The sequence below is a fragment of the Xenopus laevis genome, chromosome 9_10S (genome assembly GCF_017654675.1).
Source record: "Xenopus laevis strain J_2021 chromosome 9_10S, Xenopus_laevis_v10.1, whole genome shotgun sequence".
NCBI lineage: Eukaryota > Metazoa > Chordata > Amphibia > Anura > Pipidae > Xenopus > Xenopus laevis.
Window position 1 is genome coordinate 18,687,179 of NC_054388.1, and position 72,089 is coordinate 18,759,267.

General features: G+C 39.0%; 1 protein-coding gene across 1 annotated transcript; it reads left to right on the plus strand.

Moving 5' to 3' along the window:
* Positions 1–19,639: 19,639 nt before the first annotated feature.
* kcnj2.S (potassium inwardly rectifying channel subfamily J member 2 S homeolog) lies at positions 19,640–40,025 on the plus strand. Its single transcript, XM_018238296.2, has 4 exons — positions 19,640–19,809; positions 28,296–28,416; positions 32,939–37,003; positions 37,183–40,025. Exon 3 carries the CDS (start codon positions 33,158–33,160, stop codon positions 34,433–34,435), a length of 1,278 nt encoding a protein of 425 aa, XP_018093785.1. The 5' UTR covers positions 19,640–19,809; positions 28,296–28,416; positions 32,939–33,157; the 3' UTR covers positions 34,436–37,003; positions 37,183–40,025.
* The last annotated feature ends 32,064 nt before the right edge of the window (positions 40,026–72,089 follow it).

The following is a 72,089-nucleotide window of genomic DNA, read 5'->3' on the forward strand; positions in this document are numbered from 1 at the left end:
ACTACTGTAAGCGAAATAACACCCCTCTCATGCTTCTCTCCCTGGATGCAGAAAAAGCCTTTGACAGGCTGGACTGGTCATTCTTACACGCCACTCTTGTAGACATCAACTTAGGCCCCAATCTTCGCAATTGGATTTCTGCTTTGTACACCCAGCCCTCTGCCAAATTATTAGTCAACGGTCACCTCTCAGACTCCATACAAATAAAAAACGGAACGCGTCAGGGCTGCCCCCTCTCCCCAATCCTATTTGTTCTCTCAATAGAAAGCCTTCTTAACAGGATACGCTTGAATCCCAATATTCAAGGAATACAAAGTGGTAAAACAATACACAAAACTGCAGCATTTGCTGATGACCTGCTCATTTTTGTTGAGAATCTCCCTCCCCAATCTTATGGCTGAACTTCGGCTCTTTAACTCGGTGAGTGATTTCAAAGTCAATTTGTCCAAGTCAGTAGCCCAAAATGTATCAATCCCTAACCTAGAATACACTGATCTGATGACTAACTTTCCCATAAAAAGCACATCGTCCGCGTTTACCTACTAGGTATGAAGATATTTTCTGATTTAAAAACTACGGTGAAACGGAATTACTCAGACTTCCTGTTAGCAGTTAAACAGGACCTTAAGACATGGCAGCGACCATCATTCTCTTGGATAGGCAAGGTTATTATTCTTAAAATGAATGTTTTACCACGTTTCCTATATATCTCTCAGTCTTTGCCATATCCCCCACCCCCTAGCATGCTTAAGGAACTGACGGCACTCACTAACAAATTTATCTGGGCCAATAAAACACCGAGGACAGCTAGATCAACGCTTACAGCCCCCAAAGACCAAGGCGGTCTGAGTGTTCCAGATTGGGCAGCCTACCATAAAGCTACAATGGTGATTAGATGCTTGGACTGGGCATTCCATAGACGCAATAAACTATGGGTGAGAGTTGAACAAAATTCAGCAGTTTCCCCCCTTTGGGCTCTCCAATGGCTTTCTGTAAGGGCCCGAAGGCACAGTTGAAGTGAGGACCAAGGAGGAGACCAGACCAGATTCGCAGTACAGGAAGGGTTTATCAAGAGAGTAGTCAGGAATACAGGCAATGGTCAATTCAGGCAGCAGACAAACAGGATCGATATAACAGGCAAGGTCGGCACACAGGAAATCTAATATCAGCATAAACACACCCAGGAACTTGGAAACAAGACCTATAATTGGGCACAGAGCAGTACAAGGAGCTGCCTTAAATAGGCCTGATTTCGCGCCAATTTGCGGACGTGCTGACGTCAGTCCAGACGCAGTTGCGTCAGTCCGGACGCAGTGGCGTGCTGACGCTGGCGTCCTGACGCCGGCGCCCATTCCGTCGCCGGCGCCCAATCACAGGGCGGGAAGAAGGGGGCGTCACAGTACTGCGACCAGCAGAGGCCATGCGGTGAGGAAGCGGAACGCCATCTTGGGAATCAGGTACAGCATCCATTACACTTTCGCCACAAACTAGAGTGATTCTCGATAAAGGCGATACCAAGCTTATATACACCCTTCAGATTTGGGACTCTCACCAAAACTGGTAAATGGCTGAACAGTCCAACGTTACATACCCCAGTCATCGGTAACCCCTCTTTTACCCCAGGTTTAGATCTTAGCTACTACAAGGGTTGGGCTATTGACCTTCACCAAGGCGCCTCCTCCTTCTATAATGGCAACACTCTTAAAACTTTGGAAGCACTGATACCAAACCGCCCGATTACAGACCTAGACCGATTTAAACACAGACAAATTTCACATTTCATACACTCCTATTTCCCCCATAACATTGTAAGGCCAGACCCGACACCTATCGAACGTATATGGCTCTCTGCAACGGTGCCCCCGAGAGGCCTATCTACTCTATATAAACTCATCCAGCACCTGCATCCAGACCCATCACCAAAATTGAAGGACAAATGGGAAAGGGAATTGGGCACACCCATAGCGACCGAGACCTGGAGTAGAATAATGAAATTTACTCATAAAACCTCCAGATGTACAAAGCTTCAGGAACTTAATTACAAATTGTTAACACAATGGTACCGTACTCCAACTAAACTGGCCAAGATATTTCCCTCCGCTTCACCTTTATGTTGGAGATGTAAGCAACACCCTGGGACGCTCACTCATATCTTCCACTCCTGCCCTTCCCTTAGTGACTATTGGACTTCTATCCGGGATACTATTGAAACACTTACGGGCGATACCATTCCCAACACTGCACTAGCTCTTTTACTACACGACACTACTCATTCACTGAAAGGCTATCGGAAATCCCTCACACCTATTCTATTGGACACAGCGAAAACCCTGATTCCCCTCCACTGGAACTCCACCTCAAGCCCAACTGTCAAAGACTGGCTGGTCAAGGTAAAAGAGATCCAGAAATTTGAGGAGCTAAAGTCTAACTCAGAAAAAGATACGTCTCAGTTTACAAAGAAATGGTACTATTGGTTCCAATTTATGGAAACGGACCAATTTAAAACCATGTGGTTAGGGACTCAATGACCTCTGAGTGGTGTGGGCTCAAACCAGACCTTCAGGGTGTTCAGGCAACCTTCTACACTCATATTGTTAAGCAACACTTGGACTCCTCGCTTATTCAGGGTCAATGTCTTTCCGAGATACCTCGCCTCCGGAGCTGGCTCTTCCTCCCCCTTCTCTCGCGTTATGAGAGATAGTCAGGTATGTACCTTTACTTACCATTCGCAAAGCCCACTGATCCGTGTTGGGAACCCCCTCTATTCCCTCTCTATCTTTCTTCCCCCTCTTTTTTTTTTTTTTTTTCTTTTCTTTCCTGGCTCTAACCAGGTTTCATACATAGTAGACACAAGGTTGTTTTCCCTTTTTCTTTTTTTTTCTCTCTTTTGAAGCTGGGGGAATGGTGATTTACCTATACTTCCTGGATTTACTTTGTAGGGCCGTAGCTGCCCCTTGCAACCGCTACTTCAGGAACCTAACATTCCCTACCGTGTATGCCACTAAGGGTTCCATCAGCACCCCCCTATTCCTACTATTGACTATGGACTATTATGTTTTTATTTCTTCTTGTGTCATTGTGTACTACTGTGCTGTTGTTTTATGTGCTGAAAAATTTCTCAATAAAAAGACAAATTGAAAAAAAAAAAAGGAGGAAAGAGTCGAATTCATGTAAAAGTCAATGGCAGCTGTCCCTTTTAACCATTTGAAGATATTTCTGACTTTCCCAAATTTTGGGAGCTTTAGAGCATTTGAAGCTAGTTTTGTGGTTTGATTTTGGAATGGCAATTCAATAAAGTTGTATGATTCAAACAGAAACTTGAATTTTCCAAGTTTTTTTGTTTGTAAAAATTAAAGGTTTTTTTTCTAATCAAATTTTTTTTAGCTGAAATATTAGTAAATAAGCCAAATTTTTTTATTTCAAGATTTTTTATTGTGTTTTACATAAACAAGCAGACCTGCAGAGGTTGTATATAAGTCAATGGGAGAAGTCCCGAAGATATCCTGATCTGCGTGGGGTTTTGTGCAAATATCAGAAGATTTCATGGTTTTCACTGACAAAAATCCGAAAAATTTGTATGATCTGAATTTTCACAAATTTTACCCGCACCGCACAGGAAATACCCTGTGCGTATTTGGTCGGAAATCAGAAAAGTGTTGGAAATAAACAGTAAAAATGAAAAAACTATTTCAGTAAAAATGAAAAAACTATTTCAGTGTCAGTTGTATATATTTAGGGTCCAATGTTTAAATGCATTTAGTGCATGCCCTGCAGCACTGGGGTCTTTTGTTTGATCGATACACAGCCAAGTCAAGCTGATCGAGTGCCCTAGGCAACCTGGCTGGCCACCATTCACCTGACCATGACGCTCATGTCCTGTAGCAGAGGGGAAGAAGGGGAGAGAGACAGAGGGCAGCGAACACAGACTAGTGGTAGGCAGAATACACCTGCCCAGCGCCCCCCTATTTGTGCACCCTAGACAGGTGCCTCTTCTAGTTCTGGCCCTGGATTTAACTGCTTTTCCCAGTTACTATGGGGTCCGTTTACTAAAGTGCGGTAAAAATATGTGTACAAAAAATAGACAAATTTGTTGCCAAATATGTTTTCGCCAGTTTACTAACCTGCAGTAAAAGTATTTTTTCGGCAGAAAATACTCAAGGGGCAGGAAATATTCCATAATATTTTTTTTTTTACCCATCATTCTTTGCTGACAGAATAGAGATCTGTAGCTATTGCAGACAGGATGTTTTGCTTCTGCTTCTATCTGTTGCAACAGCAGCAGTTTCAGCTCAGAGTCATATTATTGGCAGCGGGCATCACAGTTGTAGGATTCATCAGCCTCTACGCTTTTTTGGTTTCATAGTGATTGGCTACATTAAACTGTGCATTTCTATGAAGCAAAAAGATTGACTGGTATGATTTCTTGTTCATATGATTCTATTGGCAGAAGGGTTTATATGATGCATACATGTTTGATTGATGTTACTCTGGTAATGTTGTATTATCATCAGTCAATAAAGTTTATGAGTTTTGAAGATGGATTTCTGGCCATAAATGGCACAGGAAAAATTCCCATAATAACCGCCATAAAACAACTATTTTATAGCATAAATATTCACAAAAACGTAATTTGTCGCCAGAAAATTCGCAACTCGCTAAAATTACCGCTAACGTAAGCTGGTTCATTAACGTAGTTACCGCAAGTGATCGCAATGACCTCTGAGCACATCGCTGTTTAGTAAAAAATATTCTCAGCGATAACATGCGAAAACTTAGTCAAATTTATCGCACTTTAGTAAACGAACCAATGATCCTCTGACACACCTACAGACAGGTTAATTAGGCACTAATAAAACTCACCATAGTGTGTGAATAATAATCTTTGTAAAGTGCTGTGGAATATGTTGGCATTATATAAATAAAGAACAATAATAATCATTTTTATTTCAGGGTGCTATTGTCTCTGTAATTGATGCCCTGCCCTTCCTGTTGGCAGGGTTAAGCACACAAGGCAACATCAAACTTAGCGTAACTAGCAGTTATAGAAAAGAAGCAGACAGTTCATACATTTGCCCTCCCCTTGCCCTTTAATACTGCCTTTTGTAGAAATGTCTTGGCAGGCAGTTAATTATTGTTTTGTCTGTGAACATCCAGTTTATAGTTGTTTTTAACACATTTAGGAGCAGAACTGTAATTCTACCTTATGAGACACAATGACCTGGGGAATGTTTACACCATTCACACATAACTAAACAATTTTCCTTATTTCCCTAACCCACTGAGCTCCAGATGTTCCAAGCAGACAGCAGAGTCTTTGCTCAGCGATTACACTGTCCCTTTACATTTTCCCTCCAGCCAAATGCTTCAGCCTTGTTTTCTCTCACCACTTGACTTAGCCAGCAGTAAACTGTGTAACACGCTCCAACATACAGTATCATATTGTTTAAACTTTCTTTATTATAGCCTCCTTTTCTAATTTCATCCAGGACAAATTTGGTGTCTTCTTTACTTGTGTAATGAGATATTGTTCACATACCATTAGCTGCAATTGCTAAAAACAGCAGAGTCCAAATCAATAGAAAGCTGTCAAAACAAGAACTAAATAGACATCAGACATTACTGTCCAGTCATATTATTATAAAAGCATTCTCAATAATTATTATTGTGTACATGTTGCACTGTCAGGGGCAATCCTGTGGCTGCTGCCATCCCCCTTCTACAGCTTTTTGCTTATAAACTTGACAAGACTATCTATCTATCTATCTATCTATCTATCTATCTATCTATCTATCTATCTGTCTGTCTGTCTGTCTGTCTGTCTGTCTGTCTGTCTGTCTGTCTGTCTGTCTGTCTATCTATCTATCTATCTATCTGTATGTGTCTGTATGTATATCTATCTATCTATCTATCTATCTATCTATCTATCTATCTATCTCTATCTATCTATCTATCTATCTATCTATCTATCTATCTATCTATCTATCTATCTATCTATCTATCTATCTAGCTATCTAGCTATCTAGCTATCTATCTATCATCTATCTATCTGTATGTGTCTGTTTGTATATCTTTCTATCTATCATCTATCTATCTACCTATCTGTCTGTCTGTCTGTCTGTCTGTCTGCCTATCTATCTGGCTGTCTATCTGTATGTCTATCTATCTATCTATCTATCTATCTATCTATCTATCTATCTATCTATCTATCTATCTATCTATCTATCTATCTATCTATCTATCTATCTATCTATCTGTATGTGTCTGTATATCTATCTATCTATCTATCTATCTATCTATCTATCTATCTATCTATTATCTATCTATCTATCTATCTATCTATCTATCTATCTATCTATCTATCTATCTATCTATCTATCTATCTATCTATCTATCTGTATGTGTCTGTATATCTATCTATCTATCTATCTATCTATCTATCTATCTATCTATCTATCTATCTATCTATCTATCTATCTATCTATCTATCTATCTATCATCTATCTATCTATCATCATCTGGTGCTTAAACTTTGATCTTATGCTATAAACATACTCCATTTATATTACATATACTGTATATTAGTAACAATATACTTACTTAGAACTCCATGGAAATCCCTACTCTTCCCTTGCTAAAGGGGACAGCAGACTACTAAAACTGACAGAAAGGACAGCTTTGGCTGAGCATATTATCTGCTGCAAAGGGACTCGACCTAAGCACTATTGCAGTTATAATATTCCCTAAACAAAATCAAGCATTTGCCTTTACTACATATACCCAGAAGAAATGTTTTATTCAAGTAAGATTACATTGAGATTTTAATCTATTATCTATCTTTCTAACTATCTATTGATCTATCTATTTTTATATCATCTGTCTGCCTGATATTTATAATTTTGTGTTACCAAAAAAATAAAAATAAAATACAAATCTGTTTTTCTATGACACTATTTTTCTGAGTAAACCAGGGCTTAAAGGAATCTGAATGAATCTGAAGGTTTACAGACACTCACCCAATACTGTAATGATGGTATAGTATACTGTATACAGTTTTTATTAAATACTAGTCAAGCATAAAATGCCAATTGACCAACTGTTAATATTATTTGTAACATTCACATATTTATATATTAAAGCTTTTAAACCAATCAGCCAATGTTTTGCCATTCAGTGCACTCTAATTGTTTTGCCATACAGTGCACTGTAATCTAGTGCCAGTCACTTTCCTCCATTAACAACTATTTTTGGCTCAGAAAATCTCATTGGTGTGTCCTTCAAAATGATTTTTGGCAGGTACAGTGGAAAACTGCCTCACCCTTGATCAATTATCACAGATATATTTAATTCTAACAAGATCCATTAGGGTCAAGGCATAAATATGTCAATGTCATTCCAGGTATGGGATCCGTTATCCAGAAACATAGACTCCATATATAGACTCCATTTTATCCAAACAATCCACATTTTTATGCAAAATCCCTTATCCAGAAAACCCCATGTCCAGAGCATTCTGGATAACAGGTCCCATACCTGTACTGTTTATTTTTTTGAAGAGGTGATTCATACTTAAGTTAATTTTAAGTATGTTATGGAATGGCCAGTTCTAAGCAACTTTTCTATTGGTTTTTATTATTTATTCTTTATAGTTTTTAAATTTTTTGCCTTCATCTCAGTGACCCCATCTAAAAGCAAATGCTCTGTAAGGCTACACATTTATTGTTATTGCTAATTTGTATTACAGGTACTTACAGTATCTTTCTACTCAGGCCTCTCCTATTCATATCCCAGTCTCTTATTCAAATCAATGCATGGATACTAGGGTAATTTGGACCCTAGCAACCCAATTGCGGAAATTGCAAACTGGAGAGCTGCTAAATTAAATGCTAAATAACTCAAAAACCGCAAACAATTAAAAATGAAAACTGAGTGCAAATTGTAACCGTTTTTTTTTAATTACTTTTCAGTTACAGTGCAAGAAGAAGGAGAATGTCTGTGACTCTATTATTTCTAGTCATACAGCAAGGAAGGACCAAAGCCATTCACAGAAAAAGGAAGACACATCAATGTCACATGTAGTAGTAAAAACTGTTACTATCCAGTGAACTGAATGACATGGATATTATGATTGCTGCCTTAAAGGAGCTTCATTACTTATAGCTTCATTACTTTAAAACACTTTCATTTGTTGGCATTACTGTTCCTTTAAAGGAGAACTAAATCCTAAAAATGAATATGACTAAAAACAAAATTTTTTATATACTGCCCTTATTGCACCAGCTTAAAGTTTCATCTTGTCAATAGCAGCAATGATCCAGGACTTCAAACTTGTCACAGGGGGTCACCATCTTGGAAAGTGTCGGTGACACTGACATGCTCAGTGGGCTCTGAGCAGCTGTTGAGAAGCTAAGCTTAGGGCTTGTCGCAAATTATCAAGTAGAAAATGAAGTTGGTCTGTAATATAAGTGATGCTACAAGGCTGATTATTAAATGCTGATGATAATTGTGCTGGTTTTTAAACTTCCTTGTACCAATAATCTGAATTATTAATCAGTCTTATATCGTGCTGTTTATATGATATACTGTATATTCAGTATATTGTGTGTCATCTCTAAGCTCAGTAAGTGACAGCAGCACAGAGCAAGTGAATCAGCAGAAAAGAAGATAGGGAGCTACTGGGGCATCTTTGGAGACAAACATATTTACTGCTAAAGGACTGTGGTTGCCTTGGGCTGGTACAGAAGCCCAAAAACATAATGTACAAAATGTCTACTCTACGTTAGTTCTCGTTTAACAATAAAATACTTTATTCTTCCTGTCAGCTTTCTTCTTGTTGGGTTGGGAGTTGTAATTATTATCAAGTGTTTATATAGCACTGGTATATTCTACGTGGAAGAGATATGAGCAGAGGTTAATCGTGCAAGTAGTGATAAGTCGCCATAACAAAAACGCGCCCATTGGCTTTAGTTCAAAAAAAGTTGCTGAGACAAAAAAGTCTAGGAGACAATTGTCGCGGTTACCACAAGAAAAATGCCTATTAACTTTAATGCATATGGAGTTAAAAAAATTGTTGGCTAGTGTAAAAAATTGTTGATAAAAATCCTATTGACTTCAATGAGTTTGGCAAATGTTTGCCGTTTTGCAAACTTTATGCAGTTTCATAAATTTTTTCTCAAAGTGAAACGGGACAGATTCACTCATCACTACATGAAATTTATTCAAAATCATGTTAACCCTCTAGCCAGCAAGAGCTTACAATCAAGAAAAAAACAAACACTATTCTCCTGGTGTTATTTGCTCAGTACTTTACACTGTATAGTCTGGAACTTTCTTATACAGATTATTTTGGTAAAAACAATCAAAGATTAGACAGCTGTACCTTAAAAAGACAGCAGGGATCAAACAGAGCATGACATTTGCCAGAGCTTTGAAAAAGTGCAGACAGGGTCAGTGATGTGTTATTTTTCCATTGCGGCATTCTTCTCTTGTACTGTAACCCCTCTGTGGAGGCCCCCAAGTTTAGGTCAGAGGCTTGAGAGAAGGATCCACAGCCTTGACTGGGCAGGTTCCTTCCTTTATGTGCAGTGTCTTTGGCTCTTTAAACCAAATAGGTACAAAATAATGGGAAGGCCAGTTTTTATATGCAACTCTGTACAGTTTTAAAAAAAAGTAATACATATACAGTCCTTTGCCTCAGGATGAGTGGTTCATTTTCCAGGGGCAACTGGTCTAGGTCTGAAGAAAGCAGCAATGTAGCTGTTGCTAAACTACAATTCCCAGCATCACGAAAACACCCCATTGCTGTGCAACTTCTAGTGGCCATTACAAGCCAAATGCAAGGACCCTATTGAATGGCTGATAATGCACTGGACATCTTAGGAAATTAACAACCTAGTTTTATGGTTTTATTTACTCTCACGTATACAGACTGCTAACTAATGCTTTTCCACTGAGGAATATATAGCTACAGGGCAGAATAAAGCAATTTCTATTTGCCCATAAATGCCCACTGCTGATTTGAATATGGATTTTTCAGATTTCCTGAGTGGGTGCCCCTAGGCTGCGCGGTCCTAGCGCCTGCTTGCACTCGTGCATGTGCCGGAGCAATCTCCCAGCATATATAAGCATCTACCAGCATATCTGGTAAGGTAACATTCCAATAATTACCCTTGGTTTCTCCCACTTATCCAGCATCAGAACACAACAGAGCTACTACTTATTTCTTAGATTGCTCGGGAAGTCCACCATCTGGTTTTTAGAAGTAATAAATATTTAGTTTTCCTTCCTTTGAACCATCATGTCCAGCCTTTGATGTGTTTGGCCAGTGCCATATGAGGTCAGCCACCTTTCTTTGTATAAACTTGTAACACACCTAACATATATTACTAGCTGAAAAGAATTATATGCACCAATGTCAGTAGTTAATACACAGGTAATACACACAAAACATTCTGGCCATTCACATGTCCCCAACATGTGCTTTTGGTATCATCAAAACTGACTGATTACCCCTATTTATCATTGAATTAGTAGCCCAGAATACAATAGTGGCTACACTTCAGTAGTGACCATAAAAACCGCCTTGGGGCCATTTAGTTAGATAACTGCAATTTGTTAAAGGAAAACTATACCCCCCAAACAATGTAGGTCTCTATAAAAAGATATTGCATAAAACAGCTCATATGTAAAATCCTGCTTCATGTAAATAAACCATTTTCATAATAATATACTTTTCTAGTAGTATGTGCCATTGGGTAATCATAAATAGAAAATTGCCATTTTAAAAAATAAGGGCCGCCCCCTGGGATCGTAGGATTCACTGTACTCACAAACATACCAACAAACCATACTTGTTAGGTCACATGAGCCAATTAACAGACAGAGTTGGGTCTTTTGCTTCCACACTTCTTCCTGTTACAGTTAGAGTTGAAGTATTTCTGGTCAGGTGATCTCTGAGGCAGCACAGAGACCATCACGAAATGGTGGCTCAAGGCAAGAGATGTAAAAGGGCAATATTTACTTAAATATATATTCCAGTTTGGTAAGATTCTTTAATATGCCACTTAATATGATATGAACTATCTGTTGCTTAAGTGTTCATTTTGGGGATATAGTTTTCCTTTAAGAAGTAGAGGGAAGAAATGAGTGTCCAGCTACTTTGGGCAAAATGCAAAACACTTTTTTTCCTGTAGCAAACGTATGGCTCCATGTGTAAGTTGCCCATTTATATCTTTATTGGTCACATAATTAAGTAGGTGATTCTGATTTTCATAGAAAGAACAGGGCCACAGATGGAAGAGATCACTTTGTTTATAAATCAGGAGCTGGGACAATATAATCCATTTCCTTTACTTTATTTGTCAGGAGATGTAATAGACCCAAAGCTTCATAGAACTGAGACCAAAAGGACAAATTCCGAATTTTGTTTCTATTTTTTATGCTGCACCAGCCCTAGTGTTTCTTCATGTGTTCTGTAGTTTCTTTGGTTCCTTCTACAGATATAATTTGCAGGTTAAGTCACTTACTATGGTAGCTTAGCATGCACTTAAAGAAGAACTACACCCTAAAAATGTATATGGCTAGAAATGCCATATTTTATATACTGGACTTATTGAACCAGCCTAAAGGTTCTTCATCTCAATAGTAGCAATGATACAGGCCTTTAAACTTGTCAAAGGAGATTCCCATCTTGGATTTTAAGATGCACATGCTCAGTGAGCTGTTGAAATGCTAAGTCATCGTTAGGGGGGCAAATTTACTAAAGGACGAAGTGACTAGCGCTGGCAAAAATTCGCCAGCATGACATCATTTCGGTGCTTCGCCGATTTTCTAATGGTCGCTGGCATTTACTTTGCGTTACTTTGCAAATTCACTAAAATGAGGATTTTACTGAATGTTACCTCTTGCGCCAGACTTGCCTTCGCCACCTCAGACCAGTCGAAGTGCAATAGAGTAGATAGGACTTCCTCAAAAAACGGCTGAAAAAAACGCTGGCGACTTTTCATTTTTCAGGGTGATAGGCTGCAAAAGATCGTAAATTTTTTCTGGGGTACCCAGCTTCCCCCCTACATTTCTTAACATATGGCACATAAACTATACACTGGGTTTATGTGTAGGGCAATAAAACAACTCTATTTTATTAAGGTTTCCCGGGCTTGTGTAGTGTAATGTATTTGCTGCAACATATACGTCCATTCAACTTTAACTTCCCGCCGTATGCAAATTAGCCAATGCTAGCGCAACTTCGCTTTGCTTGTCGCGGTGTCGTTAGCGCAACTTCATAAGTGTTCAGGGCCCTGGGCGCAACTTCTGATTTTAGTGAATTAGCGTTGTCCTGGAGAATCTACGCCTGGCGAAGTGTTGCGATGTGAGCGAAGCCGTCACTGGCGAATTTTCGAAGGTTTTCGAATTTGCCCCTAGGTTTGCCTGTCAACCTTGTATTTGGATTTTTATGTTCTATATATACAGTATATTTTGAGCAGGTCCCTAAGCTCAGTAAGTGACAGCAGCACAGAGCATGTGCAGTGAATCAGCAGAAAAGAAGATGGGGAGCTACTGGGGCATCTTTGAAGGGAACAGTTCTTCAATCTGAAACAGCTGTGGTTGCCTTGGGCTGGTATCGAAGTACATTTTCTGAGCTGTGTTCGAGGCTGAGGGCCTCCAGTAGTTGAAGTAGTTCTTACAGTTGGGAAAAACACAGTAACCTTACTCTACTGTAGTGCATTCGATCCCCTCAGCTGTAACACTATTCCTATGCCATGGATCTACCACATGTGCTGCACAACACACACATACAGCTAGTGAAAATCAAGCTTTTCCATATTTTCTTTCGTAGGCTGCTGCTGCTGCATATTTGACTCCCAGTGCAACAGAGCTCAATAGGAATGTGCTGATTCACAGTTGTATTTATGCACTGGCACCCACAATAAAAAAACATGACACAAGTGATGAATTGATTACAGAGGTTTGTTGATTCATGACAGATACAAATTAGCTGAATTAGGAGTCATTAATAGGCAACGCAGAAATGTTTTTCTTCATAATTAAAACAAATGTTCCTACAATTCTGATATTATCCTAGAAACTGTGCTAAACCAATACACTTTATACACTTTTGCATTTTAAAGTGGTATATCCTGCAGCCTTTTAGTTGGTATAAATTATCCTAAGAGTGGTCATACAATGACCAGGCTTTCCATTGGGACGTAATGGTTGGGAATTATCTAAATCTGGAAGTGAGAGTATGTTTTGAGTTTAGACAAGCCAGTCAATCCAACAGAATTTTATAATGGTGGTACCAAACATGTCAGTCAGTATAAATATGTATAAATAATGCTTATTAATTAATTATACATTCTTGTTGGAAATGCAGAAAACTGTAACAGCAGCAAAACAGTCCAATCTTTGTAAAATAGCCTCCCTGCTAAGGAGTAGATTGCCCATGCAGACCTTAAAGGGGCTGTTCACCTTTAAATTAAGTATGATGTAGAGAGTGACATTCTGAGACAATTTGCAGTTGGATTTGATTTTTTATTATTTGTCTTTCATTATTTGTCGTTTTAAGGTATTTCGATTTTTATTCAGCAGCTTTCCAGTTTGCAACTTCAGCAAAGTCCAAATTACCCTAGCAACCATGCAATGATTTGAACATGAGACTGGATTATAAATAGGAGAGGGTCTGGATAGAAACGAGTGTAATAGAAAGTAGCACTAACGATAAATTTATAGTGTATAGAGCAAATAATTCAAAAAGTATAAAAAATAATTAATGAAGGCTAATTGAAAAGTTGCTCAGAATTAGCCATTCTATAGCATACGAAAATTAACTTAAAGCTGAAACACCTCTTTAAAGGGATACTGTCATGGGAAAACATGTTTTTTTCAAAGTGCATCAGTTAATAGTGCTGCTCCAGCAGACCTCTGCACTGAAATCCATTTTTCAAAACAGCAGATTTTTTTTATATTCAATTTTGAAATCTGACATGGTTCTAGACATATTGTCAGTTTCCCAGCTGCCCCCAGTCATGTGACTTGTGCTCTGATAAACTTCAGTCACTCTTTACTGCTGAGTGATATAACCCCCTCCATTCCCCCCCAGCAGCCTAACAACAGAACAATGGGAAGGTAACCACATAGCAGCTCCCTAACATAAGATAACAGCTATCTTATAGAGAGTAAGAGCACTCAAAATGCAGAATTAACTGCTTATAATTATTTATTCCAGTCTGTGGGACACATCATGTTTCAGGCCCATAAAGCCCTTTCACAAGTGTTGTTCCTTACCCTGAGTCACTTCCTCTTGACCTGTGCCTTCTAAAGCAAGATAAGTGATGCCAGTAACTATCTCATATGTTGGTTGGTGGTGTAAAGCAGAAGAAGAAGGTGGGTCTCAATCTGGAGTCAAGTTATGGTGGGATTTCCTGATAATGAATATATACTTTGATAGATACTGAAAGCCCAAATTGAAGTTAAGTTACATTGAGATTTGGGGTGAAAACTTGAGCACCATGGCTGAATGGCTGATACACAATGGTTACTGTATGTATAAGTAACCTTGTTATGAACTAAGGTGCCCTGGACCACCGATGGTAGAGTGAAGTGAAAAATCTGTTAAGATCAGGGGAATTCAGTAGAGAGTGGTGAGCTCACCCACCACAAAAAAACAGCTAATCAGAATAAAGGTAATGGAACATAGAATCTTTTAGCAGCCCAACAACACAGTGCCAAAATGCCTAACATTGCCCTCCTTAGCTCTCTGCAAATGGCTAAAAGCATTAGTTCAAAGTATACAATATTTTTTCAGGAGAAATCAGGAAAAGTGAAATGCCCCAAATCTCCCCAACTGCCATTGCCCTCAGTAGCGTTTCTAAATATCTTTTTCCGCAGTTTCAAGTTAAACACATAGAATATGCCTGTCTAAATAAACACACACATGCAACTTTTTGTTGGATTCAGTGCCTACTGTCACATGGAAGACAATTAAATGTATTTGCAAGTGTTGAATTGTTTTGAGATATTCCAAATCTGATGTTTGTAGATAAATATCCTCCCTGTCTTTCTTTGCCCTTTTGATTGTGTCATTGCACCCATGTTAGTGCAGTGCCAGTAGCCAGCACTCCTATAACTGCACTAATATAAATGCAAGCTCAGATGAACTATGTCACTTGTTTATATAGAGGAAAATGTTAATGAGTCAAAGTGCAGATTAAAGGAAACATATACATTTTGTATATATGTTTGTCCTCTGTTTATATAAGCATACCATATTGCCTCTGAAGCATTCTCCATAGACAGCTAATAAAAAATACAGCTAAACTCTATGGAAAAAATCTGCACACATGCTAATTTATGCTCTCACATTTTACCATTGATTGAAAAGAGAAATATAATGTAGGAAAACAAAAATGTGCCAGTGCATAAAACACTTTTAGATATAGAAGGAATGTGCTTTAAAAAGTTTTGTTTCTGAATACGTTAAAAATGTCTGTAAAAACCGTATTAGCTCTGCCCATCTGTTCCACTTCCTGCTGCCTCCTTTCCCAGGCTGTGCAGGGGAGCTGGCGGCACTCAGATGGGAACCAATCAGTAACTAGGCTGACCTGATAGAGAACAGAAGCCCGTCTTTGCATGTGTGATTGAAAAATCTTGCCGTATTCAACTGCGCAACATTGCTCGAATACGACCCTATCTCAGTTCAGAATCAACTAAAACACTGATTCAGTCTCTCATCATCTCCCGCCTTGATTACTTACTCCTCACAGGTATTCCAACAAGTCACCTTTCACAACTCCAATCTATTCTAAACGCGGCCGCTAGACTCATTCATCTAGCTCGCCGCTCAACATCAGCTGCTCCCATATGTATGTCCCTTCACTGGCTCCCAATCTCTTCTAGAATCAAATTCAAATTACTTACACTCACATTCAAGGCCCTTAATAATGAAACCCCTCCCTATATTTCATCTCTAATCTCCAAATACACTCCTTCACGAAACCTACGCTCTGCTTCTGATCTTCGCCTCACTTCTCCTCTGGTCACTTCTGCCCATTCTCGTCTACAAGACTTCTCTCTGGCTTCTGCTTTTCTCTGGAACTCTCTGCCACAAGCTGTCAGACTTTCTCCTTCCTTCCAAACTTTCAAGCGCTCCTTAAAGACCCATCTGTTTAAAGAGGCCTATTCGATGTACCTTAATTAATCTGTATCAAAAATGACAAAGTGTTTATACAATCCTAATGTCTCAATTGTACCCTAACCTTTTAGTTTGTAAACCCTATTGTACTCTGTAATCCTTGTCTGTTATCCACCATTTATTCCCTGTTTGCTATAACTGCAGTAAAGCACTGCGTATCTTGACAGCGCTATATAAATAAATGATGATAAATGATGATGATGATTGCAGGACTGTGATTGGCTGTCCCCCTCCTACTGTGCTTCTGGCAGGGACTGGGGAGCTCAAATAAAAAAAAGTCATTTTTGAAGACAATATTAATTTACAGCCAAAAGTAAAATTAGTACCATATAGTACACATTATTGCCTACAAAATTAGGGGGGTTTCATTTATCCTATATCTTAGCTCCTATCCTTATCTCCTTTAAGGGAGACAAAAAGTGCTTGTGCCAGCTGATTTTAGGCATTCATGTTATATATCTGGGGTACACCTCCAGCAAACCCCAGCTTTCCCAGGTACAAACTGGCCAAACTTTCTCAGCAACCGGCCAAACTTTCTCAGCCTTGTTTAAATCTATTGTAGCTTTGTATTGTAGTTTAATAAAAACTAAAGGATTCTATGTAAGGCAGTCTATAGCAGCACATTTCTTTCACAGAAGCCCTCAAGGAAGCCTATGTTACAGAAGTAAGATCAAATTCAGACCAAATAGATGATAAGTGTCAGAATGAAACACAACAAATCCAAAAACAAATCTCTCTGCTGTTTAGGATGGTTCATCTTGATTCTCTGTTATACTGATCAACTGATCCACAATGCTGACTTTCAAACTTCTTCTAAGTCCTGAAAAGCTTTAAAGGGGTGGTTCACCTTTAAGGTAACTTTTATTATGTTATAGAATGGCCAATTCTAAGCAACTTTTCAATTGGTTTTCATTATTTAATTTTTATAGTTTTATAGTTATTGTTTTTTTCTTCTGACTCTTTGCAGCTTTCAAATGGGCGTCACTACAACATAGTAAGTTAGGTTGAAAAAAGACACACGTCCTTCAAGTTCAACCTTTTAACTTTTTTTAACCTGCCTAACTGCTAGTTGATCCAGAGGAAGGCTAACAACCACATCTGAAGCCTCTCTAATTTGCCTCAGAGCAGGAAAAAATTCATTCCTGACTTCAAAATGACAATTGGACTAGTCCCTGGATCAACTTGTACTATGAGCTATCTTCCATAACACTGTATTTCTTCTCTTGCTAAAAAGTCACCCAACCCCTTCTTACAGTTATCTAATGTATTAGCCTGTACGACTAATTCGGAGAGAGAATTCCACCTCTTCACAGCTCTTACTGTAAAATACCCCTTCCGGATATTTCTGAACCTCTTACTTACTGGCCTATAATTGACAGGTTGAGATTGTAATCCCTTTACGAAAATCAGAAATCTTAAATTGAACTAAGCTCTCTTAGAACTCAAAGCTGTATGCCATCAGGCCCTGGAGCCTTGTAACATTAATTTTTGTTAAAATTTTTATTATAAATCATATCGTGAGTCAGCCACTGACTAGATTGAGTTGAGCCATCAGTGAGTGGGAACTCAGACTCCTCTATTGTACACACTGAAGAAAAGAACTGATTTAGCACATTTGCCTTTTCTGTGTCTGTTACAACCATACTGGTATCATTATTTAAGGGAGCAACACTCTCAACCAGCATCTTTTTACTATTAATATACTCAAAAAACTTTTTGGGGTTAGTCTTAGCCTCAGCCGCAATGCACTCTTCATTTCCTTTCTTTGTCTTCAGCTGATTTACAACATTTATTATAGTGTTTATATTCATTAAATGCAGCTTCTGTCCCAACAGACTTGTAGTTTTTAAATGCCTTTCTCTTCTTTCCTATTTACTTCTTTACTTCTACAGTATATTAAGCAACATAGGGTGATTTGCTGACACAGGGTTGATGCACACACAATATTGCCTATTTTATATCCAAGCCTTGACTCGCTTCTACTGGTTTGGGGCCCCCAGGAGCAGGGGCGTATTTATATGAAGGCACCAGAGGGCCTGTGCCTAGGGCTGAGCAGTTTTGGGGCGGCCCTTGGGTGCCTATTTTTTTCCGTATGGCGTGCTGATGTCACTTCTGCAGCATATGGTGTGACATCACGCACACGGTACGCTGACCTCACACGCGAGACTAAAGGGTCGTGTTTTAGTCCAGTTCTGCCCAGGATCAGATTAATGCACAGGCTACACTTGCTTGTAGCCAAGGGGCCCATTAAGCTTTTTTTTCAGTTATTTAATTCTCTTTTAACATTTATTATTACTTATGCCGGCCAGGCAGGTAAAATACAGGCCAGGTGGCAACACTAGTTGCTGGTTCTGGTCGGGCACTAGTGATGTGTGGGCCGGGCCGATAACCGTGGGACACGCGGGTCGGGCGGGTTTGGGCCAACATCGCACCCCCTTTTGCGGGTGGCAGGCGGGTCCTGTTGAGCTCTTCTTCCTGCTCTCCCTGCCCGCCACCTTGCACTGCCGGCTTCCTTTTTTATATGCAATGTCCATCAGACCGCAGCACACTGACACATTGTTTCTATGAAGTTTTGTGATTTATTGGCTCATTATCAGTAGACAAAAATGCTTTTTGTGTGGCTTCCTTTTTTATAGGAGCGTTCCTGCTCACCCTTTTGTGACATCATTGGCGGGATGGGGCGGGTCTATAAAAGGAACCCAGAATTCGGGCGCGGGCTGAGGGAGGACGAGTTAGGGTCGGGTGCAGGCTGGATTTTATCTTTAACTATCGGGCGCAGTTGCTGGGAGAAGAAACTAAGGCAAGTGTGTATGCCCATTGCCCAGATATGTGCATTTCCAGTGACGTCAAAGCCACACACCGACCAACCCGCCGTAGAGAGCTTGGGAGCGACTTGCTCACATCCAGCCTATGGTCCCCATGTCCAATATATTGCCACTGGGGCTCCCCATTCCACTTTGGGAAGAACAAGCTTTTTATTCCATACAAAATGAGCTCAAACCAAGGCTGAAACCCACAGACAGAAGTGAGGGTGTAACAAATCCAGTTTCTCCTCAAAGCCTACCACAACACAAATCCCAGTACATGCGTAACCATGGCAATACACTTTGTTAGAATGGCCGCCATGTGTTTATGGAGACACACGTGCCGCCTACATCATATTTTATTAACCCCCCAACTTGTCACGTCCGAGTAACCACAGTGTAAGACGTGTGGCTTCAGTTGATTAAGCAGTGCTAGTGCCCCCTCCATAGTGCACTTCCAGCAGTGCAATGTCGCTTCACCATCAGCTCCTCATACACTACGTCACTCCTCGTGTGAGAAGCTCGGAGAACTTCGGCAGCCCGAACGCATTGCTGTCAATCAGGCCGCCCCCTCCTTCCTGAATGGCTGCCGTACTCGAAGGGGGCAGGGCCGAACCGGCGAGCTATTTAAAACACATGGCCTCGGTAAGCGGCAGTCAGAGGATGTGAATGGAACACTGGGTATTGGGCGAGGGGTCACTAACAAGGATCAGTGAATGGGAAAAGCTCTAATGGATTGGAGCCTCGCATTTCATCTGCTGCAAATGATCACTGGATCTTATTGTACTTTTAGCTTCATGCACATTTCTCTGCTATTGGGTAAGTTCTGGCACTGGATCTTTATTTCTAGCTACAGCATAATGTAAATGTAAAGGACAGATTAGATACTGTAACAGATGTTTGCATTGTCAACCTGCAGCCCTCCATCTGTTGTTGGACTGCAACTCTCAACATTGTCTGACAGAGGTGTTGCAAGCTTCTCATGTCTGATTTGTGTAAATTGTCCCCCTCCTTAATTTATAAAGCTAACCATTATAGTAGTTTTATATTATAATGAAAGAGCAAGGGAGGTAGTGATTGCTACCCCTGTGATCCCTGAAGGGTTAATGGGCACTGAGCTTCTTTTGCATGTGGTTGGATCGAGTTTTTGCCATGCAATTGCTAAAAATATAAGATCATGCAATGCAACAGTTGGGCTCCCTCCAGCATCTGTTTGTGAACATAACAAGGTTCCTGCCAGCAGCTGTGGGATCAGCCTGGGAGGACAGGACAGTAGTTGGAATTTCTTAAAAGAAAAAAAAATGATTGTGAGAGCAGCGCATAACATTTTACTGGCAACCGGGCGCTCTTCTTTCTGCAAATGCCTCGGCTGTTGGTCAGCTCTCTGCTTTCCAAAAATAAGTGAAATTTCTGCACATGTTTAGGTACTGGTGATCCTGTAAAAAAAAAAGGACAACATACTGGAAAGCATGATTATCCTGGCATTCTGCAGTTGATCAGAACTTATTTGTGTGTGTTCCATGAATTACCTTAATTAAATGTGTATTGAATGCATGAGACAAAAGGAGAGAAAAGCGCTAAAATAAAAAATAAAATATAAGTAGAATTCACACTATTTTACGGTCGCTTTTTATTATGCCTCTTTCAAACCTTGGCATTTAGGGACACCGTAGCAACCAGGTGGCAGTTAAAATACCAGGTTGCAGACAGAATAAAAACAACACATTTCTTACAGAAAGAAAAACAAATAAAGCTCCATTGTGAAATGATATAAATCATTAGACATAAAAATGCAATTTTGTTTTCGTCCCCTTTAAAAAGAAAAAAAGCAACCGCTCAGTCAGAAGATGTTGCATCATTTTATCTGACAGCTGAAATAATGCACAGAATATCAGATTTCCCATCTACTGCTCAGAAGAGCGGAGCTGCTTGGTGGAACTCTTTTATAAACTAAAGTCTGACAGTCAGTAGATCCTCCTATGTATTTGCACAGTCAGGATGTAGAGGGGAGTGATGTAACCTGAGCAACGCATTTCCACATATAAAGCAAGCTAACTTACACACCACTTCTGCATTTTAGGGGACGTTGTGCTCAGTAAGAAAATGTTATGATATGCATATTTCTCTCTGATGCCAGAGAGAAATGTTTAGCAGAATGGAAGTTGAGAAGCAGAAATTATACACAGGAGGGGTGTGGTAACTCTCAGTGTTAATTTCATTAAAAATGTATTAACTGTGCAGAATGGACAGCAGTGCCTAAAACATTAGCGGCTATAACATCATCTGGAAATGGACTTTGGCTGTGGGTTAGAAGGTATAGTAGGGAGAGATGGTGCCTATAGTAGCAGTAAGATAATAGTCTCTGGGAAGGGCGTGTGACTGTGGGTTAGAATGTATAGTAGGGAGAAATGATGCCTATAATAGCAGCAGGGATACTAGTCTCTGGAGAGGGACTGTGGCTGTGGGTTAGAAGGTATAGTAGGGAAAAATGGTGCATATAGTAGCAGTGAGATAATAGTCTCTGGGAAGGGACTGTGGCTGTGGTATAGCAGGTATAGTAGGGAGATATGGTGCCTATAGTAACAGTGGGATAATAGTCTCTGGGAAGGGACTGTGACTGTGGGATAGCAGGTGTAGTAAGGAGATATGGTGCCTATAGTAACAGTGGAATAATAGTCTCTGGGAAGGGACTGTGACTGTGGGATAGCAGGTATAGTAGGGAGATATGGTGCCTATAATAACAGTGGGATAATAGTCTCTGGGAAGGGAGTGTGACTGTGGGATAGCAGGTATAGTAGGGAGAGATGGTGTCTATAGTAATAGTGGGATAATAGTCTGTGGGAAGGGACTGTGGCTGTGGGATAGCAGGTATAGTAGGGAAAGATGGAGTCTATAGTAGCAGTGAGATAATAGTCTCTGGGAAGGGACTGTGACTGTGGCATAGCAGATATAGTAGGGAGAGATGGTGCGTATAGTAACAGTGGGATAAAAGTCTCTGGGAAGGGAGTGTGACTGTGGGATAGCAGGTATAGTAGGGAGAGATGGTGCCTATAGTAGCAGTGGGATAAAAGTCTCTGGGAAGGGAATGTGGCTGTGGGAAAGCAGGTATAGTAGGGAGAGATGGTGCCTATAGTAGCAGTGGGATAATAATCCCTGGGAAGGGGCTGTGGGATAGCAGGCATAGTAGGGAGAGATAGTACCTGTAGTTGCCATGGGGGTTATAGTCTCTGGGAAGGGACTGTGACTGTGGCATGGTAGTTATAGTAGGGAGAGATGGTGCCTATAGAACAGTGGGATAATAGTCTCTGCGAAAGGACTGTGGCTGTGGTATAACAGGTATAGTAAGGAGAGATGGTGCCTATAGTAGCAGTGGGATAATAGTCTCTGGGAAGGAAATGTGGCCATTCAGTTAGTGTTAAAGTACATGGATTGTAGGTAGGATCATCATGGATTGTACAGTCCTAAAATGTATGTTTTGTTAAGGGCCCTATGACCCCTACATAGAGCCCTGACACAGAGTATTATTAACACTGTGACTACGCAAATTCATCACCTTGATATAGTAGAGCCCTTTAACTGTGTTCCTCATATGTGATGTCTGTTGGCTAAATTCCCTGAGACTTTGCTGCTCTTAAGATTGGATAACAATAAACAAGCAACAAACATTTTATAAATGCTCCATTTGAACTTGTCATTCTCAATTTAGCCGGGCCAATTGAACATATGAGCTGTTTCTCTCCAAAAAGCTGTGGTAAAGTAGAGACAGACTTGTTTTCATTTGAGATTGAGTACATAAAGTCACCAGCACCTGTCCTGCTTGATTGTAATGTAGTGTATCTTGTTGCTTCTTCCGTCACCAGCAAGTCTGGAGGTTTTCCAAACTATAGTTTTACACTGTGGATATATATGACAACACGCATGTGTGTGTCTTAAGTACAGCCGTCCAGCTAATAGGAAAGCAAGCTCTTAGGCACATAGTTCTCCTCCATATGTTGTTTTGCTGCTACTACTTAAGGCCATGTCTTTCATATCTGTTAAGTGTGTAAAGTGCTGCATGCTGGCAGGTATTGTTATAAACTGAGATACACTTGCTATAAATGCGTATAGTTCCTGAGGAATTTGAGCCTATAAAACATTGATTTAGGGATCTATATCACATTGCAAAAAAAGGAAAACAAAAGGTGCTTGTGTTTACAGAAGACAGGGGAGCGTGTCTGAACGGTAGCAAAGCAGCCCAGCATAGCAACATGTAGGATTGTGGCGTCACTTGGGGAATCAGTTAATTCTCCTAGGACTGAAGAAGTCTCTGCTCCTGCTGAATAAGTCTTACTTGGGTTGATAACATGTTACAGTGGCCAGAAATAGGAGTGTGAACTGTGGGTTCTGCTGATGAGCTGGTAACCTTAGAAATCGTTATTTCATAATGTCAAACTGGAGATCTGAAATGACTGTTAATGAACAGCATGGTGGATTTGCTATACTGGTATGGGATCCGTTATCCGGAAACCCATTATACAGAAAGTCTCCAAAAGACTCCATTGTAATCACTTAATCCAAATTTTTAAAAATTATTTTCTTTTTCTCTGTAATAATAAAACAGTACCTTGTAGTAAAAATGTGACATTTCTCACTGCAGAAAAAAAGCAGCACTTAAAACAACTGCTTTTAACCAATTTGTGGGTGGCAAATTCAAGAACCTGATCTATAGCATTAAATCCACTCTGCTCAATAGAATAACTCTCACTGAGGACCTCTGCGTAATCTAAACTGACTCCTATGGGATCCTGATTTGTTGTGTTTACCATGTTGTTGGCTCCATGTGGGCCATGTGAATCCTCAATAAAAATGATGCATGTCTGTATGCGCATTTTCAAATGATGTAAATGCATGGCTATCTATAGACGCACACTTTCTTTCACCGGAGGTAACTAATAACCTAACTGAAACTTAAAATATTGAAATATGCTGCAAGCTTTTAATATGGTATGGGATCCATTATCTGGAAACCCATTATCCAGAAAGCTGTCTCCCATAGACTCTAACAGATTCGGCTCCCGCACACCCCAACGGAAAGGATAATAAAGATACCTGGTGCTCAAAAGGTAGAGGCTCGGCCACCTCATAAGAACAGTTCCATAGAAAAAAATCCAATGGCACACAGGATTGATTTTGCATCAATCCTTTGTGCCATTGGATTTTTTCTATGGAACTGTCTTTTATCCAAATTTTTAAAATGATTTTGATTTTGATTGTACTTGATCCCAACTAAGATATAATTAATCCTTATTGGAAGCAAAACCCAGCCTATTGGGTTTATTTATTGTTTATATGATTTTCTAGTAGACTAGTTATGAAGATCCAAATTACAGAAAAATCCTTTCATATAACAGGTCCCATACTTGTACCACTAGCCAGAAATTGTCTGGTTATGCAGAGTTGCATAGCATGGAGGTACATTTGTTCACTGTTCATATTCCAATATGTTCCATTGTTTCAATAGACAAGTGGATTATACGGGGTCCAGAATACCATCCCCATAATAAAACTTCCTTTACAGGTATGGGATCCCTTACCTTGAAATATGTTATCCAGAAAGCTCAGAATAACAGGAAGGCTGTCTCCCCTAAACGAAACGTTTATCCAAATAATCCACATTTTTAAAAATAAATTCTTTTTTAGTTGTAATAATAAAACAGTACCTTGTACTTGATCCAAACTATTGGGTTTACATGACTTTCTAGTAGACTTAAGGTATGAAGATCCCAATTATGGAAAGATCCATTATCCTGAAAACCCCAGGTCCTGAGTATTCTGGATAACAGGTCCTGTACCTATATTTGAATTACAGACTGTTGCAGCTCTAGCAGACATATCTGATCCCTTTGTGTACCTTAGCTGAAAGCAGTTTTTATCATGCTGGTCTATACATATTTATCTGCATTGTGGAGGAAGAGTAAACGTGTTAACAGTGTGGGAAAGAAGCAAACACAGTGTCAGGCAGCATCCTATAAGGCATCAGAGATCTTTAATGAAAAGTCTTATCCTACCCCCCAAATAAACCTGCCAGGTTTTGAATTAATGAAGGAAACTGTAGCCACCCCTATCTATCATCATCATATATAATAATTACCAACCTATAGCAGTCTAGCATTGCTCAACTTTACCATTTGGGGTTCAATATTTGTTTACTGCATAAAAATAAACATACTGCTGCATTTAAGAAAGGGCTTTTCACATGTAAATCACAATTTTACATGTGGATTTTGTAGGTTGGCATCACTTAAAGAATTTGGTGGTGTTTGATGTTACTCTAGGCTGCAGTGCTTAGTGATCCTTCTAGCTAACTGGCAGAGCAAAGCAAGACCTCCCTGTTCAACCAAGTGCAATCCTTTTTTATACCTGGTCTCCAGAATAGAACATGGACTTGCCTCCCAGCGTAGGTGGTAAATACTAAAAGAGTGAGGGAATTGAAGACTCAGAATCTTACTAATCTGATCTGAATAGAAAAGAATGCAAAGGATCAAATAGGGTCTGAGTCCCCCCCCCCCCTTTTCATCAGATCTGTAAAAAAAATGCAGACTGGGTGGGAAAAGTCTTTGGATTTTATGTTTTTAATTAAGCTTTCTGTTAATATAACTTTCTCCTAATGTTCAAGTCTCCTGTCCATTTGGGCAGCCCGAGTTTTCACATGTTCTAATGTTCCTCTCTCACTCCCACCACCATCACATTACACACGTTATCTGGATGTAATAAATTCTGATCTTTGGAAAATTTGACAAGGTTTATTTTGTTGATATCCAAAAAAAATTTCCAACATCTTATTTAGGTTTTAACCTTCCCCCCCTCCAAACCACAGAGTTTTATAGAGCTGCTGCTGCTTATTTGAATTTAAGTCTATATCTGGGACTAATCAATTTTTTACCTATGGAAAACATGACAGGCCCAGTGTGGGCTATGAGCTAAATTTAGAGCTGTAGACGTTATTAATAGGTGCATCGGCAATCCGAGCACATGCTTATTATTTTAGGGAAAACGCCGGTTCAATTTTGTATACTGTGGCTTTCATTCATTCAGCAATCCAATAATAGCTACCAGAGGACCTGCATTCTTCCTGCGCTCCTACAGCTGATGTAGGGAATATAGGAAGAGCCAATATCACTACCCGGGCATACCTCCCAACTGTCCTGTTTTTAGTGACAGTCCCTCTTTTGACAGCTCAACCCTCAGTCCCTCGTTTGTACTGGAAAGTTCCGTTTTTCTCTGCGCTGAACAGCCAGAAAAAGAAACAATGTTTCTAACTTAATTGGCTTTTGGCAGAGAGTCCAGAACAGCCACAGTAGCAGACACTTTTGTAATAATTTCAACAATAAGTAATTGTAACAATTTAGATAAGGGATAATTTAGACTCACATTTTAAAGGGCAATGCACCTTCATTAGCAAAACTGTAATAACGGAAAAAAAAAACCACAGAAATATGTAAACTTTCATAACCTGACAAATTTTGTAAAATGGGTGTCAACTTTTTTGTTCCTCTTTTTATTTCCAAAATGTTGGGAGGTATGCCCAGGTGCCATTGAGAATATGAGAGAATAGGAGCAGGATGTCGGAGTCAGAAAAAGACCTGACATTTTCAGTGCACTTCACTATACAAAGAGTATTATGTCAAGGGAAGAGCAACAGGTCATATTGGGAAGCTGGTCGGGGAAGGGGGTTGCAGGAAAATGCTGCTTTATTAAGGGGAAGAGCCTCTCAGCGGAGCTGGTAGATTCTAATAAGCAAGTATACTGGTGTATACAGAAATAAAACCCTAAAGCAGATTAGGTTAGATGTTGGCCAGTGAATATCAGCCTACCTTTGCATTTCTTCAAGTCCAATATAGATTTTGCTCATGCGCTCCCACGTATAGAGCAATTAGGCCCTTGTGCCAAATGGTACAATACAATTTTTACATTACTCAGTCCTATAAAAACACAGAAACCCTATCAAGTATGATGCAGGACAGTGCATACCTGCACTGCTTGTAAGTCATCAACTATTAACTTCCCATTGCAATGTTTCTGTGCAGGTTTTCACTCATCCAGTACATAATATAAAATATCTAGTAGTCATAAGTCTAAACTAACTAGATGAGTGATCAGCTTCTTTAGTTACTTCTTTAGCGCCAAGAAACATCTTGGATTAATGGTGAAACATCTTCAAGATTACTCCACATATGCATTTGCTTTAGACTTAGCACTACTAGATACTCTTCCCATGCAAGATGTTTTTAGAGTATTTAGTCCTGTTCACTACTAATTCTATCTGCCCATGGATTTAAAGACAAGTCAAGCATAGAGGCTTAGGGTCAGATTTATGGATCGAATGGTAAATTCGAATTTTCGGTTTTGGTCTAAACTCACAAATTCCAATTTTAATTCACCAACGAATTCGAACTTGAGTTTGAATGTGATATTTATCACCCCTTGACCCTGGAAACAGTTCTAATTCAAATTTTCGCAATCTCATACCTGCCGAGTTTATGTACAAGTCAACGGTAGAGGTTCATTGAACCATTTGAATATGTTGATTGCCTTCCTGACGTTCGAGTTTTTTTTCTGATTTGAATTCGAATGTCGTTGTTTTTTTTTTCATAAATAACCTGCTATTCGCGTTGTGAGTACATTTATTAGAGTAAAAAATTCACATAACTTCGAAACACACCCTTTAGTAAATCTGCCCCTTAGAGTTATGCTAGCTAATAACTGCCAGGTGAGTTGTATCCAGTGTCAGACTGAGACACCAGGGGCCCACCCAAAAGCTTTAGATTAGTGGCCCACCAAAAAACCCTATACCAGGGGCCCACTCTCAGTACTAATATTCTTCCTCTCCTCACTCAACCTCTATTCTCCTAGTCTCTTTTCTTTACATCCTATAATCTATTATTCCATCTATTTAGCCTATTTGTTCTCATAGAAATAGGGAATGGCCATGAAATAGGCCAAAAGTTTAGCAGCATGAGGGCCCACTGACATCTGGACCCCCCGGGAGTTTTCCTGGTTACCCGGTGGGCCAGTCCGACAATGATTGTATCACTGACGTATTTGCCTTTGGTGGTCTAAAAGAAACTACTGGAATGTCTAACGTGTATGAGATTCCACATGCCTGGAAGGAAAAGTAGGGGAACCTTTAAGATGCCATAATTGCAACTATGAAACAAAAATAATGTCTCTCATGCATCCAATTTTTATCTTTACAGGTGCTTTTAATGATGAGGCGCAATGGGTGACATTCTTTTAACTTAGAGCTTTCTGCTTTGTTTTCACAGGTTAGACCTTCCTGACAAAGAGGCAAGGAATTAGCAAGTGAAAGTGAACCCCACTTCAACAAACCTACTAAAAAAAAAACCCTGCAAACATATATTTCCATGTGTGTGAAGCTCCCTTAAGGTATGGAAAATCTTACTTATTTATGTGTTGCATGTTGTTTTTTCTTTTACATTTTCATTACTCTGCTATGCATTTTGAGGGGAAAAATAAAAAGAAGCCCCCTACAATACATTTTGTGCCTAAGCATAATTTTTTTTAAATTATTTATTGTTTTATTGATTTTTATCTTAACAAGTATGGTTTCAATAAAAATAAAACATACAATCAATGGCTTGTGTATCATTGTTAGATATCTCTATACATAAGCATCATTTTTATATTTTATTTTTCATAACATTATGGCCACTTGAAGTCCATTTTTACATAAATGGTACTTCACCATGCAGAATGTGCTTTCTGTTCTTTACTGTATTTAGACTGTACAGACTAGAAAGATGGACAAATAGGAGCAGGAGCATTAGGGCCGGAACTAGGGGTAGGCAGAACCTGCCTAGGGTGCAACGATAAGGGGGCGCTTGGCAGGTATCTATTAAGCATCTTCTGACTACTCTGCTGCCTTCTGTAGCTCTCCCCTCCTTCGTCTCCTTCATTCCCCTCTCTCCCCTCCCTCACCCTCTGCTACTGCGCACAGTCACAGTCAGACGCATGGATGTTCGCGCAGAGGGGGTAGCGGGCTGCCTAGGGCACCCGGTCAGCTTGGCCCGGCTCTGAGGAGCACGTGCCTATTGGGTATAACTGAGCACAGATCACAGAAGTCCCATCCTACTACACACTACAGAACAGAAAGCAAACTCTGCATGGTACACTGTCAGGGCTGGACAGGAGATTTCCTGGTTGGGCTAAACTTTGGCCAGCCCCAAGTCTAGGATTATTTTCAGCAGATCTTCCATTAAAGAACAATATAACACCTGTACAATATGTCAATATATATATGTCTGTAAAAGTGGGTTATGAACATCAAGTTTATTTCTTGGTCCCAAGAAGGACAATTTATAAATAGGACTTTTCCCTTAAATATTGGTAAAATATTCAGTGTTTCATCAGTAATGGTAGGGCCACCCTGGCTGGTAAATATGAGACTTGATACCAGTGTTATTAATAGGTAACTTTAAATATAAAGGAAGTTCAGTAATTAAAGTGTTGCTGTTAGCACCAATAAAATGAATAAACTAGACATCAGTAAAGTGTTCTTTAGTGCATACATATTAATGTTGCCAGTACGGTCTGTTGTACCTTATTCCAAGAAGAGGAAGCTTGCCACGGAAGTTCACAACCCTTTAGAGTTAATGGCTGCAATACAAAAGATAAAAACAAATAACAATAGGCAGGGTAAAATGAAAATAATGTAAGCTATAAAAATGAACGCCACCAGGGAGGGACAAGCTCATTTTCCTTATAAAAATACCGATTGAATAAAGAGAACTGTTTAAAATATTTTTACACGTATACAGCTGTTTCCGTTTGAACCTTCCTTCATTTTAGGCCAAAAGGGACATTATACTCACAAATTATAGAAGCTGTGTGTGGTTTTTCTTACTAAGTAAAGCTAACATAATATCACAGCTTTGAGATAATGCATCTAAAATGTAAAGCTTGGTGAATCCTAACATGCCTTTTACAAAATGATATAATGGGCCTGTGTCTGGATGTGACTAGGTAGTCCAAGCAGTATTACAGGTCCAACTAATATTGATAAATATATAGATATATGAGACTCCCTGTGCATTATAAGAAATGTCATCATGTTTAGTGAGCATTTATTGGTAAACAATGTGAAAAAGATTTGCTCAGAAAAAAAAAAGAATTGGTTTTGCTTCCAATATAGATTAATTTATATCTTACTTGGGATCAAGTACAAGGCACTGTTTTATTATTACAGAGAAAAAATAATAATTTTTTAAAATTTTGATTATTTGGATAAAATGGAGTCTGTGGAAGACAACCTTTCTGTAATTCAGAGCTTTCTGGATATAATAATCCAAAATAGTACCTTGTACTTGATATAATTAATCCTTATTGGAAACAAAACCAGCCTATTGGGTTTATTTAATGTTTACATGATTTTCTAGTAGACTTGAAGATCCAAATTACAGAAAGATACATTACCCGGAAAACCCCAGGTCCCAAGCATTCTGGATAACAGGTCCCATACCTGTTTTGCCCTTTTTTCATGCTACTATGGGTTTTGTTAAAATGAAAACCTAACAAGCCTGAACACCAACCTTTGCATCAAAGACTCGTCTTGCTGTTCTTCAGTGAATTTCAGGGAGGGACGTTAAAAATAAATTTTTTTGTTGCCATGGTTTTATTTAGAGTTGCCAGTGGTCTGTGCATTTGATTTTGGCACTGATTCCATTAAGGAATATATTCTTGCATTATTTAATGTTAGTAGTCACAGCTGTCACAATTTGTCAGGTGTAACAATAAATGGTGATGCGATAAATGAGTTCACACTGATGTTGTAAAACAAGTTTGAAAGGTGCTCATATTCTAATTTGCCAGCTGTAAAATTAACATTAAGGCTCACCCCATAAAGTGAGTGCGTGAGAAAGAATAAAAATGGGAAAACTAGCTTTGTGCAGAACATGGTCATTTTTTGGGGTCATTTTATGGGTAATGACTTGCAGACGAGCACACTGTGTGCAGTTGTGTCTCTAAGGAGAGTTGCGTGCTACAGAGACCTGGGCTAAAAATAAATGTTATTAACTCATGTAGATCGTTCAGAATTAGTTCTAGGTAACGTAATCTGCTTATTAACTGGTTCTTGGCTGCAAACAATTTCTTTGTAAAAAATAGTAGAATATAGTAGCGCAAATGAGCATTTTGTGCATGACAAATTCTTGAACACATCTTTTTTCTTCATTATTTGGATTATATCTTTGACTAACTGTATTAAATTCCATCATATATTTAAAGGAGAAGGAATAGCATTTTACAATTGGGGTGCCAAAAGATAGGCACCCCGAAGTGACTATTTTTACTTGACACCTCCGGCCGGTGCTCCGGTCAGCAGAAAATCGCACCGGCCTGGGTTTTTTCTAGCGAGCACCACGGAGAGATCCTCTTCATGCATAATTGGTTTTCAAATTTCTTGGGGCGGAGGCATGTGCAGTAGAGCGAAATAGGCGACTTTTTCATTAAAGTCCTGCTTTCTGCTTTAATGAGCATGCAAGAAGACCCGAAGAAGCAGAAAGAGTATCTCTCCATGTTGGTGGCTTGAAGATCCCTTCTGCTGATAGGAGCACCAGTGTCAAGTAAGTAAAAGTAGTGTTATATGCTATTCCTTCTCCTTTAATATGTATGCTACTTCAATAGAAGCAACAGCCTCAGGTCATTTTATGTTCCTTATGTTTGTTTCAATCCAAATTGCTGTTGAAACTCTTCCCAAATCTTTGACACACCAGATCACTTCAGCTTACCTTTTGGCTGCTGGTTTGACCTGTCTACTCTTCTGTGTGTTAGAATAAAACACATATATAATATAATGTACCAGATGCCTTGGCCTCAAATAATGAGGAAGGTAAATATAAACTATTCTGGGGTATTAGTTTCCATGTACAGGTATGGGATCCAGAATTACGGGAGGGCCATCTCCCATAGTCTCCATTTTAATCAAATAATTTAAATTTCTAAAAATGATTTCCTTTTTTTCTGTAATAATAAAATTGTACCTTGTATTTGATCCCAGTCAATATATAATTAATCCTCATAAGAGGCAAACCCATCCTATTGGTTTTAATTTATGTTTAAATTTGTTTTTAGTAGACAAAGAGTACGGAGATCAAATTTATGGAAAGGTCACTTTTCTTGAGCATTCTGGTTAAAGGAAAACTATACCCCCAAAATGAATACTTAAGCAACAGATAGTTTATATCAAATTGAATGACATATTAAAGAATCTTACCAAACTGGAATATATATTTACATAAATATTGCCCTTTTACATCTCTTGCCTTGAACCCCCATTTCGTGACTCTATCTGTGCTGCCTCAGAGATCACCTGACCAGAAATACTACAACACTAACTGTAACAGGAAGAAGTGAGAAAGCAAAAGGCAGAACTCTGTCTGTTAATTGGCTCATGTGACCTTACATGTGGTTTGTATGTATGCAAAGTGAATCGTACGATCTCAGGGGGCGGCCCTTATTTTTTAAAATGGCAATTTTCTATTTATGATTACCCAATGGCACATACTACTAGAAAAGTATATTATTATGATAATGGTTCATTTACATGAAGCAGGGTTTTACACATGAGCTGTTTTACTCAGTGTCTTTTAATAGAGACCTACATTGTTTGGGGGGTATAGTTTTCCTTTAACAGGTCCAGTACCTGTAACAAAAGTCTAAAGTGGTTTAACTCCTATAGCATACAAGTACTCTAACATACTTTGCTTCCATTGTATGGGCTGACATGTTTTTAAAGGAAAACTAAACATCAAAAAATAATTAGTCTGGAAAAACTACCCCTTATGTTTTGGGCTTCTGTACCAGCCCATCTTATAATCAGTATGGATGTTGATCTACTTTTACTGCATTGCTTCTTTATATTTTGACAGCTGTGATTCTTTTGTTCTTGCAGATCATTATGTCTACCTGACAACGAGATTCTGTTACAAAAGCTGCAAATGCCAGAAAGTCATCCTTGGTGAAGCCAAGGTTCTACAGAGACAGAAATCTCTCCATCTTTTTTTCCGCTGTGTGTGTTCCCTTTGATCGTTCAAAACTGTTTCTCCAAAGAATTTTGCAGAAACTAAGACTGTTTTCAAAAGCAGAAGCACCGCAGTCCTCAACTGAAGTGATGGGCAGCGTGCGACCCAACCGTTACAGCGTTGTGTCTTCAGAAGAGGACGGGATGAAGCTAGCCGCAATGGCAGTTGCTAACGGATATGGGAATGGAAAAAGCAAAATCCACACCCGGCAACAGTGTCGGAGTCGGTTTGTGAAGAAAGATGGGCACTGCAATGTCCAGTTTATTAATGTCAGCGAGAAAGGACAGCGATATCTATCTGATATCTTCACCACATGTGTGGACATTCGTTGGCGCTGGATGCTGGTCATCTTTTGCCTGGCTTTCATTCTTTCTTGGCTCTTCTTTGGCTGTGTCTTTTGGCTAATTGCTTTGCTACACGAGGACTTAGGTGCACCAGAAAGCCACAAGCCATGTGTCACCCAAGTCAGCAGCTTCACGGCTGCTTTCCTTTTCTCCATTGAAACCCAGACGACAATTGGCTATGGTTTCCGGTGTGTCACAGACGAATGCCCTATTGCGGTGTTCATGGTGGTTTTCCAATCTATCGTGGGCTGCATAATTGATGCCTTTATAATTGGTGCAGTGATGGCTAAAATGGCCAAGCCAAAAAAGAGAAATGAAACTCTTGTTTTTAGTGACAATGCAGTAATAGCCATGCGAGATGGAAAGTTGTGCTTGATGTGGCGAGTAGGAAACTTGAGAAAAAGCCACCTAGTTGAAGCTCATGTGAGGGCCCAGCTCTTGAAATCTCGCATTACTTCAGAAGGGGAGTATATCCCCTTGGATCAAATAGACATTAATGTTGGTTTTGATAGTGGAATAGACCGAATATTTCTAGTTTCTCCAATAACAATTGTTCACGAAATTAATGAAGAAAGTCCTTTATATGATCTCAGCAAACAAGACTTGGACAATTCTGACTTTGAAATTGTTGTGATATTGGAAGGAATGGTAGAAGCCACAGCAATGACCACACAGTGCAGGAGCTCCTACCTGGCTTGCGAAATCTTATGGGGCCATCGGTATGAACCTGTTCTTTTTGAAGAAAGAAATTATTACAAAGTTGATTATTCACGATTCCACAAAACATATGAAGTGCCCAACACTCCTCTTTGTTGTGCCAGGGACTTAGCTGAGAAGAAGTACATTCTTTCAAATACGAACAACTTTTGCTATGAGAATGAAATATCTCTCACAAGCAAAGAGGAAGAAGGCAGTGACAATGGGGTTCCTGACAGCATGAGCACAGACACACATCCCGAAATGGACCATTGCAACCAAGTTCCTCTTGAATCCAGACCTCTTAGACGAGAATCTGAAATATGACTCATAAACTGCTTGTTCAAAATAATTGGTCAGCACCAAATGCTGGACATGGGCCCATTTCAGTTCTCAGACCTTGGTACTCTAGGTAAGGGGTGTTTAAAGAAAAACAGCTGGATAACCAAGGCTGGACTAAAAGCAACTGCAGATATGATGTCCTTCGACACAAATCTATATAGTACGATATAGAAAGTGCTGCATATGAATGCATAGCGCTAATGCAGTACCATTTGTTGACCTCTGGCTCACACATGCCACAATCTGACATCCTATACTTTTGCACCAGTTGCTCTAGGGTTAAATACAGCATCTTTTAAAGTGGACAGGTGGAAGTTGAAGCACTAAACAATTTGAAGTGTAATCTGAAGGCACATAATGTTGTACAATTTGTATAAATATAAATATATAAAATATTGTTATATTTTTTGACAAAACTTGAACTTGCAGGCAAGCTTGTTAAGTTTTCAGTTTTATCTAATATTGGGAACAAGTCCATTTTTAATGGCATAACAATGGGCAAAATTCTGCCTTAAATTCTAAAATGCTGCTACTTACCTACACCTACGCTGTGTTGCAGTGGTGTACATTTTTGTATTGTATTTCTTATGTATTGAGGAGAAAGAGGTGTCACAGAAGTGTTGGCCCTTAAATGCCAAAAATAAGTGTAGTGATGTATGCTATTTAAACATGCTCGTAGAAATTCTATCCAAAATCCCCTATCTTTTTGGAGAAGCCTTAAAAATAATGCAAGGGCCTCTCTCTATAAGTGTGCTTTTTTCAATCTATACATTTTCTATGTAGAAACAAACTTCTGATAAAGTATCAAATAAATTAGGAACTAGAAGTATGAGAAATCTGGAACAGATCCCTACCTATCAGCAGATATTAAAGATGAATTCTATACACAATAGACCTGTAGCTGGCACAAAACAAGGTCTACTCTATATGTCGGGAGTAGTAGAATTACAACTCTTCTGGGCAATCACAAAAAGTAAAAATAGCACTTTTTGTTTTTTTAGAAAAAAATGACATTCCAAATGTTGTGGTTTGAAGGTGAATCAGCAAATTTATAAACTATTTTAACACCATTATCTACAATTGTAAGAGTTCCCACCTCAGAAATTTAGTCAAAGAAAATGAATGTTGGCCTTACCACAGATTCTGAGGAATCCATCTCAAGACTCAAGATCACATTTATGGGGGCATTAACTGACAAGCACACACTAAATTTCCCCTGAGCGTGTTGGAAAGATTTATAGCTGCTATGAATAATTTGTATGTTTGCAAAGTTCAGAGAGTTTATTTTGAGAGAAAGGGGAGAGGCGGATGGTGGATTGATCTTGTATCAAACAAAAATACAAAAAAAGCATTGGAAAAAAGGAGAATCTCATTTGGAACTGATGGAACACATTGGAAAAAATTATTATTTGGAGCAGATGATACTGTAAAAGAGTTTCTAATAACTGTAAACATGGAAAAGTGAAATCTTTGATTCATTCCTTTAGTTTGGCTGGGAGTTTGTTGGTATGAAGCACCAGATGTGAGCCATATTGACATTTTTCTTGACAAGGGCAGTCTAGGACTTCACAGTATAGGCGGGGTATTGCAGATTAATTTATTAAAAGGGATGTGCTACGTACATATTCCAATAAATACTTTTATAATAGCTTATTTATTAAATAAAAATGCCCCCCTTACTTTATCTTCATCTTTAATTCATTTCTGTAGTTTTAGAACAAGTATGCATATTAAAATAAGATCATATAGTTTCTGAACTCTTTTACAGTATTTGAAAAACTGTATGCCATTAAAAATAATCTTGTCCTAATGAATGGAAACCTGTGAAGGCCTTCAGGCCCTTAACAAATGTCCTGCAATGAAAGGGTGGTTTGTAACGCGGTTAATAGTATTGTTGGTATTGAAACCAGAACAAGTTGGTGTTGCTAGGATCCGTCACTCTTGCAAAGGTCAGAACCTTTAAAGTAATGGAACCCACGGTGAAATGGAAGTCCAAGTAGAAGTTAATTAAAATTTCATTTACCTGCTGCTAATATATTTGTTAAAAGGGAAGACAACAAACCAAAGAGTATTTTATGATATGGAGTTAATGTTATTGATAATGATGAAGGAGAAGACACGATCATGCATGTTTTTGAGATTTGTTATTCTGTGGGTCTAGCCCCTTTGACTAAGGATAATGTTAATTACTTCCCAGCTACCTAAAGTCTTTTAATATTAAAGAACGATTGATGTAAAGATTTTTTCAACCTACTTTTCATTGGCATAACATTCCACCAAACAAGTGATTAAGGTTATTTTATGGAAATGGACTGTTTCCACGGGGACAAGTGTGCCTCTTTTGTGACTTGTTCTCCAAAAAATCCAGAAGGTTTGACATGCCCACAATGATTATAGAAATGAGATTTAACTTTATGTAGCTGGTGGTATAAAATCCTTCTCAGTGTTGCTGATTGGCACCTTTTGAGGTACAACACACCACAGCTGAGGGACTCTTTTCAGTTCTTTTTTTTTTTTCAATCTCTTTACTCATTGTATTTTCTAGAGCACACAGTGGGGCTCATTTATCAACACTGGGCAAATTTGCCCATGGGCAGTTACCTATAGCAACCAATCAGTGCTTAGCTTTTTAAAGCCAGCTGCAAGTAGAACAATGAATGCAACAATCTGATTGGTTGCCATGGGTTACTGCCCATGGGCAAATTTGCCCAGTGTTGATAAATGACCCCCAGTGTTTTTTAAGACAGACAGCGTCTTTTTGCTACAGATACAGTCATGGTGAACTCCAATGTGACTTCTATGCACTTTGACTTACCTTCTACCCTGCACAACAACCTCTACTTGATCCCCCAGACTATTTTCATATTGTTTTGAAAAGTGTAAATTTTTTTTTATTAAGGTTATCAATTATTTTGGTATTTGAAGCCAAATGTAAATAAAAAATCTATAAAAACAAACAAGAAAAAACACAAAATGCCAATTAGAAGAATAAGTGGCGTCTAGGCAATGATACCTAGAATTTAATCAAATCTTCAAACCTCAAAAGGTCCCAGTGATAGGGGCATATGTTATTTATTTAAGCATGTTCTTTTTCATTTGAAAGTGGACTGTAGTTACCAACCAATTAGAAACTGTTCATAGTTTCAGAATTCTTAATTATTTGTTTTTGGTTACATGCAGACAAAACCCTTTGTCTTTACCGGGTAGATGTGCACTTTTTCTGAAAGGGAATTGAAGGTCTTTAATGAAAAAAAATGTTTCAATAATTTTATGGAATGCAGACTATCCAGTGTTAGTACACGAACAAGCCATTTAAAATGAGAAGTTGAAGTTTATAGGTTGACATGAATTTCTTGCCTTCAGTCCTATAAGAATGTGGTGTCTTTTAGGGTAAAACATGATCTCATTTTGCAGTTTCTTACCTATAAAGTATAAATGGTTTCCAATATACATTTATCTACTAGTGAAACATTTTTCAACTGGAAAGATTGATCTTAAATGTCTAAATTATTGAACTTGCCCTTATACTAAAGTTCAAGTGGCTTAATAGTCCATGGTTCCTCTAGAAGTCTACGGAGGTTGTGACTATGGATGGGAAGATGTGTTATGGCATACTTATTAACTAGAATATTTAGTGCCCAAATGAATGGTTTTTTTTTTTATCAATTTTTTTTTTTTTAAATCAGTGAAGGGGGGCCCTATTATATGCTAGAGAGGTGATTGTCTGACACCCACCCTCCCTTAAATTTTAAATATATAGGAAAACAATGATGTAGTAACATTTAAGCCATAGTTGCAAGACAATCAAGAACAGCAAATTAGTGTTTTCATTTTATCTCTACAGTTTGGGAACCAGTGTGGTATAGCATTTCTCCCCATCCACCTACCAACGTGTAGACCTCACAGAGGTTTCAGTGGGGCTCATTTCTAAACCCCTGGCAAATCTGCACTTGGACAGTAACTAATGGCAACCAATCATATTGTGTTTTACAACCTGCAGCTGGCTGAAAAAAAAGCTAATCACTGATTGGTTGCTATGGGTTACTGCCTAGATGGAAATTTGCCCAATGTTTATAATTAAGCCCCAGTATGCTCTTGTGTCTGAAACCATACACACACACATATATATATATATATATATATATATATATATATATATATATAAAAAATACATGTGTGGGTGGTTGTTGAAATCCACCTTTATTCAGTGCAGCTTCTCTACACAGTTTCTCTGCTGCTTAAGATGCTTATCAAGACTTTTATTTGCAGAGAAGCTACGTGGAACTGAAAAACAGCTTTCATCTTTAATATCAAGCTGAATTGTTAAAGCTCATCATCCAAACATAATTTTCACTATCGCTCACCCTCAATTAAACTGAAGCAACACTTGCATCTCTTATTTTGTGTTCAGGAGCTAAGAGAGGCACAAGATTTTTTTTTTTTTTTTAACACTGAGAGTGGATTTTATATGTGTTCTAAGGTATCTTGTTTTTTCTTCCTGAAATACTTGAAATGAGACATTAAGGGGGTGTCTTAACAGAACACTGCATGTGAAAACACATATGGAGTTTATTTTGTGTAAATATAATGTATGTATAAATATTTGTCTAGTTATCAAAATCCATATTGTTTCTCAGCTTCCAATGCTTTTGCAGTGAAGATATGATATATAACTTTGTTTTGGGAGATGTCCTTTTTGTGGTAAAAACATGCTGTAGATCACTAGATGCCTTTTCAATCTATTCTCTTGCAATCCAACATTTATACTGTGTTTTTAGTAAAAAATCATTTACTGCCAGAGTGGAATTTCTATTTCTAGCAGTTTCAGAATTTCTATTTCTAGCAGGGAATGGGGGTCTGGGTGATATTGCTGACCTTCTGTTTCCTGATTTAAAAGAAAGCCCTGGTCTCTTTAATTCTAGACTTTTTACCTGCCAATGTCTCCCAGGGCTATGCACCTTACAGCCAAGTTGGCTAATACCCTATTAACCTCATAAGTCTTATGATAAATGTTGTAGTCATTATTTGGCTTCAAATATGCAGGAAAAAAATATTCATAGATAAAAGAATATTACAAACGACTGGTCTAGATTACTAGGCAAAAGACTAAACCCCCCTCAAATGTTACATTATGGAAATGTGGGTAAATTATTATATTTATTAAGCGATAGCTAGTTTGATGGCAGGATTTCCCTTAACAGCTAAAGTTGGGAACATTTTTTATTTATATTAGATTTCAATCTTTTTGTTAAAGACAAAGGGTTTAAACTTGCATCAGCCTTTTACCTTTTGTTATGTCTGCTCTGATATTGGGGTAACTACATGAGCAAATGTACTGTAATGTCATTAAACTCTGGCTGCTGTTGGCTTAGTAAAGGTCAAATGGCATAGCCTGGTCATCATCTTTAGCCAATGCTAATTCTGGTTTGGACAGCTTCTGACAATCATTGTAAATATTTCATTTCTGGTTGTAGCCTTTTTATTGTATCAAAGTCTTCCTAAAATGTACTGCACAGATTCGGGATTGTACAGATTTTTTTAATTAATATTATGTCTTATTTTATTATTTCTAAAATAAAAAGAAATATCAAAGAAATTGACTCTTTTGTTCATCCAAGTAAATGGTAACTCGTGCCGTGGTGGTAATACATGAGCCATTAAAAGCTGCCAATTCAGATCCTGCAGAGTGCTGCTTATTGGCTTGTGTATTTGGGTATTCTGATGGCTTGCTCAATCAATATCTGAAAAATATATTGGAAAGTCTTGAAAATCCCATTGGATCACAACTACATGATCACATTGATGTAGTCTTGCCAGTTGGCTCTCCATATGCCCTCATTATGATCCAATCATTGGCCCAGGTTGCAAACAGTTCAATCATCCGATTTGGGCCACAATATGTGACTTGCTTTAAAGCTTACAGTATATTCCTGGAAAAGCAAATTCAATTCCTAGAAGAGATAATGTTGTCATATAATTAAACTCCCCTCCCTTGAATAATTCCATTTCATTTTTTAACACTACCATTAGCAGCCCTGCATTATTTTCGTTCACATTAGTGGTTCAAATATATGTATTTTCAGAGCTCAGTGGTCTTGATGGTTTGTCTCGGCCATAGCTCTCACAGCTAAATAAGGCTAAGGCCTTCCCAGGCAACAGTTTGCCTCTCACATAAAAGGTAATTGATCATACCGTTAGTCTAGCAAGACAAGTACTCTGACCATGAACGTAATGTATATGTATATGTAAAATCCCTGCCTAAAGCAAGACTGGAAGCAGACTTAATATATACATATTATTTGCTGGTAGAATTATAGGATCTATTATCTGGAAGCCCTTGATCATAAAAACTACAAAATAAGACAATGGTATTTCTCTTTCAAGGCTTACACTCTTTTTTTAAATAAACATTTCTTATTTTTTTAACTATATACTATACTGGCGTCCTCAGTTTTTTTTTTTTTTAGCCATGAGCCACATTCAAATGCAAATAGAATTGGGGAGCAACACAAGCATGAAAATGGTCCTGGGTGGTGCAAAATAAGGGCTGTGATTGGCTATCTGGTAACCTCTATGGGGACTGGCAGCCTACAGGTTGAAGGTTGAACTTGATGGATGTGTGCCTTTTTTCAACCTAACTTACTATTTTACACTCTCTATTTGGCAGTACACCTGCTTTTAATGCAATCAAAACAAGCCTCCAAACCAGGAATTTGAGGCCACTGGGATCAACATCCAAGGGAGAGAGCAACATATTTCTTGCGAGCCACTGGTTTGGGATCACTGTACTATGGGATCTGTTATCCGAAACCCATTATCCAGAAACCTCTGGATTACTGAAAGACTGTCTCCCATTTCTTCATTTTATTAACATAATCCAAATTTTTTAAAAAAGATTTTTTTTCTCTGTAATAATAAAACAGTACCTTGTACTTGATACCAACTAAGATATAATTAATCCTTATTGGAAGCAAAACCAGCCTATTGTGTTTATTTAATATTTACATAATTTCTAGTAGACTTAAGGTATGAAGTTACAAATTACCAAATAGGGATGTAGCGAACGTCGGAAAAAAAGTTCGCGAACATATTCGCGAACTTGCGCAAAAATGCGAGCGGTTCGCGAACGGTTCGCGAACCCCATAGACTTCAATGGGAAGGCGAACTTTAACATCTAAAAAAAAAATTTCTGGCCAGAAAAATGATTTTAAAGTTGTTTAAAGGGTGCAACGACCTGGACAGTGGCATGCCAGAGGGGGATCAAGGGCAAAAATGTATCTGAAAAATCTGCCTGTGTGTGCTTGGAAGAGATAGTGTAGGGGGAGAGCTGTTAGTGATTTCAGGGACAGATGATAGTAAGTTTGCTGGCTAGTAATCTGCTTGATACTGCTCTGTATTGGAGGGACAGAAGTCTGCAGGGATTTGAGGGACATTTTAGCTTAGGTAGCTTTGCTGGCTAGTAATCTACTGTTCTCTTTAAACAACTGCCATACGTTGACCTTGTAGGCATTGTTTGCCCAGTTTTTTTGGACGCAGCCACTGAAGCACAGTTGCCAGAAAAAATATGCCATATAAATGCTGAAAATAGTAATTTTTCGCCATACGTTGACCTTGTAGACATTGTTTGCCCAGTTTTTTTGGTTGCAGCCACTGAAGCACAGTTGCCAGAAAAAATATGCCATATAAATGCTGAAAATAGTCATTTTTTGCCATACGTTGACCTTGTAGGCATTGTTTGCCCAGTTTTTTTGGTCGCAGCCACTGAAGCACAGTTGCCAGAAAAAATATGCCATATAAATGCTGAAAATAGTCATTTTTTGCCATATACGTTGAGTCAACGTATGGCAAAAAATGACTATTTTCAGCATTTATATGGCATATTTTTTCTGGCCTCTGTGCTTCAGTGGCTGTGGCCAAAAAAACTGGGCAAACAATGCCTACAAGGTCAACGTCGTTGACCTTGTAGGCATTGTTTGCCCAGTTTTTTTGGCCGCAGCCACTGAAGCACAGAGGCCAGAAAAAATATGCCATATAAATGCTGAAAATAGTCATTTTTTGCCATACGTTGACTCAACGTATATGGCAAAAAATGACTATTTTCAGCATTTATATGGCATATTTTTATATGGCAAGGGGGTGACAGTCAGACATTGGCTTCTTACGCTCAAACATGGCCTTCACAGAAACTGAACTACCTGAACTACCTGAACTACCCTCCTCTTGCTCTCTTCTACTAGGCACCCACAAAACATCAATCTCCTCATCATCATTCTCCTCAGATGCATCAATTTCTTCTGACACATCACAGAAGGAAGCAGCAGCGGGGACCTCCTCCTCATCACTCATTATGTCCATCTCTATCGTGTTCTCTGCCAGAATTAAATCTGGTGTAAGGTCCTCATCTCCTTCATCTTCTTCTGGCAATAATGGTTGCGCATTACTCAGTTCAAGAAACTCATGGGAAAATAACTCCTCTGACTCCAGTGAAGAAGGGGCACCGGTGGTGGAGGAAGTGTTACGTGGGGTGGCCATAGCAGTGGAGGATGAGGAGGATGTTGTGGTAAAGTTAGAAACGGTAGAGGATGGGGTGTGCTGTGTAAGCCAGTCAACTACCTCTTCAGCATTTTGGGAGTTCAGGGTCATTGGCTTTTTAAAACTGGGCAATTTGCTAGGGCCACAGGATTGCATAGCAGCACGGCCCCTAGCACGGCCTCTGCGTGGCGGCCTGCCTTTGCCTGGCATTATTTTAAAAAAACAACAACAACAAAAACTCAGTTGGTTTTTCTGGAAACGATAATACACACAGCTAGATGGCAGTTTGAAGAAAACAGTGTGCAAATAATGCCTACAAGGTCAACGTATACACTACTACAGTGGTGGATACGGATTACGTAAAATATATGAATGCTGCTTGAAAAAAGTAACTCAAGTGGTTTTTCTAGAGACGATAATATTATCAATATTTAGACAAAATGTGAACAAGCTCACACAGCTAGATGGCGGGTTGAAGAAAACAGTGTGCAAATAATGCCTACAAGGTCAACGTATACACTACTACAGCGGTGGATACGGATTACGTAAAATATATGAATGCTGCTTGAAAAAAAGTAACTCAAGTGGTTTTTCTAGAGACGATAATATTATCAATATTTAGACAAAATGTGAACAAGCTCACACAGCTAGATGGCGGGTTGAAGAAAACACTGTGCAAATAATGCCTACAAGGTCAACGTATACACTACTACAGCGGTGGATACGGATTACGTAAAATATATTATGGCTGCTTGAAAAAAGTCACTCCGGTGTTTTTTCTGGAGACGGTAATATTATGGATATTTAGACAGAATGTGAACAAGGTCACACAGCTAGATGGCAGTTGGTTGAATAACACACTGGGCAAAAAATGCCTACAGGGCAAATAATGCCTAAAAGGTCAACTTATACACTACTACAGCGGTAGTAAAATAAAAAAAAGTAAAATAAAAAAAAATGAATATTAAAAAAAAAAATTAAAGTTGGTGCTGCTGAACTACTAGGAGCAGCAGATTAGCACACCAGTCCCACTCCCCAACACTGCTAGACTAATAGCACTGGGCTCTTATAGTAGTAGTAGTAGTAGTAGTAGTAAAACAACAAAAAAATAAATAAAAGCAGTCCTTACAAGGACTACTGTTATTGCAGCAGTCAGCAGATGAGATCAGAAGCAGGACAGCTGCCCACAGCAGCTACATACAGAGCACTGCAGTAGAAGGTAGATTACTAGCCAGCAAAGCTACCTAAGCTTAAATGTCCCTCAAACCCCTGCAGACTTCTGTCCCTCCAATAACAGAGCAGTATCAAAACGATTACTAGCCAGCAAACTTTCAACTGTCCCTGAAATCACTAACAGGCAGCAGCTCTCTCCCTACACTATCTCTTCAGCACACACAGGCAGAGTGAAAAAACGCTGCAGGGCTTCGGTTTTTATAGGGAAGGGGAGTGGTCCAGGGGAGAGCTTCCTGATTGGCTGCCATGTACCTGCTGGTCTGGGGTGAGAGGGCAAAAAAAAGCGCCAACAATGGCGAACCCAAAATGGCGAACGTCGCGCGGCGTTCGCGAACTTCCGGCGAGCGCGAACACCCGATGTTCGCGCGAACAAGTTCGCCGGCGAACAGTTCGCGACATCTCTATTACCAAAAGGTCCATTATCTGGAACACATCAGGTCCCCAGCATTCTGCATAACAGGTCCCATACCTATACTATAATTTTGATCAGCCTACTACAAGTTAGAAAATTAAAGCAAAGACCACATTGCTTGGTATAGGCCCAGGTGCAGTTTTGCACCTATAATCGTAACCCAACTCCATTACTTTTATGTTTATTAAGTAACAACCCTTATAACGTGTTTAGGAACTGTAGGTCAAGAGGCAGAAACCATCTGTTACTTTATACCAGTGGTATCCGGACATTTTTGGGTAAAGCCCCCAAACCACCTCCCACTATCGAGGCCTAACGTTTTGCCCCCTTTATCTAATAACAGGGTTATAGGCATATGTAGATAGTTTAACCCATTCAGTTTAGTTCAGCTATTCAGCCATACTTTCAAGAAAATAGTCCACCCCAAATTTTACTCAAATTGAACTTTCCTAACCAGCCAATGCTCTTGGACTCCCTATTAGACCAGCACAACAGCTGGGTGACCAATACTCTATGCACTGAATTATAAAGAGTCACCGCCTAATTTTCTCTTTTGTTATAGTTTGTATTTTCATAGGTTTATATAGTGACTTCATTTAAGACCAGATTTTCCAAAATACATTTTTGAAAGCAATTAGAAGGATAGGTTTTTTAGCTCACCAGGAGCTAAGAACATTTCTGTGTTGTTTTTTCTTGAGTTGTGATATTCTCTGTGGATATCCTTAGAAGAGTAAAGGTCAGTCCCACTGACCAGCTCGTGTGCCTCTGTCAATAGTAAGGCCATCTGTGCCCATGTAAGGGAATATTGAAACATAAATTAAATATTTTATCTTCAGGCAAAGAAAATGATTTTTAAGTATGCAAAAGAATTTCAATGGACCACACAGATAACTTTTCTTTTACACAACTGTAGGTGCATAGACTGAAATAGACTAGGGAGACTGATACAGAGAGGCAAATAGATTTTATTTCATCAATGAATGTACAAGTATGGGATCCATTATCCAGAAAGCCCTTTCCGGAAAGCTCCTAATTATGGATAGGGATGTCGCGGACTGTTCGCCCGCGAACTAATTCGCGCGAACATCGGCCGTTCGCGTCCGCCAAATGTTCGCGAACGTCGCGCGACGTTCGCCAATTTGGGTTCACCTTAGCTGGCGCTTATTTTTGCCCTCTCACCCCAGACCAGCAGATACATGGCAGCCAATCAGGAAGCTCTCCCTCCTGGACCACCCCCACACCCCCTGGACCACTCCCCTTCCATATATAAACTGAAGCCCTGCAGCGTTTTTTCATTCTGCCTGTGTGTGCTTGGAAGAGCTAGTGTAGGGAGAGAGCTGTTTAGTGATTTGAGGGACAGTTGATAGTAACTTTGCTGGCTAGTAATCTACTTGATACTGCTCTGTATTGTAGGGACAGAACTCTGCAGGGATTTGAGGGACAGTGAGTTTAGGTTAGTTAGCTTTGCTGACTAGTAATCTACCTTCTACTGCAGTGCTCTGTATGTAGCTGCTGTGGGCACTGCTTCTGATCTCATCTGCTGACTGCTGTAATAACCCAATAGTCATTGTAAGGACTGCTTTTATTTTCTTTTTTGTTTTTTTACTTTGCTACTATAAGAGCCCAGTGCTATTAGTCTAGCTGTGTTGGGGAGTGGGACTGGTGTGCTGCTCCTCCTAGTAGTTCACCACTACCAGCACCAACCAGAGTCAAAATTGTTACAAAGTATCTTATTTGCACCTGTTAGCTGTTCTGAGCTCTCTGCCAAAAGCTAATTAAGTTAGAAACTGTTTTTTTTCTGGCTGTTCAGTGCAGAGAAAATAGGGACTGGTGTGCTGCTCCTCCTAGTAGCTCACCACCACCAGCACCAACCAGAGTCAAAATTGTTACAAAGTATCTTATTTGCACCTGTTAGCTGTTCTGAGCTCTCTGCCAAAAGCCAATTAAGTTAGAAACTGGTTTTTTTCTGGCTGTTCAGTGCAGAGAAAAGCGGGACTTTCCAGTACAAAAGAGGGACAGGGGGTTGAGTGGTCAAAAGAGGGACAGTTGGGAGGTATGCAAGTGCCACCTAGCTGTGTGAGCTTTTTCACATTCTGTCTAAATAACAATAATAATTCCGTGTCCGTAACCATCACCTGAGTGATGTTTTTACAGCAGCAATAATATATTCCGTATCCACTACTGTATACGTTGCCCTTGCAGGCATTGTTTGCCCAGTCTTTAACCAAGTGCCACCTAGCTGTGTGAGCTTTTTCACATTCCGTGTCCAGAAACATCACCTGAGTGACGTAGTGTGATTTCTGCCCTTTACAGCACAAAACGAACCGCTGTGTCAACAATGTATTTTTCAGATACATTTTTGCCCTTGATCCCCCTCTGGCATGCCACTGTCCAGGTCGTTGCACCCTTTAAACAACTTTAAAATCATTTTTCTGGCCAGAAATGTCTTTTCTAGCTTTTAAAATTCGCCTTCCCATTGAAGTCTATGGGGTTCGCGACGTTCGCGAACCATTCGCATTTTTGGATGCAAGTTCGCGAATATGTTCGCGAACATTTTTTCCGCCATTCGCTACATCCCTAATTATGGACATTTAAGGTCATTTTTTGTAGACTCCATTTTATCTAAATAATATACATTTTTAAAAATGATTTCCTTTTTCTCTGCAATAATAAAACAGTACCTTGCTGTAGCAAAATGTAAAAGGTTTTTATGCACAAATGTGACCTTTTTCTTCTGCTAATAAGGGGCTATATAATATGTCTAAAAGATGCCATTTGTGAGTGTTAAAATTATCGATAGATGCCTAGCTCAGTATGAGCTTTAATCCCCATGGTACTACAGAGCAATTTACATCTTACTCAAAGATACATTTAACAAAATAAAAGCAGCATCAAACAGCCGCATGGCTGAACTCATACTCTTACATAACAGTATGAATAACAGTGAAATGATTCTGCTTACTTGATGTTCTACATCTATGTACTATGGTAGAAAAATTAAAAATGCCCGTAGTGTTCAGCTTCCAGAAAGGGACATGAGAACTGATTTGTTTTACTGTACACCTTACTCTTACTTACTAATACTCTTACCTTACTTGATAAAAGGGCAGTGCCAAATTAATCACATGTGGGGCCCCTAGGCTACATCCACACAGGGCCTCCTTCTAGGCTATTGCTGGGTCCAGATGCATGCAGAACCAGCACAAATAAAAATAAATATAAAGAAAATAGAAATGGGACCCTGATCACACTGGGTCCCTAAGATATAGCCTAGTGTAGCCTGTGCATTAATCCTTGCAGAGCAATATGATTTGTCTTGCAGTGATCACTAACCAATGTAAGTTTGATGGTGATTTTTTTTAGATCACTTTAGATGGCACACTTTAGGATCAAGAGGCTTTTCCCTATAATGAGCTGAAGAGTCCCTGGAAAATTGCACCAAGAAAGAAAAGACAAAAGTGGTAAACAACCAAAGTTGTTTGGCTGGCACCCCCCTGGAACGTTCCATGTAGTACCAAAAAAGGTTCAGTGAAGGCACTAATAAATCAGTCAGTTCATGGGGGGGGGGGGGTTTTAATTCATTAGTGGTCGGGCAAGTTTACCATTTTAACCCAACACACCTCCTTGCTCCTGTCAAAATGCTCACATTGTCATTGCTAGATATGTTTCTTGATTGGTTACTTAAATTTCTAAGTAAGCTCCGTAAGTTTCTATGCAAACTAGTACTATCTGGCCAGGCCTTCCCTCAGGTCAAACTTTGATCAGACACCTGACAAATTGCTTGATGAGTTACTTTCTGTCATAATTTTGTTGGTGTAGTTTTTATTTCTAAATTGTACTGTTTACACTGCAAATAATTCACCCTACAGCAAGTGTATTTTTTTAGTTGTAATATTGGTGTGTAGGTAGCCATCTCAAGTAATTTTGCCTGGTCATGTGCTTTCAGAAAGAGCCAGCACTTTAGGATCAAACTGCTTTCTGGCAGGCTGTTGTTTCTCCTACTCAATGTAAAATAATGTGTTGCAGTGGGACCTGGATTTCATTATTGAGTACTGTTCTTAGATCTACCAGGCAGCTGTTATCTTGTGTTAGGGAGCTGCTATCTGGTTACCTTCCCATTGTTCTGTTGTTAGGCTGCTGGGGGGGAAAGGGAGGGGTGATATCACTCCAACTTGTAGTACAGCAGTAAATAGTGATTGAAGTTTATCACAGCACAAGTCACATGACTGGGGGCAGCTGGGAAACTGACAATATGTCGAGCCCCAGGTCACATTTCAAAATTAAACATAAAAAAAAATCTGTTTGCTCTTTTGAGAAATGTATTTCAGTGCAGAAATCTGCTGGAGCAGCACTATTAACTGATGTGTTTTGAAAAAAAACAGTATCCATTTAAGTTTCTTAGTAAACTCTGTAAGTTTATACATTTTTTACCCAAGTTTTGTAAGATGGTGCTTCCTGGCCAGGTCTTCCATCGGGTCAAAATTTGACCAGGCACCTGATAACAGTCCAACCTGAATCACCCTGATGGTGACCATACTGCCATATTAGCGTATCGCTTTTTTTAAAAACGCTATACTTTACCTCTTTATGGGCCATCCCAGCAACAGGATCTGGCCTATGTCAAGTGCAAGGTATCCCCATATACAGTACAAAAACTATCTCAGAAAGTTGTTCTTAGTACAGATTTTTTTGTGTGCAATGCTGTCCTATAAAAGTCTGGTCCTTACAGACAGTACTGTACACTGCTGCTTCACAAGAAGGTCAAAGTCTATCAACAGTTTTCTAAACGACAGGAAGAGTTGGTGTGTTTGTACTATGGATCCTGCTTTGCAAAAACACACATATCACTAGTTTAATAAAGAGGCAAGAGGGGTTGTATTCGGCGAGTTCTGTTATGGCTCAACTGTCTCAGTCACAAGTGTTTGCCTTTGGAAAGATCTAAATTCCATCAAGATATTTTATTTCCGCTACGGAACGTAGAGTTCCGGGCGTCAAATTCCTTTGGCTCAAAACTATGATGTAAATGGTTTCAAGGATGATGAGTGCATGACTATAATGTATCACTGCACAAGTCAAATTGTCACTCAGTTTTAATATATTGTGCAAGAAAATTCTCTTCTGTTAATAATGTATCAGTAGAAATGTCAAATTGTCATTTAGTGTAAACATACATCTCCTCTGTTAGCCAGAAGACACCAGATAACCAAGACATGCATTTCATTTCTAGGTATTCAACAACATAATCAATAAAACAACTCAAAGCAAAATCAGGAAATGTCTGAGGTTTCCCAGTACTGTGATTGTATGTAGAGTCATGGCTACATTAGATTTCCCAAGGCCTTAAAGCACAGCCCACCTTTATATAGAGGATTTCAAAGGAGCCCAGTCATATTTATGACCGTACCTGCTTGTTTATTTTTATTTGTATTGATCCTTTGTTAATAGTTAAATAACCCACTGAAAAATTTTCTAAATAACCCACTGAAAAATATGGTGAACAGTGGAAATGGAAATACAGGTATGGGACCTATTATCCAGAATGCTCAGGGCCTGGGGTTTTCTGTAATATGGGTCGTTATACCTTAAGTCTACTAGAAAATCATGTAAACAATAAATAAATCCAATAGACTGCTTTTGCTTCCAATACAGATTCACTATATTTTAGTTTGGATTAAGTACAGGGTACTATTTTAATATTACAAAGAAAAAGGAAATATTTTTTTTAGAAAATTGTATTATTTGGATAAAATGGTATGGATGGAGTGGATTCGGAACTCTCTGCATAATGGGTTTCTGGATAACGCATCTCATACCTGTACTTTATAAAAAATAATGTTTCTCCAGAAATGTTTAAACAATAGCGGAAAGGTGAAATTTGATCAAAATTTTCATTTTTCCCCTGCCTTATTAATTTAACAGGTTGCTTTGGGAGGAATGCTATAAAATGTGCAAAATCCATTTCAAGTACTATTCTGGTTGCAAAAAAAAAAAGCCAGTATTGAAGCTATACACGTAGGTAAATACAACCATACATGGTCATTTGCATCTTTGGGATGAAGTAATGCCCCCTTCAGCCCGATGAATTAAATGCAAGTGCATGCATTGATGCACCAGGGGCCTGGAATGACGATCAACCTGGACCTACAGGCAAATCCAGGATTGCCTTTGCAGGTCACTAATGCAATTATTAAATAACCCAAAATGACACCATTCAAACCCAAATGATGGGGTCATTTCTGCACTGTGTGCAAGTTGAGTTGGACACAATTCAGTGCACGGCCAACAATTGCTGAAGAGCAGGTATAATACATTTGAAATATGTCCAAAAATTCAGTTAAAAAAAGAGCCCTAGTGTGGAGTATTAAAAGCAATCATCCGATTGGCTGAATAGAGAACATAGAGAGAAATATGGTGCAGAATAACTAAGCACTGACACAGGAACATTAGTAGTTTATATAAAAAGGGACATATAGGTGACATTACATTCTGTATTTTATGGCAGTACCTGACATTTTATCTTGACTACAGGCATGATGGTATATGTGCTCAGCATGGGAGGGGATAAACTCCAGCACTTCTCAGTCCTGCTTACTCTTATAAGTAGCTGTCTTTGTGTGGAGTGATTTAGTTACTTTACAAAAGCATTAAACAACCAAATTATATATTATTAACAGTAATTGCAGCGGTGAATTGGAAAAACCGTGGTTATCAATCTGCCTCCTCTGCACTCAGTTCGAGGCGTCAGTTCTCAAATCTTTTACATTTGGCAAGTGAAACAAAGGCCTTTGTTTGAGAAGTTACAGCTGCTTGATGTGTGTTCTTCCCGCACTGACAACGAGCTTCGTCATTCCAACCTGACCTAATTCTGCTTGCTGTTTCTTAAATCACAAAACAAATGCTTTTTCTTTGCTATTCACTTGCTCTCACACTCTTTATGAAAGTATATCTGTACAGTTTGTAGGAAAACGGATGAAATTAGTAAACAGAATGTATGTCATATATTGGCAAATTAGCTTTTTTGTTGTTCCACAAAAGAATAATATTTGCAAAGTGTATCCATATTTGTACAATGGACCCATAGGACATAGTTGTCCAGTATTTGCCATAGGTGCATGTGTTCTGCATTGGATTAAAACTCCAGCCCTGATGCAGAGTGTGACTCACACAAGCAGCCTTTATCTGTTGTAATTGGCACCCACTGGAACTCCTGCTTTGCACTTACAGAATGATATAACAGGATGGTCGATACCTGGGTATGCCCATGCAGCTCCAGCAGTGGTTTCCAACAAGGCACTATTCCATCCATTATAAGATCTCTCTTTTTGCACTCAAGGAGCTGTTTGAGCATGCACAGTAGTTTACTTAGCATGGTGGGTAGCAGCACTAAGGAGTGAGGAGCACAACATTGCATCAGACCAAGATGCTTGTGCACTGTGTGTGTTCTGTGCCAGGAATAAGGACAGCTCCTTCATGGAAAAAACAACTTAATCTGCAAGATATTAATAACCAATCAGATAATCGAATCTACAAAATAACCAGCCACATACCGCCATCATAATCAATCAGAAAATGATATCTACAAGATACTACACATCAAATTACTTTATCAAAAAGGAACTAAGAGGAATGCAAAAAGTTCTCCACAACCATGTATTGGGCTACTGAAAATATCCAACAATATAATATATTGTTTGAAATTGTATTTATATTTACTCTTAAAAGAATGCCAGGCCTCAAGGGAAATGCTTTCTCTGGCCTAGCTTTATTCCCTATCTTCCTCTTAGGCTACCAGTTATTCATCTTCTAGTTTGCCCTGTTTTAAGAGCAAAAATTTAAAAATTGTCTTCCAATACCACTGTCTAGTTAGGGATGGGCGAATTTGACCAGTTTGGTTTCGCAGAAAATTCATCAAAATGCATTAAAGGCTATTTTTTTTTCTCCCATTGGCGTATAGGCCTCATTTCCATGTCGAAACTCTGCGAAAAAATTGTCTCATCCCTACAGTGTCTACATCTTACTCACAGGTAAAGGGACACTTTCAATACAAATAGAATTCCTTTAAATCCAAATTTGAGATTTTAACTCTCACTCAATGAATCATGGAAGCAGATTTTGGAGCAATCTTCATTGTCTTAAAAAACCCTTAATAACCCTTAGTAAATCCTTAATAAATCTGCCTCTTAGTGTATAAGTATATATAGTTTATGTGAGTGTATGGAGGGGTCAGTGTCTGTGTGTATGGATGCTGGTTTTCATTTGGAGGGGTTGAACTTGATGGACTTTCAACATGATCTAACTATATAACCATATTAGGTGTGTGAGACAAGCCTAAACCCCAGTAGGGTAGGGCACAGTTTAAATTCTCCCTGATAAATAAGTATTTTGTCACTATAACTTTAATTTCAAGGCTAATTCTAAGCAAATCTGGTTATTATTAATAGTTATCAGGAAATGATATTAAATATTAAAAAAAAAGTATTTCATAATAACAGATGTTGACCCTATTTCTTTCAAATGATTCTTGGAATGGCATTCATTTCCATTGCTGACTGCTATGACCTTAACCACTGATATAACCATTATATTCACGATTGTAGTCTTTATTATTGGTTTGGGAGTAGGTTCTGATGCTACAGCATGGTGCTTCAGTGGCATTAGTAATAGCGGATATTCTATTTGCTTTGTGTCCCTTTACCCAATGCATAGATTTGATAGGATTTCATGTTGATTTCCAGCCCTTTTACTTGACATCAGCAAGAGAAATATTTAGTTCCAGACGGGAAATGTTCAATGGGTGAGGTTTTCTTTTTCGCCCAAATAATATTTTTACATCTACATCATTTATCCCAAACAAAATATTGCTGCAGAGCCCAGCAAGGAAATACGTAGTCATTACAAGGAAAAGAAAATACGTTTAATGGACATCATGGGACTGTTTTAAGAAGAATCCACAAGGGTGGTCATCTAACCTTCTTTTATAACAGATTCTTTTTGAAAAAAATGCATACTTTAAGTCTGTCAAAGGGAGGGGTGAATGTCTTGCAAACTTTACAGAAAGTACAGTAGACACTTTGGATTGTCTTCCAGTCCAAGTGGCAAAATCAGCCAAGGAATCCAAGACCGTCTGGTACAGTCATAAATGTATTATGAAAATTATGCTTTTCCCACCTCTAGGTCCACAAAAGCTATTTGGGTTATAAGGTAACATGGACAAATTTGGCAATACATAGCAACCAATTTATTTGATTCAAACATTCTATTCAATTGCTCTCTAGTCCCAATTGAATTGCTATCTACTTGCTTATTGGTTACTATACACACACACACACACACAAATATACAGGTATAGGACCTGTTATCCAGAATGCTTGGGACCTGGGGGTTTCTGGATAACTGATCTTTCTGTAATTTGGATCTTCATACCTTAAGTCTACTAAAAAATCATGTAAACATTAAATAAACCCAATAGGCTGGTTTTGCTTCCAATAAGGATTAATTATATCTTAGGTTGGATCAAGTACAAGCTACTGTGTTTTTATTACAGAGGAAAAGGAAATCATTTTTAAAAATGTTAATTTAATTAAATGTAATAAAATTGAGTCTATGGGAGACAGGCATTATATATATATATATATATATATATATATATATATATATATATATATATATACTGTATATATTGTAAGCTGCGGGATCCACGACAGACACTTCTCTTCTCTTTAAGGCAGTTTATTTACACACAGGGGTGACCATTTCAGGATACAAAACAAATAATAAAAATAAATCCTGCCCACTGGGCGCTACCTTTACACATGAAGAGTTCCTTTACTAAACTGGGCCCCTTGTGGACTACCAGTAAGTAAACACATAAGTTGGGGGTCACCCCTGTACTCACGAATCTCCTGGGGGATTGCTCAGCCCTCCTGGCTTTCCTCAGTCAGACAGACAGACCCTCTGTCACTTGGTCTCCTCTCTCTGCACCTTGCAGTAGCAAATGGCACCCCTAGCCCCTCTGGGAGTTTCTTACACAGGCAGGTGTCCTTCCTGCTCTGTGTCCTGCTCTGAGAGAGACTCCTAACAGGCCCACTAGAACTAAATACCTTTCCACAGGATAGCCTTCCTGTGGAAGGTGAGCTCTAATCCATGAGCTAGACTTCTGGATCGGAGTACCTGGCTTGCCTGTTGTTTCCAGAATACTCCAGCTTCCAGGACCTGGCAACCAAAGCTTTTAAACAGAGAACCTATTCTCTGTTTAGTAACACCCTTCGTGGTGCCTACCTCTCCTACTATGGTGAACTTAAAGGGAAAAACACATCTTTTCCCACATTGTTTTCGTCACTCTACCACAATATATATATATATATATATATATATATATATATATATTTATATATATATATATATTTATATATATATATATATATATATTTATATATATATATATATATATATATATATATATATATATATATATATATATATATATATATATATATATATATATATTATATTATATATATATATATATATTTATTATATATATATATATATATATATATATATATATATATATATATATATATATATATATATATATATATATATATATATATATAGTTATTTGACTGCAGAAATGTTGCTTATGTTGCTACATAATTCTGTTTCTTCCTCGTGAGGCAACTTCGGGTGACTTCGGAAAACAAATCGATCCGAGTGCCATCCCACCGGCGATTTTGATTCTAGCCGGCAGGATGGCAAGGCAGGCAGTTCTGGGAGATTATTCGCCCTGAAGAAGAGGAGATTTGTCGCTGGGCGACTAATCTCCCTGAATCACAGTGTGTGTCTCTGCAATGTGGGGGTGCTGGGCAGGTGCCTGTCTGGATTCGCTCCCTTCTGCCGCTCCTGCCTCCCTCCTCTGTCACTCTCCCCTTCCTACTTCCCAACTGGGTTGGCTTGGCTAACATGCAGGTAACAGAATGGAAAAAAATGTCTGACACCCCTCCAATCACAACAGATTCTAATTGTCCCATAGGATAATGGGAAGGAACAGAGGTGCTTTGAAAAACTTAGTAAAGACTTAGTAGACCTGAGATAAACTGCAGGAGATATGGTTGCTAATAATTAGGAGGAATAGTCAATATTTTTGAAACAGCCGTTGCAGTAGGTTTTAAAGGATTAAGGCTCAGTATATATTAAATATCTTTTTAAAAAGGCAAAGGGAAGGCAGGATGGAGTAATTTCCTTCTTTTTCAACAATATTTTATTGTAAAAATTAATATCTCTAGTTTCCATTCCTCTTGTAACTTTTATTAAGATTTCTGGGTATCTTGCACTGCACCTGATTTAATTTGAAGGGTTGTACAAGATTTTCAAGCACACAATTCTCCACATACTGGATCTCTCGTCGTGACTGTACTAATGATCCAAGTTTGCCTTTGCTGCAATTCACACCAGAACAGCTTACAAGTCAGTGCTGAATAGGTAATAATGTAACGTGGAGGAGAAGATAAGCTAAATGAATAAGCACAAAATAGGTTTTGAAATGTATCGGAGCTCACGCGTTCGGTAGCGTAGCGTCTCTCCCTTCAGTAGCAGCTCTCGCGGGATCCTCCTCACCTCGTTCAGGAGGTAACTATAGCGCACAAATTTAACCCGCTGTATGGCGCTGATCGAGGGAATCACAGGAGACGTGTGAATATTTAATGTTCACAGTACTTTTACATATTTATTGAATCACATGTAAAGCATCGTATAATGTTTTATTATTTATTTTTTATTTTGAATTGCAATAATATTTCACAACGATTATTATTTTTTCACAATGTATTTAGTGCGTTTTGATTGACACTAATCAATTAGTTTTTTTAAAGCCCTGAGCACGTGACAAACACTAGACCCTGATGAAGTGCCAGGAGAGTTAAGGCACGAAACGCGTAGGTTTCCTCACCAACCCACTGCCACATATTCACTAGATGTGCACAATAAAGCCGCAGGATTATTGAGCAACACACGTCTCCTGTGATTCCCTCGGTCAGTGCCGTACAGCGGGTTAAATTTGTGCGCAGGAGAAGATAAGCATATGTGACAATTGTAAGCATGTCAGAACTGTGACGCAGTCTTCTGTTTTTCATTTAGTGCTTAACCCATTTCCCTGAAATTTCAACAGAACTTACAGAGAAATTCAGTTAATCCAGGGGTCCCCAACCTTTTTTACCTGTGAGCCACATTTAAATGTAAAAAGAGTTGGGGAGCAACATAAGCAATAAAACGTCTATGAGGATGTCAAATATGGGGTGTGATTGGCTATTTGGTAGCTTCTATATGGACTGCAAACCCATAGGAGGCTCTGTTTGACAGTACACATTTTTTTTTATTCAACCAACACTTGTCTCCACCTGGAATTCAAAAATAAGCACCTACTTTGAGGCCACTGAGAGCAACATCCAAGTGGTTGGTGAGCACATGTTGCTCGTGAGCTATTGGTTGGGGACCACTGAGTTAATCCGTTTGTCATCAACACTAATAAAGGTCTTTCTAGAGGCAGAAAGGGCAGGGGAAAGGAAATATTTAAAAATCAGATGCCCCTTGATTCCAGTGGAAGCACCATTACTTTGATATAGCAGCCAGGTTCCCTTTTCCCTTCTTTCAGCTATATTGCATAGTCCATTGATCATCTGATTCCTTTATTCTAACCAATAGCAGCCAGTGCCATATTCCTCTTTGTTATCAGGAATAGTAGAGGCATATTATGACACACATCAGTGTAGGTAGCAGTAGGGGAACTAATCAATATACAAATATATCACCAAAAATGTACAAATGAATAATCAATCTGCTGAAGCATCCCATTTTCTTAGGTATTGGTTCTGAAATATATTCTCTCTCAATTTCATGATCACTTTCTCAAGCCTAAAACTGCTCTATGGGGGAAATTTACTAAAGGGCGAAGTGGCTAACGATGGCGACATCATTTCGGCACTTCGCCGATTTACTAACGGTAGCTGGCAAATTTTCGGTCTGGTGAAAGAGTGTTACTATGCAAATTCACTAAGTTTTTGATTTTACTGACCGTTATCTCTATCGCCAGACTTGCCTTCACCATCTCAGACCAGGTGAAGTGCAATAGAGTAGATAGGAGTTCCTCAAAAAAAAAACGCTGGCATTTTTTCCTATTTAGAGAGTGATAGGCTGAAAAAGATCGTAAATTTTTTTTTGGGGTATCCTCCTTCCCCCCTACATTTGCTAACATATGGCACCTAAACTATAAACCTAAACTAAACTACATGTGTAGGGCATTATAACAACTTTATATAATTTTATTATATAATAATTTTATATATAATTTTATTAAGGTTCCCTGGCCTTCTGTAGTGTAATGTATTTGCTGCAGCATATATGGCAATTGTACTGTAACTGCACGCCGTATGCGAATTAGCCAATGCTTCGAACTGCTGAGTAGGGATGTAACGAACTGCCGATTTGGTGTTCGCGAACGCCGTTCGCGAACACCGGCAAAAATGCGAACGTTCGCGGACAGTTCGCGAACTTCGAACACCCGCTAAAATCGTTCGATTCGAACGATCGAAGGATTTTAATCATTCGATCGAAGGATTTTCATTCGAATCGAACGATCGAAGCCATTCGATCGAATGCTTTTCATTCGATCGAATGCTTACAATCGTTCGAACGAATGGAAATCGTTCGATTTTTAGCGGTCGAAGGAATTCAAATGGTCGAATGGTCGAACGACTTGTATTCGAATCGAACTCAAAATGCGAACGTTCCCAAACGTTCGCGAACATTCGGCGGACGCGAACGGTCGAAGTTCGCAGCAGAACAGTTCGCTACATCCCTACTGCTGAGCGTAATTTCACTTGCGTAATTGCGCCAGCATTTGGTGCCCTGTGCGCAACTTCGGATCTTCGAGAATTAGCGTTGTCCAGGCGAATTTACGCCTGGCAAAGTGTTGCGATGTGCACAAAGCCAGCGCTGGTGAATTTTTGCCTGTTAGTGAATTTGCCCCATTGTCTTATGGACATCATTAACCTATTAGGCAAGCTATTTTGTTGTATAGTATAGTATAGACATAAAGCAATAAGGGCTTTTAGTGAGTGCAAACTGAGTACAAAAGTACTGCTTGAGAATAACTTACCAGACCAACTCATCTATATTATAGATATTTAGAAAATTGATTTATTTTCATTATGGGTTTATTGCTACTGACAAAGATATATTTTTAGTATTTATTTGTTGTAAACTATATCCTTGCTCTGTCTGGCGCGGCTGATTGGTTTATAAACATGGTAGACATTGCAAATAGGAAGCATACTATCTTCAAGCTCATCACAGAGCCTAAATCTCATAGATATGGAGATTCCAGCCATGGTACTATGTTTAAGATGTACAGTATTTATGTTGCATTGGATTTCTTCTGTGTACTCTTGTTTCCTCCTATTTTCCAAAAACATAGAGGCAGGTTAAGTGACTCCTGATAAGACAGACCACTGTGAATATGCTAGGGACCACTAGGCCTGTAAAGAGTTTTTAAATCAAAGATGGCCTCGTTGTATGAAATTTTAATAAAAGGTATATCACCTGCGGGTTTACATTATATAGGTAGGTGAGGCTAGTGTTTCTATTTATGTTTAGGGATCAGATGAAATGGCATAAGGTAAAATCATGCATGTTAACCTAGTGTAGTGGGCAGGGAATTAGGTGGAACTTATTTAAGGAGTACTGCACTCAAAACCTTACAAATAGTCAACCTAAGCCATATCAGTTACGCAGAAAGTACAGCATTGGTAAACACTCCGTATGAGAGATGAGGAGAGCAGAAGATGATTGATGGAGCACACTGGGAGATTCCATTTGTGCTGTCTTCTCAAGATGTTTGAAAGGCGCAGGGTTACACAGGGCTTTTCCATAAGGATTCTAAATTTAGGTTCACATAATAATGGAATTCACTGTAGGTATTGACATAAAGAGTCAATGGGTAGAAAGCAACTTGTCAGTCTAAAACGGCAGATTAGGATAGATTGCGAGTATAATGTTCAGGGAAGGCTATCAATGGGAAAGCTTGGCTCGTTAGGTTGACAGTATTTCTGGTATATTGCTAACTAAAAAATGTATGCTTGGCTGAGAGAAGTGGCAAGACTTAAAAATTCATTAGGTTAAACAGAAGAAAACAGAATTAAAGTTTAGACACAGACCTATATCAAATAGTATTTAGGCTCAAATGACAACTAACATGAAAATAAAAAGGGGTTATACATGGACGGAGAAGACTTTAGTTGTGCACATGCTGCACATAGTTCTACTTTAATATCAGCTTGACTGGACGTGCCCAATGCTTTATTTAAGACTAAATATTCTTTACATATCATAGAAATTATTATTAACCTGCATGGTGTGTTGCTTTATATAAATTGTATAAGAGCCAGGTAGGGTTGAAAGCCCAGTTTGCATAGCAAAGTTATGTCGTCCAGCTACTATATGGAAATCTGGATAGCTCTGGTTAAATGCATACTGTACATGCCTGTAACTGAGCCATGTAGAGTATTGTGTGGATACTCCGCCTTACGCGTTTCGCACCCACAGGCACTTATTCATAGGTGCCTGTGGGTGCGAAACGCGTAAGGCGGAGTATCAATTGGTCTGTATGCCTACTTTTTTAATATTTATGATGAATAAAAAGTGATTTTTTAACTTTGAGAATTGACTGGAAATATATTTTTGAATTTTTCAACAATATATGTGCCCTTAGCAAGAGTGGGGAATGGGTCAGAATGCAGGAACGAATCAGGCAATGAGTACATGTTAGACCAGGAGGTCAGGTACAACATTAAAGGAGAACCAAACCCTTAATTATAAAAACCCCTACCCTACATACACCCTCTCCCTGCTCCCCCCCCAGCCTAGGGGTTACCTCCGCTAAATGCCCCTACAAATTTACTTACCCCATGGTGCAGATTCTGTGCAGCGAAGAAGATGGGTGCCATCTTCTTCTCTTTGGTAATCTTCGGCTCTTCTTCCAGCGTTTCAGCAATTTTCGTCACATTCGGCGCATTCTCAGTTGTCGCAAACTGGAAGATTGCGCCTACTGTGCATGTGCCGATCCGCTGCTCTCTTCCCAAAGATTAAAGAAGAGAAGAAGATGGCGCTCATTAATTCCGCTGCACAGACTCTGCACAGAGGGGTAAGCAACGAGGTAGGGGCATTTACCAGGGTTAAAACCTAGGCTGGGGGGAGGGAGCAGGGAAGGGGGTCTATGTAGGGTGTGGGGGTAGGGATGTAGCGAACTGCCGATTTGGTGTTCGCGAACGCCGTTCGCGAACACCGGCAAAAAATGCTAACGTTCGCGGACAGTTCGCGAACTTCGAACACCCGCTAAAATCGTTCGATTCGAACGATCGAAGGATTTTAATCATTCGATCGAAGGATTTTCATTCGAATCGAACGATCGAAGCCATTCGATCGAATGCTTTTCATGCGATCGAATGCTTACAATCGTTCGAACGAATGGAAATCGTTCGATTTTTAGCGGTCGAAGGAATTCGAATGGTCGAATGGTCGAACGACTTGTATTCGAATCGAACGCAAACTCAAAATGCGAACGTTCCCAAACGTTCGCGAACATTCGGCGGACGCAAACGGTCGAAGTTCGCGCGAACTAGTTCGCAGCAGAACAGTTCGCTACATCCCTATGTGGGGGTAGGTTTTTATAATTAAGGGTTTTATAATTGGTCCTTTAATGTTGTACCTGACCTCCAGGTTTAACCTTTGCTCATTGCCTGATTCGTTTCTGCATTCTGATGCAGGGGTTGGTTCTCCTTTAAGGCAAGTGTCTAGCAGAGCACAGTTGAGTAAATGTTCACCTTTAAATTAACTTATAGTATGTTATAGATAGACCTATTACAAACAACCTTAATTATTTATTTTGTAAATCAGATGAACCATCTGACCAGTTTTATTATTATTATTATTATTACTTTTTATTGGGTAGATTTGTTTTCAAGGCCTTTCATAGTCTGATTTACAAGCTACTAGCCAGTAAGGGTATTTAAGCCCTAGAAACCGTATAACAGTTGTAATTCCACAAAAAATAGTTAATTAAAAAACACACACAAAATTAATCACATATGGGGGTCATCTGAAAACAGTTATTGCAGGGACCTGTAGTACAGGTTCTGGTTTCTGGATTCTATGTACCAATATAAAAACAGATCTGGTGCATGAGCAGATGAACTTGCAGAGCTGGTGTTCTCTCTGAATGACAAACCAGCTGTTAAATTAGATGTTTCTGCTAACAGGTTTGTTGGGAATTTTTCCACACTGGCATTTTCAAAAATTATAATTGAGCAGGGCTTGCCTTTAGGATTTCAAAACAAGACTATCCTGTTAAGTAGTCAAACAACAAATAAATAGGGGTAAAGAGATTTGGGACAAAGTTTGAGAGTTTAAAAAAAAAAAAAAAACTGCTTAGCAGCACTCATGAATTTTAAAATTCCTCCAAAATCAGATAGAAATAGGTAGTCAGAAACCTTTTTGGAGCTTGGAGAATTTGAGATGCTTAAATCATATTAATGCTTATATATTCCTATTGTTCACGTTGTGTTGTAAATTAACCCATAATTCAGCCTCTAATAATAATAATAATAATGCTCAGTTCTGATACATTACTGTGAGGAGCACACAAACATGGAGGACTAAAGATTAAAATGAGCTGAACTAATGAAAAATTGATAAGACTTGTCCCATCAGTTCTAGGGGGCAACACCAGTGCCAGACAATCAGTCACAGCATCATGAAAACAGAACCAACAGAACCATTGTGGGTGCATGGAAATGGTACATTCACATAACATCAATTCCACAGGGGGTCCAGTGCCAGAGAAGGGCAGGGCCAGGTAGATCAGGATAGGGAAGATCAGTGGACGTGCTGGGGCAGATTGAGTACAGCCTGGGGCCAAAGGAATCTTTAATCTGCCCCAGTGACAGCTATTGTAGAAACACTACATTTCTGCCATGCCTGGTGGGGAGGCTTTTGTCTCAACCCACCCCATTCTACAAGTATTTAGTACAATGACCTAGCCTATAGTGATGGGCGAATTTGCGCCGTTTCGCTTCGCCAAAAAATTGGTGAAAAATTTGCAAAACGGCGCCGGCGTCGGGATGTTTTTTCCGAAGCCAGCGAATTTTCGCGGGCGTTTCACAAATTTATTCGCTGGCGGAATCGTGCAAATTCACCGCAAATTTGCGCCTGGCAAATAAATTCACCCATCACTACTAGCCTATATATATTTTTTTTTCCTACTGTGGCAACATCCCACCACAAAATATGTGTAACATCTTGATGAAAAGAGATCCACACTTGTTTCAGCCATCTACCTCTGGTATTGATTTCTATTTCCTTGCTAAATTTACTGTGAAATCATTTTACATTTGTCAAAATTGATTTTATAAATGTCAATGATGTCAGAATATGATGGGACAAGGCTAAAGTCAGTGCTGAAATGATGGGCATACTATATGCAACCGGTTACCTGCCTGCAGGCTACAAAGCAGACTGAAGCAAAGCAATGGCAGATAATAGCCACAACAGGATGAATTCAGTGACTTGCTTTGTTTGCATTGGGGGCAAATTCACTAACCTCCGAAAATTTGCCAGCGATGGCTTCGCTCACATCACAATACTTTGCCAGGCGTAGATTCACCAGGACAATGCTAATTCACTAAAATCCAAAGTTGCAACCAGGGCACCGAGTGCTGGTGAAGTTGCGCTAGCGTTACTGCGCCACGAAAAGCGAAGTTGCACTAGCGTTGCCTAATTTGCATATGCCGGGAAGTTAAAGTTGAATGGACGTATAAATACATTACACTACACAAGCCCGGGAAACCTTAATAAAAGAAAATAGAGTTGTTATATTGAACTACACATGAGCCCAGTATATCATTTATGTGTCATATGTTAGGAAATGTAGGGGGAAGCCGGTTACTCCAAAAAATGTTACACTCTTTTGCAGCCTATCACCCTGAAAAAAGGAAAAGAAGCTAGCATTTTTTGGGATCTATTATTTGAGGAACTCCTATTGCACTTCGCCTGGTCTGAGGTGGTGAAGGCGAGTCTGGCGCAAGAGGTAACGTTCAGTAACGTTCTGTAACGCTCTTTCGCCAGAGCAAAACTTCGCCTGGAGTAAGAGTGTGAAGTAGCACTAGAGTCTATCTCCTTCACTAGCGAAGTTATGCCAGTGACCATTAGTAAATCGGTGAAGTACCGAAATGACGTCACGCTGGCGAATTTTAGCCAGCGTTAGTCACTTCACCGTTTAGTAAATTTGCCCCATAATGATCTTTATATGATTTATCAGGGAGGTATTTATTGGCATGTAGTTTTTACAATACATTTCTGCATACGAAGGAACAATCAGGTTTTTGCATTAATTTTGTGCGTTCTTGTACTGTGATTATTTCATTTGTAGTTGTGGCTTGTTAAAGTAGTGGTTCAGCTTTAAGTTAACTTTTAATATGTAATAGAATGGCTAATTCTAAGCAACTTTTCAATTGGCCTTCATTTTTTCTTTTTTCCTTTCCTTCTTCTTCTGATATTTTTCAGTTTTCAAATGGGGGTCACTGACCACATCTAAAAACAAATGCTTTGCAAGGCTACAAATGTATAGTTAGTGCTACTTTTTACTACTCATGTTTCTATTCTGGGCCTCTCCTATCTAAGGATGTATTTAAGTCTGGTGCCACCCTAGGCACTGGATCCGGCATGCTGGATGATGTCACACGCACCCTCAGCGCTGAACTGCAACCTGTACCCCTCACCCCTCCAGCTGCACCGCCAGATTTCATTGGTAAGTGTAAAGCTGCTACTGGGGAGGATTTTTAAAATGTTATTTTGAAAACAAAAAACTCAATGTATAGGCATCCAAGCCCCCCCCCACCCAAAAGCCGCCAACCTAGGTAAAGGCCCTCTGGTGCCTATATATAAACACGGCCCTGCTCCTATTCATAGTCCAGTTTCTTATTCATATCAGTGTATGGTTGCGAGCGGAATTTGAAAATTGCAAACTGGAGAGCTGCTGAATAAAAAACTAAACGAAGCAAAAAAAAAATGAACACCAGTTGCAAATTGTTTCAGAATAAAACTCTCTTAATTGTATTAAGTTAATTTAAAAGTTAATTTTAAAAGTAAATTTTTGGAATTATACCAAAAGGTCTGTTCTCATTGCAGCTAGACCTGTTTTCCTTGTTCACCTTAAATACTGGTCCAGTCCAGTTTTATAGACTGTAACGTGAAGCAGTTGCTAATGATAAATTACTGGGAAAATTGTTCCTTAATCCCAGTGAAAGATAGCGATGTAGTTACTGTGAGACCAGTGAAAAAGTATGTACAGTAACTTACCAACATATATGTGGAGCAGGGGCTTATACAGTCCCTCAAACTTTTGAGCAAAGGGAGTGAATTGAAGCCAGGCGTAAAAGCAAGGGCCTGGCTGGATCACATTTGGAGATAGTGGCAGGTTTAAAAAAACAAAACGATTTATTGAAAGGAATAAAGAACAAAATTATGTGTTTTAATACTAAAAGTTTATATAGGTAGGTTTTAGACATGAAATGGTAAGACTTTTTGTCGTTTGCTTTAAGATGTTATCCCTTAAAAAACATGCTTAAATGTATACCTATCTAAGGACCTGCCTGCTAGTGATGGGTGAATTTCGGGCGTTTTGCTGAAAAATGCAAAACGGCGCCAAAGTCTCGTTTTTGATGCCGGCGTCTATTTTTGAAGACGGCTTCTGTTTTTTGGATGCCAGCACAAAGTCGCCAGCGAAAATGTGCTGGCGTCCAAAAAAAACGTATGCCAGCGTCCATTTTTTTTTTTAAAGACAGCGAATTTTCGCAAATTTATTCACTGGCGGCGAATCGCGGGAATTCTCCGTGAATTTGCGCCTGGCGAATAAATTCGCCCATCACTACTGCCTGCCTTTTTGTCCAGATGGCAACCTAGTGAAAGATAATCTCAGTGAATAAGACTACAGCCATTATCTGCTCTGTGTCCTATGTGTCTCTTTCTCTCTGCTGCTCTGCTGTTATGCTGTTAAATTGAAAGGCTGCATACAAAGTTTTCAGTAAGTTGGGGGTTGATGCTGCACAGCCTATAGCTAGCAGTTTTAGGCAATAGCAAGACCCTCCCTACAGGAGACTATTTCAGTTAAAAAGAAAGTATTTCCGCAATTTTGTAATTTTCTGTTCAGGAAGTGAATAAAGAGGAAGTTCAATTTGAAATTGCCATTTAGTATGTTACAGATGTCAAGCATCTTTCAATTTGGTCATCAATTTTTTATATTATTATCCTTCGTGTTCTACTACTTTTCTGCCTGCAGCTTCAGGTTAATGGCACACAGGGTGCTGAAAGTACCTGAAAATACTTTTTCATGGAGAAGAAAATGAATGAATTTGCCTTTGTGTCATTCTTCTCAGTAAAGGGGCATTTTGGGAAACTTTATCACCAGCAGGGAATGCAATTTCCCCCAGGGAACAAAGCATCTGGCATGCCATCATCCTAAAATGTTGTCTAGTTGTTTGGGATCAATGTCCAAATAAACCAGTTGTTCTCAAACCATGGTGCTGTCCCCCTAAATGTCAGGAGCAGTGGCTGATGAGGGGGCTAAGCATGAAGGCCATTCATGGTGAGATCTGTGGGAAATTCAAATTTCTAGATGAGTAGCCCTTTAGGGCAATGGCAGAGGAAATGCGTTGACCACAAATAAAACACTTCACTAATGTTGATCCCAGCTTATTTGCTGTAAATTGCCATTTATGGTATTTTGGCGATCAGTGTGAGTAATATGTTTTACTTGCAGCAATCCAAAGGTTAGACAAGCAGTTTTGTGCCTGTAGTAGCACAGATTTACTCTGGGCGACAAATCTTGTCTGCCTGGTAGGGATGTAGCGAACTGCCGTTTATATGTTCGCGAACGCCGTTCGCGAACACCGGCAAAAAATGCGAACAGTTCGCGAACAGTTCGCGAACTTCGAACATCCGCAAAATCGTTCGATTCGAACGATCGAAGGATTTTAATCGTTCGATCGAAGGATTTTTGTTCGAATCGAACGATCGAAACCATTCGATCGAATGATTTCATTCAATCGAATGGCTTTGATCGTTCGATTCGAACGAAAATCCTTCGATTTTAGCGGTCGAAGGAATCGAATGGTCGAACGATTTTTGTTCGAATCGAACGCGAACACATATTGCCGAACGTCGCGCGACGTTCGCGAACATTCGGCGGACGCGAACAGTCGAAGTTCGCCGGCGAACAGTTCGCTACATCCCTACTGCCTGGTAAAATTACTAGAAGGGACAAAATGTGAGGCACATCATTTGGGTGATCCTGTTAGCAGAAAACATAATTGGCCTGAGTTTCTTCTGAATAAGCACCACTGAGTTATTGTCTTCTGCTTTTATATTATTCAATCACCCCCAGACTGTCACAGACGCAATAGTGTAAAAGGTTTGGCTTTTTACTCTACTGCACATTTGCACCCAATGCAAAGAAGGAAGATGTAGGAAGAAGATTGCTTGATGGTCAGAAGTACCCCTGGTTGGTGCAATTTTCTGCTAACAAGAGCACCGGCCTGCGGTATCAGGTAAGAATTGATATAAAAATTGCCATATTTCCAGATTGTATTAGTCCAGAATCCCTGTCATCATCAGTGATCTGTAGAATGTAACAAGGTGCTGAGCATCAGTTTCTCGGTTACTGTAGTTTATAGTGTTCACAAGTCTGATGTGTAATTTCCTTTCCCTCACTAGGAATATTTATCATTTGCTACCTTTAATACCAAACCTGAGTCTCAGAGGGCTCCAATCAGTACAGACCATAAGCATCTCACTCGAGAAAGTCCTGTACATGAAGTCCATTCATCTATCATTGTTATGAGGCATTAAATGGGGGGGCATTTCAAGACCCTTGAAATGGTATGGTACTGCATACTGCATCAAAAGAGAGATTGCTTTTAACACTGTGATGGCAGGGGTTGGTGCCTGTGTGATATCTATCCATAAATGCCAATATGCTAGCTAGCTTTACATCAGAAAACTTCCATTGCTGCAGTGTTGCCCTGCACTGGTAAAACTGTTGTGTTTGCTTCAGAAACACAACTATTGTTTATATAAATAAGCTGCTGTGTAGCAATGGGGGCAGCCATTCAAAGGAGAAAACACTTAGATTACACAGCAGATAAGCTCAGTAGAACACAGCTGGATGGCTCCTGGAGTGTGTCATTTTCTGAAAGTTTCCTTATGAGGCGACTTCGGGTGACTTTGGAAAACGAAGTGCTCCAAGTGGCATCCCGCCGGCGATTTTTGATTCTAGCTGGCGGGAAGGCTTTTTGGGGAGATTAGTCGCCCGAAGAAGAGGCGATTTGTCACTGGACGACTAAATCTCCTTGAATTTTAGCGTGTGGCACCACCCTTAACCTGTGCCATATAGCCTTTTTGCAATGTCTGCCATTGCTACACAGTAGTTTGTTTATAGGAAATATAGTAGTGTTTGGGAAGCATCAGTTTTACCAGTGCAGGGCAACTGTACATGATATTTTCATACTTTAAAATTCTTTCATTTTTTGGTGTTACTGTTCCGTTTAAGGTAACTATTTGTATGTTATAGTATGGATAATTTTAAGTAACTTTTCAACTGGCAGTGACTTTTTTTTTTATATAGTTTTTGAATTATTTAACTTCTTCTTCTGACATTTTACAGCTATCAAATGGGGGTCACCCCACCTTAAACAAATGCCCTGTAAGGCTACAAATATTTTGTTGCTACATTATATTACTTATTTGTCTTTTCAGGCCCTTTTCTAGTCTCTTATTTAAATCAATGCATGGTTGGTGCGATAATTTGGACCATAGCTACCAGAAAACTGAAGCTAAATCACTGAAAAACCACAAATAATAAAAAATGAAAACCAATTGCAAATTGTCTTAGAATATAACTCTCTAGATCATACTAAAAGTGAATTTAAAGGTGAACAACCCCTTTGATGCCACACTATTCAAGTTGCTTTTGTGACCCCCCCCCAGTAGCTGGCAGGAACAAGTTAAATTTAAGCTTCTAACTATAGCACCCTACTGTCTTTCATTATTTCATTATAATGAAATAATCCATTGTACTTGATCCCAACTAAGTTATAATTAATCCTTATTGGAAGAGAAACCAGCTTTGTTGGGTCTATTTATTGTTTACATGATTTTCTAGTAGGGTATGGAGATTCAAATTACAGAAAGATCCATTATCCAGAAAACCCCAGGTCCCCAGCATTCTGAATAACAGGTCCCATACCTGTATTATTCTAAGACAGTCATCATAAGGGCCATTTTTGGGAAAGGTGCAAATGTTGGGCTAGGATTAGTATCCTGCAGTAACAGCAAATCAGTGTTTATTTTTGATAACACATCAATGATCTGAATAATAATCAATCTCTGTAATGTGCTGTATGAAATGTCCTGTTGCTGTTTTTTTAAAAAAATCAGCAACATGTTGAGTGGTTGCTCTTGATCACTAGACCTGGACCAAACATTGCACCAACTATTACATTCCACAATAGCCAATGCTGTTAGCTAGGGGAGCAAATAAGGGTTTAACTCCAAAACTCCAAGTCGTAGTTGAGCTTTTAGGGGTATCTTTAAGAGCTAATAGATTTTTACCCTAAGTTACATCCTACATTAGCCTTCTAGCTAGGCTTCTGGGACATGTAGCAGAGCAAATACATGATACCCCAAATATCACCTTAACTGACCTTCAGAGTTTGCTCCCCTTGACACTGCTTCTGACCCTGACCCGGGCTCACAATTTTGGAACCACTACTCTGGGTCAATTCCTATCCCTAAAATTGCATGAATTGTTTTATGGTAGAATACTGTAACTTTTGGACAAAACATCTGTCTATAGTATTTATTCCCCTTGCAAGATAAATTAATGTATATTTTCTATGCTGCAATTCATACTAGCTATCCATTAATGGAGAAGGCATTTTGGGCACTTGCATTTATATCCATACTGTTCATGTCAAAGGTAACTGAAGTTTTTTTTTTCATGAGTCATGGCAAGTTCCTATAAGTGCCTTAGCCCTATCACTAAGTTCTTGTATCTGTAAATAATTAACCGGCTTTTCTCCAGTGTCAGCAAAGTTGTCAGATGCTTTATGTCTTATGCTAAATGGCATAAATAACAGGAAGATAACCATGAATACTAGCATTCTGGGTTATACTGGGATCCTTGAGAAAAATCATAAAACACCAAAAGCTGATGGGTTTAGAATGAAGGTATTTGATCATATAAATAGTATTAAATATGACTCAGTTGGCACATTATTGTATGTTTGCTGGGGCTTCATTATGAATACACTTTATTCACGACTGCAGCTCTTTGTAAATGACATTTTATGCATTCTAGGTTAACAAATGTTATATAGGATGGAACTAATTGCAGAGTTCAGCATTCTGCAGTAGGGGCCTTGGTCAGGGATGGGCAAGCTTCTTTCCACTAGTGTGGCTTAATGGCTGCCAATGAGTTTAAGCCAGCCTGGAGGTAGATTTATTGAGTTATATAAACATATCACTCTACATTGACTTCCAGGAATGTTCAGTTGCTGTCATGGGGACATCGCTGTAAAGCATGTTCGGATTATATAGTCTTGTTAAATGTCCTTTTAAAGGGCTTAAGCTGGTACTATGCCTTAATGATTCAGTGTCTGGTCTTTTTCGAAAGGTCACACCTCCAAATACTTTATTCTAAGTCTGCGTACAAGGCCATGCAACCTGCTGGATGCTAATAAGGGACACTTAGCTTGTAAGCTGTATGGTACAATGACCTCTTTTCTCTTGATTCTCTTAACATGTGCCACTAGCTACTATGTATATTTTTATTTATTGCATGTTTTTCCCCATTATTACTGTATGTAAAAATGTACAGGACTGCATATAGAGAAGTGCACTAAATATATATATATATATATATATATATATATATATATATATATATATATATATATATATATATATATATATATATATATATATATATATATATATATATATATATATACAGTGGTGTGAAAAACTATTTGCCCCCTTCCTGATTTCTTATCTTTTGCATGTTTGTCACACTTAAATGTTTCTGCTCATCAAAAACCGTTAACTATTAGTCAAAGATAACATTATTGAACACAAAATGCAGTTTTTAAATGAAGGTTTACGTTATTAAGGGAGAAAAAAAACTCCAAATCTACATGGGCCTGTGTGAAAAAGTGATTGCCCCCCTTGTTAAAAAATAACTTAACTGTGGTTTATCACACCTGAGTTCAATTTCAAAGGTTATAAAGCCATTTCTAAAGCTTTGGGACTCCAGCGAACCACAGTGAGAGCCATTATCCACAAATGGCAAAAACATGGAACAGTGGTGAACCTTCCCAGGAGTGGCCGGCCGACCAAAATTACCCCAAGAGCGCAGAGACAACTCATCCGAGAGGCCACAAAAGACCCCAGGACAACATCTAAAGAACTTCAGGCCTCACTTGCCTCAATTAAGGTCAGTGTTCACGACTCCACCATAAGAAAGAGACTGGGCAAAAACGGCCTGCATGGCAGATTTCCAAGGCGCAAACCACTTTTAAGCAAAAAGAACATTAAGGCTCGTCTCAATTTTGCTAAAAAACATCTCAATGATTGCCAAGACTTTTGGGAAAATACCTTGTGGACCGACGAGACAAAAGTTGAACTTTTTGGAAGGTGCGCGTCCCGTTACATCTGGCGTAAAAGTAACACAGCATTTCAGAAAAAGAACATCATACCAACAGTAAAATATGGTGGTGGTAGTGTGATGGTCTGGGGTTGTTTTGCTGCTTCAGGACCTGGAAGACTTGCTGTGATAGATGGAACCATGAATTCTACTGTCTACCAAAAAATCCTGAAGGAGAATCTGTTCGTCAACTCAAGCTGAAGCGATCTTGGGTGCTGCAGCAGGACAATGACCCAAAACACACCAGCAAATCCACCTCTGAATGGCTAAAGAAAAACAAAAGGAAGACTTTGGAGTGGCCTAGTCAAAGTCCTGACCTGAATCCTATTGAGATGTTGTGGCATGACCTTAAAAAGGCGGTTCATGCTAGAAAACCCTCAAATAAAGCTGAATTACAACAATTCTGCAAAGATGAGTGGGCCAAAATTCCTCCAGAGCGCTGTAAAAGACTCGTTGCAAGTTATCGCAAACGCTTGATTGCAGTTATTGCTGCTAAGGGTGGCCCAACCAGTTATTAGGTTCAGGGGGCAATTACTTTTTCACACAGGTTTGGATTTCTTTTCTCCCTAAATAATAAAAACCCTCATTTAAAAACTGCATTTTGTGTTTACTTGTGTTATCTTTGACTAATAGTTAAATGTGTTTGATGATCAGAA

Bases quoted from the DNA above. Each gene is read 5' to 3' on its own strand.
- kcnj2.S (XM_018238296.2), top strand. From the start codon at position 33,158: ATGGGCAGCGTGCGACCCAACCGTTACAGCGTTGTGTCTTCAGAAGAG.